The 71,640-nt window shown below is 50.1% G+C and overlaps 2 long non-coding RNA genes across 2 annotated transcripts; both read right to left on the reverse strand.

Annotated features, from left to right (window-relative positions):
• Positions 1-15,861: 15,861 nt before the first annotated feature.
• LOC140595740 (uncharacterized) lies at positions 15,862-39,203 on the reverse strand. The gene is made up of 5 exons (XR_011997611.1): positions 38,859-39,203; positions 33,363-33,567; positions 31,809-31,945; positions 31,290-31,508; positions 15,862-18,428 (listed from the first exon to the last, which is right to left on the reverse strand). It is a non-coding gene; the product is annotated as an uncharacterized lncRNA (long non-coding RNA).
• Positions 39,204-60,092: 20,889 nt separating this feature from the next.
• Positions 60,093-67,616, reverse strand: LOC140595595 (uncharacterized). The gene is made up of 4 exons (XR_011997308.1): positions 67,038-67,616; positions 65,571-65,755; positions 60,376-60,465; positions 60,093-60,226 (listed from the first exon to the last, which is right to left on the reverse strand). It is a non-coding gene; the product is annotated as an uncharacterized lncRNA (long non-coding RNA).
• Positions 67,617-71,640: the final 4,024 nt, after the last annotated feature.

Raw genomic sequence — 71,640 nt, forward strand, 5'->3', positions numbered from 1 at the left:
GTTTCCTTCTTGAACTCCAATTAGGAAAGTACTCTTTGGGGCAAGGGAATCAGCCTCTGAACCCCACCCCTATCCTCCTACCACTCATTGCCATTGTGTAGGGTTCACATAGGAAAGGAGAGTGTTGCCTGGTGGTGGGCATCACACAGGAAACTTTGGAGAAAAGCTGACTGCAACCATCTCTGGGGAAACCCTTGAACAGAGATACTTGTGAAGTTCATGTAATCAGTAACAAATGTTAGTAAGAGAGAATGAACTCCTGGACCTGAAGGTGAGAGGTCCAGGGATAGGACTAGCCAGGGCAGGTTCATGAAACAGCACAGCTGAGTGAGGGTAGGAGCCTGCAGGAAGGGAGGTCTGGGCAGAGCAGTTAAAGCCTGAAGCGGACAAAGCAATGGAGGCATTTTTCAGACTCGGGGAAGTGGTGGAGTATCTTAGCTAAGAACCCGGGTTCCGGATGCAGACAGCCTCCATCACATCTCGCCTCCACAATCTATCCGCTGCATGACCTGGGCCTCATTCGTTCTCTACAAAAGGAGTATAATAATGGAACTTTTCTCATAGGGCCACAGTCAGGACTTAACTGAGCACATACGTGTAAAGCCCTGGGCACAGCAAAATGCACATGACTCATGAGTAAATGAGTAAATGGAGCCACCGGGCATGTCCAGGTAAAGAGAAGCCACCATCCAAACTCTCTCTCCTCTGTGATGCCATCCTCCTCCCTCCCAACTCTGGCCTATGCTGCCACACATTCCTCATTCCTCAACCTCCACATTGGTACAGGAGGGAAATTCTAGAATCTTAATTAGCCATAGAAACTCATCCTCAATATAATGTATAAACTTGCCAGGGATGTCTAACTGCTACTAGTATATCTCCAGCGCCAGAAAACTCACTACTTTCTAAGGTAGTGTGCAGCACCTGTGGAAATTCTAGAAAGCTCTGTCCCTGGTGGCTTGTGTCCATTGGTTGATGTTAATTCAGCTGAGTGGCTACTCTGTGCCAAGCCCTGTGCTGGGTATTCATCTATAATAGCCACCAGGACAGATGCGGCCCCTGCTGCCATGTTGTCCAGGCTACGGTGGAAAGCTGTCCAGAGCAAACCAAAGTGCCACATACTGTGATGAGCTCCAAGGCTACAGAAACAGAAAACCGGGCCTCGGTGGATTAGTTATTTCATCAGTCAAATCAAACAATGGGGAAGAATATTCTAAGTAGAGGAAAAGGCAGGAAGAAAAGGCCCAAGAGTGAGGGAGTTTCATTCGCCTAAGCTGGGAAAGGATTTCCAGCTGAGCGGACCGTGAGGACCCAGGCCAGATGTGTAGGGCAGGGTCTTCCCAGGACCAGCAAGCCTGGTAAGCTGCTGGACCTTGCTGTGGGCCCCAGGAGCCCACTGAGGACTGCTGGGGACCAGTGACCTGACCCATCCGAGTGCCAGGAGGAGGGAGCATAGGTGGAAGCAGTGACAGCTGGAGAGGAGGTGGGTGGTGAGCCTCTGCCCAGGTCCAGACTGAAGTTGTGGGTTCGGGGGCACCTGGGTGGTTCAGTCAGTTGAACATGGGACTCTTGATTTCGGCTCAGGTTGCGATCTCAGGGTTGTGAGGTCGAGCCCCTTATCAAGCTCTATGCTCAGAATGGAATCTGCTTGTCCCTTTCCCTCTGCTCCTCCCCCACCTCTCTCTGTTCTCTCTCTCCTCTCTCTCTCTCTCTCTCTCTCTCTCTCTCAAATACATAAATAAATAACTTAAAGAAGAAGGGGGTGACAATGGCCTTGTGAAGCCCTACCCAGACACAACGCCTCCCTGAGGGAGGGCTGGAGCTGCCCTGGATGAGGGTGGGGTCTTGGGTCTCTGAGCAATTAACCAACTGACCTAACTCCCATCACAATCTTTCCATCAGGTTGAGATGATCTTTCCATGACTTACTGACTCAGGTCTTATAAATCCCAGAATCTGAGACTAGAGTAGTTGGGAGGGGCATAAAGGACCCATATGATAGTCACATCCCACCAACCCACCCCAACTTACAGATGGGAAGCACTTTGCCTAAGCCCCTCCAGGGCTTTCTCTCCTCACCTTATGACCTGTCACCAAGTTCCCAGTTTCTGCCTTGAATACAGTCTCAGTGGCTACAATGCCTTGTAGCCCCCTTGCAGGGGTCTTTCTCCATTCCCCAGTCCCACCTTGCTTCCCAGGCATTCCAGGTTGGAGCTGGCAGTTATAACTGAAAGGATTGTAGATTTGCACTTAGGAGCGATGGTGCACAAACAGCTCTGGGGTCCTGTTGACTTTGCATCCTGGAACCCTTTGGAGGTGGAGGAGGCGGATCCAAGGCTGGCAATTAACCGATTTTCAGCCTTGTTTCCTGCACAGCAGACCAGATGCCTCTCCCCCGCCAAGACCAGGAGCCCACGGCACCCGCCTGACCTTTATCCGGGGAAGTGGGGGCGGGCGGAGGGCCTCTGGTCTGAGCCTGCTGCCCCTCAGCTTCATCATCTGAAAAATGGGCCCTTCAGGGTCCCTTCCAGTGTGAACGACCCCATGATCATCACCTAAGGGATCGCAGAATGGCTCCCCGATTCCACATCCCCATTGCCTGATGGGCGCCAGCAAGGTCTCCAAGGCAGGGGAACTCTGAGGGAGACTCAAAGTGCTCCAATCCCCCCACAAGCTGACCCTCACGCCCAGGTTCTCCGCTCCCCATCCCAGCGTGATCTATGGCTCTGGGGACTCGGAGCACAGCGCGCAAGATGCCGCAGTCCCAGACATACTGCCACACTCCCCACATACAGGAAATGGACCGTGATACACGTAATATTACATTTTAATGGTCTGCAGCACCAAAGGCAGAATGAGGGATCATTCCTGTGGTGGCGATGGATTAACTCCTTCTTTTCTGGTCTCTTCCGATTTTCCAGGGAAACGAATTGCAGCACAGCACACCCGGTTGTCAAGACAGCAGGGTGCTGGAGTCAGGAACTGGTTTACATGACAGCTTCTGGAATTCTCCTTTTCTGCTTGTCTGTCAATATGCAGGAAGGATGTGACCTTCTGATCAGATCCAGCTCATCTTTCTTTTGTGGACCCCTTCAAGGTCTACCAGGAGTTCGCCTTCCCACCCTCAGTACCATCCAGACCTAGAACCCATAACCCTTCACGAGACAGGAAATCTCTGGTGGCTGACATCTGGGGTATTTTAAAGGGGTGCTCTTTAAAATGAATAGCTCTCTTAAAATTAATAGCTCTGTCTACACTCTAGGGCCAGAAGGGTACCCAGAGACTGCCAGATCCCCCTAAGGTCCAGAGGGAGGAAGATACCTGTTCAGTGAATCAAGATCAAGGTGGATCAGGGACCAGAGCTTTGAGAGAGGTCATTGCCACCTAAGTGCCCTCTTCCCTGGGTGACAGCACCTGTTGAGCCAGGCGATCCTTCCTTGCCATGTCCCTCACAATGGTGCGCTGGCAAATATTCAACAACAGACTCCAGGGGTGGAGGTGTCATTGACTGGTAGCATTTGCCAACTTTGGTGGTGTAAATAGTCCCACCATGGCCAGCTTCGGGCTACCAGTGTGAGGTGCAGGGCCAGGAGAGAGGCTCAGCATGACACAGTATCTTCACCACACAGATACGATAGACACAAATAACCTCAATATGCATCACAGTAAAAGAATTAGCAAGTGATGAGTTGTGAGTATTTATCGCTTTTGTTTTTCATAGGATTTAATTATGAGTTTATGTAATGTTTAACAACCGGCTCTCAAAATTCCTGAAAATTGGACAATCAGCAGTTATGAGGTATTTCAGGTTGGCTCCAGCACACGACTGCTCCCTCAGCTGAAAGTCACTGGCCACATGTCACTTTTATTAGTGTGGACATACCCGAGAAAGAGCCATGGCACTGGCTCCCAGGCTCAGCTGCAAACAGACACCAACTTGGAAGGACCAATCACTGGCAGGTACTTCCTTTTCTCATCAATCAGCCTGAGCAGCTGCTGAGCTCAAATGCTATCACATATTTTGCTCCCTCCACAGATAAGATCTGGTCCCTGAACTCTACGTCCAGCTCCTGCAGGCAGGGAGATTTGGACACTAGCCTGTCATCTTTAAAGCATACATGGCGTCTTCCATCCGATCATCTCCAAGGTGACCCTTTGTCAAATACTGGCTCTATCCGACTGACCCAAGGGCACAGGAGGCCTCTCTGTGGCACCTGCAGCTAAGACTGTCTTTGCGAAGGGACAAAGAAGAGAACCATGAGGTACCCTCCAGTAAGATGGAAAATTGTCTTGAGGATGAAATGGGACAAGACCCAAGATGGCCTCCAATGATGCCAACCTCCTGGTGGTGACACACTGCATAGTTCCCTCCACAGTGAATAAGGTGGAGTAGGACATCATGAAACAGCAGGAGAGTCCTTTGGAGACAGTCATGAAAGACAATGTTTCTGCCTTGTTCCCTCTTATACCACTCTCTCAGGGAGGAGCCAGCCTCCATGTCACCAAGACAACCAAGGAGTCCTGTGGAGACAACCACATGATGATGAACTAATGGTTCCTGCCAGCGATATGAATGAACTCTCTCGAAAATGGACCCCTCCTCACAGCACCCCTTCAGTGCCCTGCAGCACACAAAGCTTTTGGGAGAGGGGACATTAAATAAGTCAAAGCATGATCCCAGCTGTCAAGGTGATGCATTCGCAGGACATATGTGAGTTAGGAGTCACTTTGGCTCCGTGTATGATACTGCTATTGGTCACACAGTAACAGTGACTTAAACAAGATAGACGTTTGTGTCCCTTAGGTAAACAAGGTCAGAGGTGGACAATCTAGATCTGTTATAGCACTCCATCGGGTCAGTGACCCAGGCTCCTTCTATCTTGTTACCTTGCTATCAACAGCATGAGTCTTCTACATCCTAGTCCAAGAAGGCTGCGTGAGTGCCAATCATCACATCCCTTTTATCCAGGGAAGAAGAAAGGGATAAAGAAGGATAACCCTCAAGACAGTTAGCAGACATTGCACACATCCTTTCTGTGTTTATATTCTATTGGCCAGAACTTAGTCATAGGGTCAGTTTTTATTCATTGCAGCCTTACGCCCAAATAAAACTCAGGGGTTCTGGGATCCCCAGGTGGCTCAGCAGTTTAGCGCCTGCCTTAGGCTCAGGGCGTGATCCCAGAGTCCCGGGATGGAGTCCCACATCAGGCTCCCAGCATGGAGCCTGCTTTCCCCTCTGCCTGTGTCTCTGCCTTCTCTCTCTGTCTCTCATGAATAAATAAATAAAATCTTAAAAAATATATAAAAAAAAATAAAACTCAGGGGTTCTAGGATAGGAAAGGAGAGAATGGGTATCAGCGGGCAATGAACAATTTCTTTCCCAGGGCCTGGTGGAGGCCTCACAAGTCTCCAGCCATCAGACACACCTGCCCGATGCATCTCTTTGTTGCTCTTGGTGGTTGACCGAAAGAGCCAGCATGCTCTTTCCAAACCCTTCATCTGAAGCATATCCCACCAGGATTCCCTGCCCTGACACCCTATTTACTTGCTGACTTCTTCATTAACTGTCTCTCCCACCAAAAAACGAGTCCATGGTGGGAGAGAGGCCTTCTGATGAATAGATGAAGGACCCAGGTGTAGACTCTGACACTTGCCCATGGTCAAGGACACACGCACACAGGTGCCCCTCGCCACGAAACCACTATGAAAACATTTGCATGCCTATGGCCTAAGCTGGGGCCACCCCTGAGGCATCTCAGTACCCTCTTACCTGGTGCCTGTTTAATATCTGCTTGGGCACAAGACATTCCCTGACTCTTAAGGACCTACCCCATCTCATCGGCCACATTAAAAAAAAAAAAAATGCCGGACATTCTTATGAGGAAAATAAAACAAACACAGAAAAAGCAACTGTTTTTAAAGCTCTTTAACTCTCCCCAGGGAACCAGAGTCTATGTGTACACAACACCCGAAGTTCCAGATGAAACACACAAAACATAATCAATCATGTCAACCACTGGTGTGAGGGGTTTTGTTTTTGCCATACTGGTTTAGGGGTCATGGACACACAGACAACGAATGACGTCTAAAGAGTTTTAAATACAAACCACATTTCCAAACAGAGAAAAGGATCCCCTGCTAAGTGTCTGCGAAAAGCGTGTATGTTGTTTTGCAGGGGTGATCACAAGCTACCATCTTCCGGCACAACAGCAGTAAAGTGAGTGATTCTCACAGGAACAGGTATGAATAGCTCCCAAAAAGCCCCCAAAGGAAGAGGAATAGAGGAAATAAATAAAATTCATGGGAAACGGAAAATATGAAAAACCATTGGACTCCATTAGTTAGCACGTAAACTATTTTCACCTTCAAACCGGCAAATATTTTAAAAATAAAACACAGTGCTGGGAAACATGTAGAGAGATGGTCAATAGCACACACTGCTAGTAGAGTGCAAATTTTTACACTTCTGTGGAAAGCAGTTTGGAAACATGCATCCAAAATCTCAAAAATGTGCACCGTCCATCTGATACAATAATTCTACTTCTAATCATTTAATCTAAATATTCATTCATGTATTCAATAAATCATCGTTGATTGTCTGCTACCTACCATGTAGCATGTGCTGTGCAAAATACTAAACATTCATGGGTGAATAAAAAAGACCTATGTCCTGCCCCACAGAGTTTACAATTTAATGATAAAACACAGAGTAAACAGAGTTTACAATTTAATGATGAAACATATGTAAACAAGTAAACAAGCCAGTAAATAATTAAGGATAGATGATCACTACTAAGAAGGATGTTGTGTTAATGTGGTATCATAACAGAATCGCTAACAGACGCTCACAAAGCTTCCATCGGGAGGGTGCGATGGAAGCCAAGATCTGAAGGACCAAGAGCCAGCCATGACAAAAGAGGAGTCCTGGGTCCAGGGTAAAGAGAACATCTTGTGTAAATGTCCTGAGATTGGAAGACCTTACAGAACTCAAGAACCAAAGAGGGGCAGGATAGCTGCCAATCCAGAGGGACCTGAGACAAAGCTGGAGGCAAGTCAGAGCTGGGAAGGGAAGCCTAAGTGTCCACGGACTTCATGCTGCAGACAATGGGGAGCAGTTGAAAGTTCTTGAGCAGAGGAGTAACACAATCCCAGCTATACTTTGGGAAAACCCAAATCCAGGGATATTTTAAGATCCCCAAAGACCTGTTTAAAGAGTCCAAGAAGACCAGACTGGAAGTCAGGAAGTTTCCCTGGGTGGTTATGCCATCCATGGCCAGAGGGGCAGATGAAAGAGGCAATGGGAGGTGAAATCACATGATGTGACCACTGATGACTGTGGGTTGCCCAGAAATGGGAGGAGCTACAAATATCATCACGTCTGCCAGCTTGGCCCCTGGGAGACCGATAAGTTGGCAAATAGAATCAGGATACAACAGGATGAGAAGGTATAAGGACAAAGACGAAGAGCCACCATGCGAACCTCCGGAATCACCACCGCTCACATCTCCCTTGCGGAGCCCATGGTCTGCCCTGACTCCCTCATACAAGGCAAAACTGAGCATTTCCAAGTCCAATTCAACAGAAAGACCAACAATTCAACTGGAAACCAGTTTCATTGCCTTCCCGGTCCCTTTCTTGATGTTCATGATTTCAGTTAAAAACTCAATCGAAATCAAAGATTTTCCTCGGGAAGTTCTTGTTGGTAAATTCTTGCATGGAGTGCACTCCTCCACTCCCTGGTTCCGGTTCAGGAAAAACAACTCGTGTCAACTTACCTGAAGATTTTCTCTTCCTTGAGACGCTACAGACTCTCTTGAGCCTTTCTTGGGAATGCCAGCTGGACTTTGCATTTTTCACAACGGGCTGTCTCACATGTATTAGCAGTTCTTTCCTGGAGTTAACTATCTCACCAGCAATTTAAGTCTTTTTTTTTTTTTTTTAAGGATGCTGGTGGGGACTTTCCTCAGGGAAGAACGGGAGTGGGAGAACTATTCCTTGAAGTATAAGTGGCTCCCGGGGGCCTTCCCTCTGGTATCTGTGGAGACCAAGTGCGGCTGCCAGGCCTAATTACCTATCACTGTTTCTCCTCACATAAAACAGGGTGTCTTAATGCAATGCTCATTTCTCTGGAAATCCTGTGTGGGCCTGAGGAGGCAATTGTAATATATGCAAGCCCACTGCCGAGAACAGAAATGAAGGAATTGTTTGCAACGGCTGGGCTCCCACCAAGCTCACACGCTTCAGCAAACAAGCACAGCTCAGAATGTCGAGGCAAGGCCACCTAGCCCCCCTGAAGGGCGTGCCTGGGAGGCGATGAATTCAGAAAAACACGATTGCCTTGATTTGGGCCACTTTCAGTAATGAAAACTTTTCCTCATAGAGGAAAATTGTTCCGAATGAACCGACTCAGTAACTCAATTTTGAAACTGTTTTCCTAAGTCCTATTGAAACGGGAGGTATTAGGACAGCACAATAAATCAGTTTATGAAAATACAATTTCCTGTCAGCTGTTCTAAATAAGGGTCTTTTAAGACCATTGTGTAGTCGGGAGGAGAAACCATTCCTTCTTCCATTTGGAAGTTGGGGTTTTTTTTTTAGGTTTGGGGTTTTGGGGGAGTTTTTTTGTTTTTGTTTTTCAAGTGATTTTAAATCTTGTGGCTGGAGTTAGAGGAAGAAAATGAGATGTTTACAACATACCGAGAAACATGTTTTTAATACCGTGAGACCCTTCCTATCACAAACTCAGGCACGGAAGGAAGATTTCATTAAACCCTAAATTTCACACTATCTCGTGTCTGCTTTGGAACTGCTAAGGCTGCCCATTTAAAGGAAGGAAATCTTCCCACTCCAGCTGCTGAGCCGGCTGCAAAGTCTTTAATAAAATCTCTTTCCACAGAAAGATCTACCGGCTTCCCCCGACAGAGGCCTAACCGGCAGACACGACTCCACAGCCACATAAAAAGAAATTAAAGTGTGCTATTTTCTGGGGAGTCCCCATAAGCAATGGAACAGCCATATTTCCTTTTTTCTTTTGTTTTTAACGTATGAAACATTTCAAACATATCCAAAAGTATAGAGAAATAATACAACAGACTATTTATCCTCCACCGAGATCAAACATCTGCCATCATTGCTTCAGATTTCTCTGTCTCTCTCCCTCTGAAAGCACTCAAAATCAGTTAAAGCCACACATTTCATTTCCCACCCCCCGCCTCAGAAGTAACTCCTTGCCCTAAAATGGTGTGAATCCTTCACATGCTAATCTTAGTCTGCTTACAACAAATGTATGAATCCGTAAACTGTATAGACTGTTGTTTTGTACGGTCCTTAAAATTCACCTAAGTAGGAATGTTTTTTGTAGGTGTCCCCCAGAAGCTTGTTTTTCCCCTGAAAATTTTATTTTGGAGGGAGAGACATATGAGGCTCTTGACTCAAGAGACTCATCATCATAAAGATGTCACTTCTGCCTAAGTTAATTTACAGATTTAATGCACTTCCAATTCAAAAAAAAAAAAAAAAAATACCACCAGGTTTTTTTCTGGAGCGAGGCAAGTTGATTAAAAAGTTTATCCTGGAGAACAAAAAAAGCAAAGCTAGCCAGAAGAACCCGGAAAACGAAGAGCCATATGGGGGCAGGGCTACCCGCCATTAACACATACTGCAAAGCCTGTAATTAGGAGTTTGGGATTGGCACATGAATAAACAGACCAATGGGACTGAAAGAAAATCCAGAAATAGATCCAACTGCATCTGGAAAGTTCTTATATGCGAAAGGCGGCTTCGCAAGTCTGTGTGGAGAGATGATTTTTTTTTTTTTTTTTTAAGTAGCGTTAAGATAATTGGATAGCCATATGGAAAAAGTCAGACCTGGAGCTTACACCACACACTGGGGCAAAATCCAAAACGGATCAGACATTTAAATATAAAAGCTGAAACCCTATAGGTACCACAGGAAGACATGGGTGAAGGCCCTTATAACCTGGGAATGGAATGCGCTTCACCAGAAGCAGTGAGGGCACACATTGTTGAATCTGAGCATGTTAAAATAAACCCTTTCTCACAGCAAAACCATGATACATAAGTATAGACAGATGACACCAGGGTGGAGGGCTCCTCAGCCTGGATCAGCCTGGGTGACTGGGTGGTTGGACTGGCTTTCTGGACGGGAAGCCACAGAAATGGCCCTAGTTGAGCACGTGGGGCCTGGGGCCCAGGTACCTGTGTTTGAATCTGGCTCCAGCACATATCAGCCCTGTGACCTGGGGTAAAATGTTCATTAAACTCTCTGGACTTCACCAGTCCTGGGTATGTGAGGAAGAATAAATGAGTTTCTACATATGAAATGCTTAGATCAGTGCTTAGAACATTCTAGAACTTTGGTTAAAAGCACCGGCAGTAAGTCGGCTGCCGAGTTCTCCCCGCCAAGCCCTCCTCAGAAGCTGAGAGACCCTCCTCATTCCCCAGTTTTCGACAGCAAGCCTGACCCTGGCCTCCCCTCCACCTCCATCTCACAAAGACCTCTTGTGCTCCTCCCTGCTCTTGGCTGCCACTGCCATCGAAGCTGACCTCTTCTGTCATTTTCACAAGAAATGCCTAATATTGTTGATTGGTGGCGGGTTTTTTTCCTCTCTTTGAATTACTCCATCTTGTCATACGTTTCTCTATCTTGCTAGTTCGTTGTTTGTTTGTTTTTTTAAATGAATCGGTTTTCCATTTTGATCTTTTCAATGATCCCTTTATTTTCTCTTTCATTCATTTCTGCCGTCATTTCGTCATTTTCTTCTGCTTTCTTTGGGGCTTCTCTGCTTCATGATCCTTGTACTCTCTTAAGTCGAACTCCTAGCTCAATGGTTCTCAGCCTCTCTTCCCTTCGAACTTTGGCACACAAAGGCCATCTGTTTCTCTCAAGCCATTGCTTGTGTTGAATCGCATGTGTTGTCATGGGTGGAGGCCGCTATTACTACCACCCACTGGTGACTGGTACCCTCCCACCTATGACAGGACTATATCTCTTCCCCCCTTCAAGCTCAGCCTGGCTGTGCAGAAATGCTAGTGGAACCGGTGAGTGCTGCTCTTGGGTGGAAGCGTTTTCCAGACACTTCCATTTCCCAGGGCTCTCCTCTTTTCCAGTCTCTTTTCCAGACTTTCCAGCCACAGGGATTGGTGACATTCCAGATGGTTGATGTTCCATCAGCCCTTGTCTCTGAGTAAAGAAGGTGTGAAGTAGAATGTCTTCCTGGCCAACAACAGACACGTAACGGAAAGGAGAAACAAGCCTTTGGTGTGTAAGCCACGCAGACTTGGAAGCTGCTTGTTATCCTAGCATAACCTCGCCCGTCCTGGCCGATATACGTAGTGTTCTGTTATTGTTCAGTGTTAAGTATTATGAAATTTCCGTTATAATTTCTTCTTTGATATATGAATTATATACTAATTTTTTCTTATTTCCAAGCATATAGAAGGTTTTGATCTCGAATTTTATTACGTGTGAGCAGAGAACATAATTTCTCTAGGATTTGATGATTTGGCATCTGTCAAGGTGTATTCTATGGCTTAATACTATCAGTTTTGGTATAAATATACTCATATGCTTGGAAAAATACGTATTCTCTAGCGGGCGGGTACCCGAGCTCTTTGATTTGTCGTTAGATCAATGTGCGCTTCAACTTTTCTACAACCTTGTTACTTTTATGTTTGCCTGATCTAACAGTTGCTGAGAGAAGCATGTTAAAATCTGCTGTGATTGCGGATTTGTAATCCTTTGTAGTACAGTCAAGGCCTGCTGATGCTCTACTGTGTGCCTCCTCTGGTCCCTGGTCTCAGAACCCTGGGGACCCCATGGGTCTCGCCCCTAGTACCTCACATCTCCTGGGAAAGTCTTGCTGGGTCATGGGCTTCTGGGAGTAATTGTGAAAGCTGGAGGCCTTTGTCTTAAATTTGTATTTATATTTGTATGTGATTTCAGGGGGTTCTCCTATCCTGAAAGCTCAATATCCCAGAATGGAAGTTTGGTGACCATCAATTTGAACCAAAAATGTGGATTTGTGGCCGGATGGTTGATATGAAAAACAGAGAGGAAGACAAAGGACATGCTTTAAATTTGCACCACGTGCATGGAGCTGGGAGGATCCATCCATGTGCAGCGAGCTCACCCTCTCTCCAGTCCAGTCTGTCTCCAGCCCCAACTGTCTCTCTGGGGCTTCCTGGGCATGGAGATATTGCCGGAATGTATCTGAGCAGCCCCAGTCTGGAGAACGGGACAACAAACATGGGTCCCTGCATGGAGACAGGGACAGGGACCCTTTCCCGGGAACCTGATGGGCTGGGGATTTTGGTGGGGTCACGAGGAACTAAAGACTGGTGGTGGTCGTCATGAAGAGGATGGTAACTGTGACGATGGTGGTGGAGAGGAGAGAGAAGGAGCTGGAGGAGGAAGAGGGACTTGAGACTTGTGCAAGCTGTGCAAGAAAGTATTCTGGGCCCAGGTTGGAGCCAGATTATGCAAGGAGATGAGGCGCCTTGAATACTACTCTGAGGAGGTCGCATTGAATCCTAAAGGAAATGGGGCCCCACCAGGATCTTAAGAAGAGGGGACTCACAGACATGCAGTAGTAGAAGAGCATCTATAGACCACATGGATGATAAGAGCATGGGGTGGTGTGGACACACAGGATCACAGGGATGACAGGGCAGGACTGGGGGTCCCCTGTGGATGTGAGAAGGGAGGAGGTGGAGACGGGAGCTTTCAACCCAAAGCGACAGCACACGGGTGCCTGCTGTGTGCCCATGTGTTCCAATTACCAGATCACAGTTACCTTCAGGCTTTAGACACCCCACACAACAGCTCGCCAGGCAACCCATTCCTGAAATTGTGCACTAATTATTATTCATATTTTATAGATGAGATGGCTGAGGTAATAAGAATTTAGCTACAATTTCCTGTATCCAGCAGTTCAACATAACATGGTACTTAGGAGACCAGGATCTGGGTACGAAGATCTACCCTGTAATTGCTTGCTGTGTGACCTTGAGCAACTTCCTCAACCTCTCTAAGCCTCCATCTATTAAGATCGCATTGAAATAACACGTGCAAAATGCTCAGCAAACACCAGGCACAAAGTAAGCTCCCAGAAACTACTTGCTGGTGTCGTTACTATTATTGACATTATCAACCTTGTTCGTGCTGAAAGGACAAGACCAAGGTCAGGACCAGGGTCCCTGAGTCCATGTTCTCCCCGTGGGGGGAGCTGACCCCTCCCCACCTCGCAGTTACCAGGGGATCGCTGAATGGTAGGAGCTGTTTTGCTAATTACCAGAGATGAACTTGTGAAGCTAAATCTAGTTTAGCATCTAAATCCTGACTTTCCTGCCGCCCACAGGGAATGATGATTCCCAATGATGGGGTGATGGTTTCCACCCCAACATGGAGTCGGAAGCGGATCCTTCTAACAAAGCTCTGTTTCCTCTGCACTGGGAAGAAATGGATGCCTCTTAGGCAGATGGATGCATGGCCCAGGATTTTGCTGGATGCTAACCTTCCTTCATTGGGGCTCACTTCTGTTTAAGCTGATACAGATTTCAGACTTTAAATAGAAATGATAAATTATTGACTATCATGGTGATTGATTCTCAGACTGTCTGCTGACCACCAAATTGCTCCGATTCTCTCCCGAATGAAAATTCCATAAGTCATTAGCGTGAGCCCACACCGGCATCCGTCATGTTAACGATAGTGCTGCAATCACTCCTTGACACTAATTACCTTTTCTGACTAATTTTGAATGCGAAATTTTGCTAATGACTGAGACCCACAGCAAAAGGCCCCATTTTCTCCCAGCATTCTATAATCTATGGCACCTTCATGCCCACATAGCAATTATTAACATTGCATTCCATCCTGCCTCCTCACCGTGTTGGCAGCCTTTAAATAGAGAACTCTTTATTCCAGGCTCCTTGACATAAACATAATTTTATCTAGAGAGTCCCCTGAAAGTGAGTTTCCAGAGAAGCAGGGTCTGCGTGGATAGATTTCTAACTTGTAGAGACAATCATGAAAAAATGTTGAATCCACAGTCCTTCTACAGCCAGGGGAGAGAAGGAGATGGGGCCTTGCCCTGAGAAAGTGCTGTGCTTGGCTATTTTGCACGCACCGTCATATGTCATCCTCACAATGGCCTTGTGTGACAGCTGCTAGAAGCCCATTTTACAGATAAGGAATTGGAGTCCAGAGGTTTTCCGTGACCTGGCCAATGTCTCAAAGCTTGTGAACACTGAAGAGAAGAGACCAGGAGTATGGTAGGCAACTTCTGGGTTGGCTCTCCATAGCCTCTACCTCCTAGTATAATCCCCTCTCCGTGACTGCAGGTGGGACCTAGAGACACTGTGGTCTGCATAAAATATGTCAAATGTGAGCGGAGGTCACTGCAGAGGTTGGGTTACAAAAAGACTCTGGCTTCCCCTAGCTCACTTTCCCTACTCTCTCACTTGCTCACTCTGAGGAAAGCCAGTTGCCATGTTGTGAGCTGCCCTTGGAGAGGTCCTTGTGGCAAGGACCTGAAGGTGGTCTCTGGCCAACAGCCCGTGGGGACCTGACTCCTGCCAACAGCCACGTGAGTGGCCTTGGAAGATCACCTGCCTCTGACAGGAGCCCTCAGATGAGACAACAGCCCCCAGTTGCAGCACTGTGAGAGACGATGAGCGGGAGGACCGGACTCAGCCATGCCCAGATTCTCGACCCAGAGAAACCATGAGCTAATCAATGCGTGAGGCTTCATGCCCCTGGGTTTGGAGCACAGACAACAAACACAAGGACCAAGCATATGTTAGAACAATGGCCAAAGCCATTGTTTGCTTCCTTCGGTATGTTTTTTTACTCACAGAAGGGATTTTTATTAATTCTTTGTTTAGAATTCAAACAAAAAAATATGTAAAATTAAAATCAGAGGCTCCTTTTCACCCTTCCCTCACCCCTTATCATATACTTCCTTCTAGAAGGAACCACAAATTCTTGAGTACGTTGAGGAATTTCCTATATATGCACATACATAAATATATTCAATAATGAACAGGGTACCCCATATATATTCTTCTGTGATTTGTTCTTTTTTCATTTAATAGTATACCTTGGATCTTCCCATGTTGGTACATAAAGGAAGCTTTTCCCTACTTTCCCCTGAGTTCAGAATAATCAGAGGGGTAGATGTGTTTCTAATATAACCGCAATGAGTATCCATATACGTAAAACTTTGTGCATTTATACGAGAATTTCTGTAAAAGAGATTCCTAGAAATGGAATTGGCTGGATAAAAGGTCTACCTACACTTTCTAAAGCCAGGCCCTTGTTGTTTCCAAGGCATCATACTTCACCTTCAAACAAACATACAAAATCACAGGGTCTTGCCATTCCTGCAGATGGGGTCAGCACTCCCAAATCTCAGGGAGTAAACCTAGGCAGGGCTTCAGGCTGGGAACCCAAGCCCAGAAGACAAGAATCATGGGCTCAGCCGCCTCCTCTCTTTATAGAGCTTGGAAGAGTTTCCTCATGATTTTTCCTCTTGATTTTTTTAGTGGAAACAAATAGAATCCCAAAGGAGGTGTTGGCAGAGACCTATGCCAGGAGATCCAGAATCCAGGCCCAGCTATTGTCTGACTTACTGTAAGAGTCCCGGCCAAGTCTTTGGGCCTCCCAGGCCTCAGTTTATCAACTCATTAGGCTGGATGAGGTCTGCTTCTGCATGAGTTTATAGGCTGGTTCAGAAAAGCCATGAGGAATCTGCCTTCCCTGTCATTGGCTGTGGGGCTCTGGGCAGGTCTCTTATCCTCTCAGGAGGGAGATAAAGTAAAAGTCTTTGGAGAGCATATACTTAATGCATACATTTATTTAGGCCCCTAATGAGCCATGTACCAGAGCCACAGAGATGGGCTGACATGATTCCCATCCCAGAGACACCAGAGGCCAGGGAGGGAGGCAGGCTGGAAGCACTGTGATGGTCTCCACCAAGGCAAGGTGTGGAGGGTGTGGGTTTGGATGGAAAGGTAGTGAGCACTATTCTGAATCCCCTGCTTTGGCACACACTCAAGCACAAGGCAGTGTCATTGTCTTAGCCAGTTCTCTGGTGCCTTCCATTTGAACGTGGAGTCAGGATTATTTTGACATTCATTCTAGAAGAGAAGTCCTAGAGAGTCTGCAGAAGGGCACACTGTCAATCCACTTGGAATCTACAGCCCAACAAGAAATGAGGGCCAAAGCCAGATACGGACTCTTGGGGAAAACTCGATTGGCATTCTGTTCTAGGCAAGACAGGGACGGGGTGTTTCCTAATGGAGTTATAAATGCAATAATCTTAGCAACCAAACCATGAAAACACCACTCTACGCAATGGAAAACAGAGATTTGTGTTTGAGATTTGCTAAAGCTACAGAAAATGACCTGCATTTGAAGCATGGCAAGTACTCAGCCAGTGACCTTGGTGTCTCCAGATTCATCCTACCCCAGGTGTGGTCTGCAGCCCAGCACCACCTTAAAGCTTGTTAGAAATACAGTATCCGGGCCCCATCCCAGATCTGCCAAATCAGAACCTGCTCTGTAACAAGATCTCCAGATCATTTGTAGTAAGGCTCTAGCCTTGGGGTCCTGGTTGACTAAGGCAGGAACTTTTGCAGGATTCAGTCAGGACTTTGAGACTTGCAGAAGACCAGTGACCTGTGATTTCTTAGTTGGTCACTCTTTGGAAGCTAGTGACGAACAAGTTGTGGTCATTATATTTGGACTTGGCCACTAGGCATTCTGGGGCCTCAGGGCAAGGACTGGGAGGTGGTAGAGAGACAATGCTGCCAACTGAGCCAGCCACGAAGTTGGACACAGAGGCACAGTCTACCATATATGATGAGGCATGGCAAGCGCGGGCTTGGTTGGGGCTGGCATCAATTCTTGGGTTCAGCTTCCAGACTCTGGGAGAAGGTCCAGGGCTGGCTGGCTATTGTCTGTTGCTATGCCTTCTTTCTTTACCCAAGTAAAGGAATGAAGAAGAGAGTGTGTCTGTGGGAGGACCAGCAGAGGACACTGGGGTGTTCTGCTTCGCCTGCAGGGAAAAAGGCCCAGGGAGCACAGGTCCTTCTACAGATGTTGAAAGAGCAGTCTTGGCAGAGCAGGGGAGCTCGAAGCCATGCTATATGAATTTCCTGGGTCTTCTGGAATAAACTACCACAGCTCGGTAGCTTAAAACAACAGAAATTTATTTTCTCACTGTTCGGGAGGCCAACATGCCAAAATAGTATCCTTGGTCCGAAATCAAGGTTTGGGCAGTGTTGCATCCCTCCAGAGGCTCCGGGGGAGCATTTCTCCCCTGCCTCCTCCAGCTTCTGGGGCTGCAACCTTCCTTGGCTTGCTGCGGCCTTGTTCCAATCTCCACCCCGTGGTCACCTTGCCTTCTCCTGTTCCATCTTCAGATCCCCACGTCTCTCTCACAAGGACGCCCAGGATAACAATTAGGATCCACCCCAAAATCCTGGATAATCTCTCATCACAAAGTCTTTGATTCGTTCACGTCAGCAAAGAACCTTTTCCCCAATAAAGCAGCATTCACAGGGTCTAGGCACTGGGACTCACTACCCTTGTGGGGTCGTTTTCAGACTACCCCAGACCGATTTTGGATCTGAAGAGAGGGCTTTCCAGCAACCTGGAGTCTGAGGTCAGAACAGACGGCTTGGGAGCAGTGAGCCCCCAGGGGCAGATGCTCACCCATCCCCTTGGCATTCTTCTCCAGATGCCAAAGGCTGCGTACTGCAAACCCATGACTGCCTGAAGGTTCTTCCTGCCACAGGAGCACGGTCAGCCACGCTCAGCCCATGGGCTGTATGGGCCAGAAGAACTGCAGCGTAAAAAGTCTCCAGAAGTAGCCCTCAAGCCATAAGTGACACAGGTTGGAGGGTAAGTAGCCCAGCTGCCACAGCCCTCTGCATGGGGACTCTGAGCTGTGGTCATACCGCCACAGACTTCTCAGGTGGGAATGAGCTCCAGATGCCCACAGCTCAAAACTGGCTTGATAGTACACCACCCATCAGCTGCTGTACCCTTCCTCTCTCATCTGCCTACAGATGTTCCCTGAGATCACCTCCTAGATAAACTACTTACTACAAGGGTCTGCTTCTGGGGGAGACCAATCCAAGATGGCTTAAGAAGTGGTTGTAGGAAGTAAACTCTTATTCTAGAATCGGATCCTTTGTCCTCCTGATAGCAAAAGAGTGCCACTGTGTGTGGCCAGATGACCCCTGGTGTTCTGCGCATCACAACTGCTAAGAACGCTCACCTTGAGGGGGGCGCCTGGGTGGCTCAGTCGGTTAAGTGTCCGACTTTTGATCTCAGCTCAGATCTGGATCTCAGGGCCATGAGTTCAAGTTCCACATTAGGCTCCATGCTGGACATAGAACCTACTTAAAAAAAAAGAAAGAAAGAACAGAACTGCCTTAGAACAACTAGGACAGAGTACAGGTGCAAGGGGATACACTAGCCATTGCTAATTATTATTAATTGATATATTATTTTAGTTAATTATAACACCATAATTATTAGCAATTATTATTATTAGTTGCTAGTTATTATTTGCTAATTAGTACTATTGCTAATGCAGTAGCTCTACCATGGGAGACACATGGAAATGGTAATTCTAAGGCTTGCCAGCTGTCATTAACAGCCAACAAACACTAAACACATTCTCAGGCCAGGTCCAACAGATGCATCCCCAGATGAGCAACTTCTGTTCTTGGTACCTGAATCTCTTCATCCTTAATTTGAAGATAAGAATTGTTCCTCCCGGGGTGCTGGGGGAGCTCAGTCTGCCGAGCTCAGCTTGGATCATGATCTCAGGGTCCTGGGATAGAGCTCCCTGCTTAGTAGGGAGTCTGCTTCTCCCTCTTCCTCTGCCCCACCTCCCCACTCATGCTCTTTCTCTTTGGTGCTCTCTCTCTCAAATAAATAAGTAAATTCTTTTTATTTTTTATTATTTTTTTAAGATTTTATTTATTCATGAGAGACACAAAGAGAGAGGTAGAGACACAGGCAGAAGGAGAAGCAGGCTCCATGTAAGGAGCCCGACATGGGACTCGATCCTGGGTCTCCAGGATCATGCCCTGGGCTGAAGGCAGGTGCTCAACCACTGAGCCACGCAAGTGTCCCAATAAATTCTTTTTTAAAAAAGAAAAGAAGAAAAAAAAAAAAGAATTGTTCCTCCCTCAGAGCATCATGGTGAAGATTAACACAGGAGGCTCATCCATGGGAGACCTCCACACTATCTGGCACATGGGACGTACTCCAATAAATGTTAGATATTTTTATGTAAGGGTGGATGTAAAATGCCACAGAGAACTTCGAAAAAACTACCAGCAACATGCTTTTAATTTATAAGCCTTCCTAACCCACAAATATAGCTAGTCTCCTCCCCCAACAAAATCCATACAGCTTTCCAAAAGTTGCAAGATTGATGATACCCTCGGTCTAAGCATCAACCAAGTCAGCCATCAAAACCCGGCCGTCCCATCTCTTGCAGCTGTGTTGATGGCCTGGCACCGGGGCCTGTGATTTGTTAGCAAGGCCCATGAAGCCGGGGAGCCAAGGCTGAAAGATCTGTTTAATTCCCACTTTTCACGGGGTTGTTATTCGGCTCAACCCCCTTCACCCCCAGAGTGAATCACAAGCTGCCAGCCTCTCTGCTCAGGGGGAGACCCACAGATCAACGGCTGCCACCCCACGTCCTGCCAAAGTGCTGTCCAGTGGTCACTGGCACCTGGGAATCAGCAAGTCAGTTTGATTAGACCTCGGGGTAGTTCCTGATAACAACCCTTCCTTCCTGCCCTCCCCAAGCCCTGGCTCCCGAACCAACGGAGATCTGCTGGGGGGATGACCCCTGGTTTGAGGTTCACGTTCCTTAGCTGCTGAGACAGTTTGGAGGTGAGGTGCCCGCTACGCGAGGAGACCTGTGGTTGGCTGTGAAATTAATGACTTTCCTTTCTGACCCCCCTGCATGCATAATCACCCCAGGCAGTAAACAACCAAGAGCCCAAAGAAAACACTTATTGCCATAAACACCCGCGGTGTTATCATGAATTTATCATGAATTCGGAGTTCTATCTGGATGAACACATTTTTAAAAAAACACTCTTAAAAACAAAACCATGCAGGAAAGGATGGTAGCTTTCTGGAAAATCAGGAGGCTGGGAGGAACCTCTCAGGGCCTCCTGGGCGAAATCACCAATTGCATCCGGATGGGGTGAGAACACGCAGGTTAACCCCGTGTTTGCACCTATAGGTCGCAGGGCAGTCTGGCCTCCCCCTGGCCAAACACACTCTCCAGGTGTTTTGTAACGGGTGCCCAAAGCCAAGTCTCTCCAGACAGCACGAAGCCTCCAATCTGAGGAGGGCCCAGGAAGAGGGGTGGGGGCCTCAGAATGGCCCCCTGGCAGGCGGTTTCAGTGGAAGCTTTGTCTGAGATTGGGAGACACAAGGGCAACCCACGCAGGCCAATGGAAGCCAAGAGAAGAACTAGAAGGAAATCCATTTACGAAGGCCCGGTTTGCACTGTAAGATATTAATCCTTCCCCTTCTTAAAATTCATTCCTTAGCGAATTTAGCTAATAAGGATAAAGTGTTCCCTCCTTGGGCACTTAATCTGTGTCAGGCACTGGAATTAGCATTTCACGTACATCCTCTCCAAGGCCCCACGCTGGGCCCTGGGGATTTGCTACCTAAAGGGACCCACAATTGTCTTCCCCCTGCTGATGAGTCTAGGGAGCGAAAATAATTTATTTCCCAGGCCCCACTGAAGTTAGGGGTGATCATTCACCATAACTCTAGCCAACAAGACGTCAGCCAAAGGCAGCCTCCCCTTCTGAAAACAGAATACTTTGTTCTTCTTTCTGACCAGAACACAAACCAGAGGCACCAGAGGCAGGTGTTGGAGCCATCATTTTGAGGCCATGAGGCAGCAAGCATGAGGACAGAACCAATATGCTAAGAGTTGGAAAAGAAAAAAAAAAAAGGAGAAGAAGAATGTGGGCTGCTGTTGGGAGCCACGCCAACAACCTTGGACCATCTACTCCAAACTTCTGGTGAGGCCAGTTGAAAAAATAACCCCTCTTCATCTATGCCAGTGTTAGCTGAGCATTCTGTTACTCCCAGTGAAGAACGTTTTGAACCAACAGATTCCCATTCTACAGATGAGAAAACCAAGGCTCGGAGAGATGAGGTGACCCACTGTCGTCCCCACCAAGGTAAGTAGTGGTTCTAGGATTCACTCTGACCCTGACCCTACCGTCAGGGTCCTGGCCTAAGCCAGGAATCACATGCACAAACTCTGCAAACTTTTTTTGCCTGTCACATTTCTCAAGTGCATGACCCCAGGAACAAGCCTGGAACACACCAGATATGCAACCGACAGCTATCATTACGGCTAATGATAATATGAATCCTAATAACAGCTAACGTTTATCGAGTGCACACACGCCGTACCCACCCGTCCCATTTAACCCGACAAGGCCCTCTGGGGTGTTTACTCTTATAATCACTACTTTGCACAACGGAACCAGGACACAGAGTGGATAAGGGACTTGCCCAAAGTCTCCCAGCCAGTGAGTGGCTGAGCCGGGTTACGAAGCAGGGCCCCAAAGCCCACGTGCTAGCTACCGAGCTGTGGGCAGGAGTGTGCCCAGCAGCACTGGTGTACCTCCCCGTGCCCTTCGACTATCCCCAGCCACCCCCAGGCCAAGCAGGGTTCCACGAGGTCTGTCACCTATTAGAGGGAAGGGAGTGCGAGGCCTGACCGCCCTTCTCTGGTCCCTAGCTAAGCTCTGTTCCTGAGCCTGCAGACAGACCCCACCTTTGTGCTCTTGGTCTGGTACTCGTCATAAGAGGCAGCTGCCTACTAAGCAGATTTCCCCAAGTGGAGGATCTCAGTCCGAAACAGAAAAACAGGGAGCCCCTTCTCTAGCTCTGTTTCCCTCCCCATTACGTTTGTCATATTAAAAATTACTTTGGCAGCGCCACGAAGCCCTGAACTTGCAGCCAGAAGGCTCCAGCTCCTCTTGCCGGCAGCGTGCTGCATGACCTTGGACAAGTCACCCCTCTATGCCTCACCTTCCCCAACTGGGAGCTGCCTCAGAAAGCCAACATGTGGGGTGCCTGGGTGGCTCAGCGGTTGAGTGTCTGCCTTTGGCTCAGGTCGTGATCCCGGGGTCCTGGGATCGAGTCCCACATCAGGCTCCCCACAGGGAGCCTGCTTCTCCCTCTGCCTGTGTCTCTGCCTCTCTGTGGTGTGTCTCTCATGAATAAATAAATAAAATCTTAAAAAAAAAAAAAAAAAAAAAGAAGCCAACATGGAAGTTTGAAGAAAGTCGAAGAGGAAAAGCAGGTGGAGAAAGAAACATGGATGATTCTTTGCCCACAGAAAGCTCCTAGATTTCAGAAGATCAGGTGGTGTCCTTTCCCCTTTGCACTCGGCAGAGGCCACCAGGGTGTTGCTGTCACCCACCCACCGACTGGCAGGACTGTCATTGGAGGTGGGGTGGACGGGCACCCAGCCGCCCAGACTAGAAGCCAGGCCACCCACATTCAAACACTGGCGCCTCCTCTCTCAGCTCACGCTGCCTCGGTCGCCTCATCTGTAAAAAAAGAATAGGAATAGCACCTGCCCCATGAGGTCGTGGGGAGGACTTGTTGAATAAGCACAGGGAAAAACATCTGAGCAGTGCCCGGCACACAGACGCTCTCGACAGATGTTGGTTATCAGCGTGGAGGGTCGTCCAGATACGTTCGCTGCCTACAGCCTTTCAGGGGAGGGAGGACAGGGGTTGTCTTGATGCCAACCAGCGGAACGGGGGAGGAGCGGCCGCCCCAGCTTATAGAGATGGGAACCGAGGTTAAGCGAGTTGTCCAAGGTCACGCAGCTATGACACCACCCCTGCAGCTCAGACCAGGTCATCTGGTCTGTCTCCTGTCTTTCACGGTCTCCATGGACTGTGTTGGGGACCACAGTCCACGGCTCCTGGCCTTCTCCGACAGGGTCCCCTGAGGTCCAAGGGCTCAGCGAGGACTCAAAGAAGGAGGACAGACCTTCTGGGGACACCCGCAGTGGATTCCTCTGTCCCTCATAGCCACCACCCTGCTCCTCACGGCCACAACCCTGCTCTACTGCAGAGGCTCAAGCCCCACCCCTCCCTGGCCTTTTTTGTTGTTGTTAAGATTTTATTTATTTATTCATGAGAGACAGAGAGAGAGAGAGAGAGAGAGGCAGAGACACAGGCAAAGGAAGAAGCAGGCTCCATGCAGGGAGCCCGACATGGAACTTGATCCCGGGACCCCCAGGATCATGCCCTGGGCTGAAGGCAGTCAACCGCTGAGCCATCCAGGTGTCCCTACTCCCTGGCATTTTTGGATGGAAAATACATGGGGGTCACACAACCCTTATCACCTTGGTTCTCTGTAACACGATACATGTTCTTTGTATGTGGTAAGGAAGGACGTCTCCGACACATTTCGAAATGCCTAAAGTTGTGGGACAGGACAGCTGATCCTGCGTCAGGTCAGGGCTAATCCAGGCGAGGCGGGCTGGAGCAGCGCAGGGAGACAGCTTTCCATGGTGACCACCCCCACCCCAGGCGTGCTTCTGCCTCCCTCCCACCCCCGTGAGGACTCCCTGCCACCAAGATAATTTTTTCAGTTTTGCTTTCTTATTTTATGAAAACAAAGGTTGGTGTTTGGTTTTGCTTTTTAGCTCTCAAAATACAAAATCATGTTTGAGGATTGAGTTCACTACTCCAAAAAACACCTGTCACAGCTTTCCCCACCCCCCCCCCATCAAATTTCCTCATGCCTACAGAGGAATGCCACCACCGAGCAGACACCCCCAGAATGTAGGGGAGCACCCCACAGATGTGTAATGCTGCACAGGAGGCCCCACCACCAGGGAGCCGTGCTGAGGCTTCCCCCGTGTTTCCAATAAACATCGTGGCCAGAACCAGGTTCCAAGAGGCCACAGAAGGCCCCACTCTGGACTCCGGTAAACAGCAGAGACTGATGTACCTGTGGTTAGAGGCGCCACGAGAAAGGAGGGTGCCAGCTATTTCTGAGGATCTGGCTTCCAGCAGGCATCAGCAATGCAGACACAGCATGGGAATGAATATCCCAGCGCCAGACCAGGGCTCCGGGGCACCCATCTCACGGGCTGCCCACCTGCGGCCTTGCTCGCTGCAGCAGGTGCGTGCTAGGCACTCAGCCTGTCCCTCGGGACCCCTGACCCCTCTTGGCCTCTCAATCCAGAGGTTTCCCTTCATGAAGGCGGGTCACAGGTCACTAACTCCCTGGCCTCTAAGAGCCGTGAGACCGTGAGAGCCATCCTGAGGCTCCTGCCCCAGCCTCCGGGGGGCTCTTTCCATCATGGTTCAAGCAGTGAGTGACTACCAGCGTCTCCTAGCACCTCGACAGTCTGCTGTTCACAGAGCTGCCGGCGGGAATTGTGATTTACCTGTTTCGCAGAGAAGGCAACAGAGAAGTGAGATTGAGGAGTTTGTCCCAATGCTCCCACCCCATTCTTGGTCCCCAGCATCATGCTAGGCACTTAAGAGGCATCTGAAAAAAGAATGTCTGTAGTCCATAGACTCCTGATAGGTCAACGCTGAGCCGAGGGAGAAGACACAGGGTTGGGGGGGAGACAAGGGGGTTCCCAAAAGGCTTTGAGGAACATCAAGTCACATGAGCGGGAACAGACACCACAGATGTGTGAGCCCAGAGCTGGAGGGTGTTCAGGAGAATATGTTTGGTTGCAAGTGAAAGAACCCCAAATCAATTACCTTAAGAAAAAAAATTGGAGAAGTATATAACAGGACAGCTTGGGGCGCTGCTGTCAGGCATGGCTGGATCCAGGGTCTGAGATGATCAAGGCCCTTGGACTTCCCTTCCTGGCTGTCTCCTGGTCCACTGTCTTTCTGTGCTCCTTGGCCCTCCTACTTAGGCTCTGTTCATGCAGCAGAACGTGGCAGCTGGCAGCCCCTCCGTCTTACCTTCCAGCCCGTGTGCCCGGTGGCAGCACACCTGCATCAGTAGCAGCCAGGATGCTCCTGGAAGGGCCTTCAGACTGGCAGAGACGGAGGGCTGTGGTCTTTCACCAGGAGCCTCAGTTGAGCATCAGCTCTGTTTCTGCCCAGAGGCCCCTCGGTCCCCCTCTCTGTGTCTCCCTCTGTCCCTACCTCTCCCCTCCTCCACGGGCCCTGCCCCACTAGCTCCCTGTCTCCTGAAACTGCTCACTGTGTCCTCATGGATTAACTCAGAAAAATGCAAACTAGACCATAACCCAGGAAGACCAACCTTGACGGACTCCACACCACGCCACGGCGACAGCTGCAATTAGTAAAGTCTGAGTCGGAGAAGGAACTGATTTATGGAGCAAACCTCCGCTGCGAAATTCTAAATGCAAGAGAATTGATCTCTATGAAAATAATTTCAGCAAAATGGAGATGGAAACATCGGAAATGGTTTAACTGTGCTGGACAGAAAAATGGTAAAGGGATTAAATTGGCTTAATGGAGTTCCCTGTGGAATTCTGGTACTTTCTAGAGGGAAACGCATCACTGTTGACTAATTCTGATTAAAAGCCTTGAATTCAAAATGTCTTGAGGACAAAATGTCCACAGGAACAGAGCTTTGGGTCAAAATATCCCAGCCCCTGACCAAGGAGTTGGAGTTTTGTCAACAGCCCAAAAGACAGAGAAGGGGGGAAGCAGGGCCCCCGAAGGCAGAGTGGCAGGAGGCGGTCACCGTGGAGGAAGAGAGTGGGGGACACAGGAGCAAACACACCCAACCCAGATCTTCCCCACAGGCCCCTGCTGGGGCTGGAATGGCCGCTGGTTGCTGCAGGCCACCCAGCCCAGGGTGGTCAGCTCAAGTCCCTGCAGAGCCGCGGCCCTGGTGGCTCCCACCTACTGCGTGGCAGCCTGAAGCCCCCACGAAGTCCTCCCCCCAGGGCCCTTGAGTTCCAGCTGAGACCAGAAAGCAGAAGTTCTCAGCAAATGCTATTTTTTTTCTAAATGGCATTTATTGTTTTTGTCTTTCTGACCGCAAGCACAGTGCAGCAAAAGGCACAACTTTTGGGAAAACAGAAAACCAAAAGGGAAACACATCGTTCCTACTCCACGGCGGGAGGACGCAGCCACAGAGGGGCCCCTGCTGTGCCGCGTGGCCCCTCGAGCCACCCAGAGCAGGGGCTTCCCATTCTTCCCCCTCGTCACCCTCTGATGACTCCCAAGGGGTGGCCGGATGGGGAAGTAGGTGACTTCCAGGCCGCTGCCTCTGTCATCCGACCAGGGCCCTATCAGGCTAGGACTCTTGTTACTCCTATTTTGTAGAAGAAGGAAAGGAGGCCAGAGAGGTGAGGTTATTTGACCAAGATCTCAGAGCTGGGAAGTGATGGATCTGGACTCACACCTCCGGGTGCCAGTCTCTGGAGCTCTTGTAAGCTCAGGTCTATATGTGGAGCAGGAAGGGAGAGGGGAGGGGAGGGGGAGAGGAGGAGAGGAGGGGGAGTGGAGGAGAGGAGGGGAGGAGGAGGAAGCAGTGGGGGAGGATAAAACCTGAAAAGCCTCTGTGGGTCACGGGTCACTGCCCATGGGTCTGGCCACCAGGTCCGGCCCCCAGGGCCCCCGTGAGAGTGTGGATGGCACCCTGAACTCCCAGGCTGACCCTCCAGGGCCCAAACCCTGGCCTTCCCTGTGCTGCTCAGACACTTGTCTTCCCAAATCAGGAAGCCGCACTCCACGGCCTTTAGGAAACAAAACCAAACCAGCTGCTATTTTTAAAAGGGTATTTTTATAGAACAATCTCTGGTGTCCTGCAGGAATTTCAGCCCCAAAGCCCCTGGTGCTGTGGTTTCTGGAGGAGTTAACGCACATCCTGTCGGGCAGCCCAGAAGCTGTGTCACTCCTCCCCTCTCTCCTCTTGCTGAGGAGGCAATAGTTCTTTCAGCAGCTTCTTGAATTCCCACATGGGCTTTCTGAGCCCATTTCCCCACCACCGCTCAGCCCCTGCCTCCTGGCAGAGACTGGGAGATTCCAAGATCCAGAGAAGCCAGCGTCTGCCCCTCAGGAGCTCACAGCCCAGGGGACACGAAGGGGCACAGTGACATGCCATGGTCCTTCACCCATATCCGCTGGTGGCCTGTGTGCCCAGTACCTCGCTGAGGCTCGGGCATGAGTCTGCTCGAGCCCAGGGGCCCTGGGGCTGCCCACCGTCCAGGTCAGAGACCAAGCACGGGGCCAGGCCGCTCAGAGAAGGGAGGACCATCAGATTCCTTCTATGCAGGGGTCAGGGCATTGACACGGAGCCCAGAGGGACGAGGTCAGCTTGCCAGGTCTGCACGGCCCAGGCAGGGGACAGCAGGAACAAGGGCAGAAGTCATGGCAGAGCTAGAGGTTTGGAGAACCTTGGGTAGTTTGGCCCATCCGGGGGCAGTGGGCTCAGGGAGTGTCTGCTGGAGTTACCCAGGACACCTTTTGAAAAGATTCAGGGTTGCCCTCCCTTTCAGACCTGAACTCCACATTTGCGGGCCCTCGGGCCTGTCTTGTTAGCTGAGGGCTGTAACACCGACGGTACCCAGGGCCCCCGGTCGCCAGGATCTGCCCATTTTCGTAGCTCCCTGATAGTAAAAGCTACACACGGTGCGTGGTTAATTTATGCAAAGCTCGGTCTCAAGCTAACAATTAGCAGAACCCAGGTACAAGCCCAGGGGACTATTATCCAAACCTATACTTTTAACCCAAGAAGGCCTTGTATGGATGTTCAGGTTGCACACTGCACATGGGTGCTTTCACTGAGAGGGGCTTCACACAGCTTGTAGACATCACACATAGAATGCACAAGGGGCCATGGAGTTCTAGACTTCCTGGCCAGTCTGTAAGGTTGAGGAGTAGGGTCAGCGGGAAATCCCTTCCACATTAACCTACCCTGCCATGTACATACTCACACGCACTCATTGTGGACACTTGGAGCGTAGACATCCCCAGGTTGCCTCTCCTGCCCCCCTCCCCCATTGCTGTCTGAGGCCTGATTTGCACTCCTTCAGACTAAACAGATACAAATGCTCCAGTGCCTGGGAGCTGTGTAATTGAGCAAGAAGGTAGGTTCGGGTTCGTGTGCACTTGCACACACACACACACATATGTGCAACCAGAGTTGCTGTGTGCCAGGGTCTGGAGTGCCCTTCCCCCAGAAATTCAGATTGCAATGTTGGACTAACCACCAAATGTCTTCCTTGAGCGAGGAGCACTGGGCTCTCATTAGTGCAAAGGCACCATGGGAACTGACCGTGGTCTTGCTGCAGCCCTGGAGTTGCACGGCCTCACAGTCCAAGGCTCAGGCTGGTTCTAACCCAGAGGAGCAGGCCAGGGGCTGATGGGAAAGAAGCATGTGAGAGAGGTTGCTTGTGGGGTGACTGACTGATCCACAGGTTCTCTCTCTGCCATCTTCCGCTCTGGTCCTGGGTGAATTTGAAGTGTAAAGATAGAAAGTGGGGGGAGAAGGGAGGACATCAACCAGGACTCTGGGCTAGGTGGGGTGTGGCCGGCACGAAGAGTGACACACCCAGTCCTTCCAGGATGAGGCCATGAACAGAAGGGCGACTGGGGGAGCAAGAGGTGCTGTTCCTCCCAAGCATGTTCTCCGAGGGACACACCTGGGAGCCAGCAGTTTTTGATTGGGGAGCTGCTGGGGCTAGCAGATTGGAGGGCAGGTCAGGAGAGGGAGGGGATGGTAGTGCATGACCTGCAGGGGGGTGGTCAGAGAGGAAGACCAGGCAAGATCCAGAGCTAGACCTGGGAGGGGCCAAAGGGACAGCAGTGTGACGCTCAGAGTAGGGGACAATAAATAAATAAATAAATAAATAAATAAATAAATAAGAGGGGACAAGAAGGCAGATATGGCAGGGGAGGAAGGGAAGATGTGATATGTCCTGGGGAGGAGCAGCTGGGAGGAAGGGTCAGGGATCCCCTGGCCTGTAGGTCATGCACCAGCCAGCCCTGGGGAAGGAAGAGAGGGGGGTGGCCTCCTGTCTCTCTGTCTTCCGTGCACCCAACTGGTCCTCTATTGCACTGGCTTAGCTCTTCACATCATTTTACAGAAATCTGAAGGGCTTCCATCGCTTAAAAATTGGGAGATTTTGGGACTCCTGTGTGGCTCAGTGGTTGAGCATCTGCCTTCAGCTCAGGGCGTGATCCTGGTCCGGGGATTGAGTCTTGCATCAGGCTCCTTGAGAGGATCCTGCTTCTCTCTCTGTCTATGTCTCTGCCTCTCTCTGTGTCTCTCACGAATAAATAAATAAAATCTTTTTTAAAAAATTGGGAGATTTCTCACAAACCAATCAACGTGATACATCAGATCCACAAAAAAAAGGATAAAAACCATATAATCATTTCAATAGATGCAGAAAAAGTATTTGACAAAATATAACACCCATTTATGATAAAAAAAAAAACCCTCAACAAAATAGGTTTAAAGGGAACATACGTCAACATAATAAACACCATATATGAAAAACCTACAGCTAATATCCTCAATGGGGAAAAGCTGAGAGGTCTTCCTCTAAGTTCAGGAGCAAGACAAGGTCGTCCATTCTCAACACTTTTATTCAACACAAGTACTGGAAGCCTTAGCAATCAGACAAAAACAGAAGTAAAAAGCATCCAAATTGGTAAGGAAGAAGTCAAACTTTCACTGTTTGTAGATGTCATGATACTATATATAGAAAACCCTAAAGACTTCACCAAAACAGTGCTAGAACTGATAAATGAATTCAGTAAGGGTGTTGGATGCAAAATCAATGTGCAGAAATCCGTAGCATTTCTATACACTAATAATGAAGCAGCAGAAAGAGAAATTAAGAAAATAATTCCATTTATAATTGCACCAAAAATAATAAGATACCTAGAAATAAACTTAAGCAAAGAGGTGAAAGACCTGCACTCTGAAAACTAGGAAACACTGATAAAAGAAAGAAGAGGATACAAAGAAATGGAAAGACATTCCATGCTAATAGATTGGAAGAACAAATATTGTTAAAATGTCTATACCACCCAAACAATCTACAGATCGAATGCAATCTCCATCAAAATACCCACAGCATTTTTCACAGAGTTGCAACAAACAGTCCCGAAATTTGTGTGGAATCGCAAAAGACCCCAAATAGCCAAAGCAATCTTAAAAAAAGAACAAATCTGGGGGCATCGTCACAATGCCAGACTTTAGGCTATACTACAAGTCATCAAAACAATATGGTGCTGGCACAAAAATACATACACACATCCATAGAACAGAATAGAAATCCCAGAAATAAATCCACAATTATATGGTCAATTCATCTTTGACAAAGAAGGCAAAAATATGCAATGGGAAAAGGACAGTCTCTTCAGCAAATGGTGTTGGGAAAACTGGAAAGCTACATGCAGAAGAATGAGACTGGACCATTTTCTTACATCATATACAAAAATAAAGTCGAAATGGATTAAGGACCTAAATGTGAGACCTAAAACACTAATTTGGAAAGATTTGGGAACACCTCTGTTTATAGCAGCATTATTCATGCCAAGATATGGAAGCAGCCCAAATGCCCATTGACTGATGATGGATAAGAAGAGGCTGCAAATATACATATATACACAATGGAATATTAATCGGCCATAAAAAAAGAATGAAATCCTGCCATTTGCAACAACATGGATGGATCTAGAGAGTATAAGGCTAAGTGAAATAAGTCAGAGAAAGACAAATACCATACGATTTCACTCATATGTGGAATTTAAGAAACAAAACAAATGAACAAATGAAAAAAAAGAGAGAAACCAAAAAACTGAGCCATAGAGAACAAACAGGTGGTTTATAGAGGGGAGGTGGGGGGGAGGGCAGGGGAAATAGGTGATGGGGATGAAGAGAACGCTGATTACACCTACCCTGATGAGCACCAGGTGTTGCATGGGAGGGTTGAATCACTATACTGCACACCTGAAGCTAATGTAACACTGTATGTGAATACACAGGAATTAAAAATGTTAAAACCTGGGAGGTTTTGCACACCTGCACGCAGGCCTAGCTTTCTTCCCTGGCTCGTGCTGAGCACGCTGCTGGTTCAGAGCAGGTGGGCTCACCACTTCCCTGCAGGTCCCCCCCTCCCTGGAGAGTGGCTTTGCCCCATCCACTCTCCACATCAAAGCCAGCAGCCTGGACCCTCAGACATCTGACACCTGCAGCCCTGGACCCCATACTTGCATCAGGTACATCAGGGAGCTCCTAGCTAAGGCTGTGGTTAGTGGTCAGGGCTCTTCCTGAGCTTAGATCGTAGTCCCAGGAGAACAGAGAAGGATGGTGTGTCACCCAGTCACATTCCACCGAGCCAATGCCTGGGGGGCGGGGGGTTCTTGATCCAACACACTGACCAAAGTGTTCCCTGGGGCAGATGTCAGCCCCTGGAGGATTCTGGTAACCTAGGGAAGCAGGGTCCGGTCAGACAGATGCAGACCCCTGGGTCCCCCTCAGCCAACTGACTACTACTCAGCCCCCCCACTACCTCCAGGACAGAGCTGCAGCAGTAGCAACTCTTAGGCGGGAGGCCTCTCCCACTAAATGTCCTCCTCCCTGCCCCCCACCTCCCCAGTCTGGTCCTTCTGTGCCTTCTACTGCAGCCCCACGGAGCAGCACACATTCAGGGCTGGTCCAGCCCAGCTGTGAGTGTCTCTAATGCAAAAACTAACTGAAGCTGAAACACTCACCCAAGGAGCACCCACCTTTGGCATTTGCTTCTCCTGCTCCTCTAGGTTCATAGAAGTCTTGTCATTAGTACAATGGTATCCCTACTGACAGGTCCTCAGTGGTCTTGTAAAAAATCAGGGTAGACTGTTTGGAAGACCACGTCTTCACACCCCTGAAAGCCGGATGTATCGTCACCAAGATGCATCAAGAGCATCCCCCATTTACAAAGCCCTTTCCTGCTATGCATGTCCTCTGCCTCTCCCACAAGCCAGCAAAGGAGGCAGGGTTAGACCCATTTTACAGAGGAGGAAACTGAGTCTCAAGACAGGGAATCATTTGCCCAAAACCTGAACTCTAATGCACAGAACCCAGACTCAGATCCTGAGACTTTACATCCTGTGCCTGGGGCAGGATGGGACAGAGGGAATCCCTGCCCAAGGGTGGGGCTAATCTGGGGTGGCAGGTCTTGTCTGTGAAAACCCAAGCACTCTGCAAGGCCTGGTGTGGTGGCCGTGTGACCCCAGGGGTCGTTGTTCTTCCTTACTTTCCTCCCTTTCCAACGGTGGGGAATGGCAGGGGGACATGAGGGTGACTCTGAGGAGGCCCCTGGTGGGCCCCATCCCCGCCGTGGATGAGGAGCAAACCCTGAAATGAGGTGGGGGGAGCCTGGCCTTGCACGCTTGCTCCTCAGCCCTATGAGGTGAGAACCACCTCATCCTCACCTCACTGTTGCCGGCATCGTGAGACCCCACACCGCCGCGCAGGGCCTCCTTGCCTAGAAGACGCTTAGACTTTGGGCAGAACTTTCTTCCTGCCTGTCCTGCATCAGGGGCATTTGCCACTTGACTTGGGGGTTCTTGCCACTGGCAAACTGATGACGCATTTTTGCCAATTCCCATTGTTCAATGGCACCCAAGAACACTCTGACCTAGTGCATGGCGTTATACTGGCATTTGGCTAAAACTTCTGCCCAGAATGTTCCAGAATGTAAGAACAAGACAAGGGCAGGTGATGGGGCTGATGGAGACAGCATTGTCGACAGTGCCGCACTCGGGCCCAGGAGGCTGTGGGGAGCCAGGCTCCGGGTCAGCGAAGTCAGCAAGGGCTCTCGAGGCCAAAGACTTGGAGGCGGGACCTGAGGCCACGTCCCCGGAGCAATGAGATGTCTGTGTGACCGTCCTCAAGGGGACACACAAGACACCTGCTGGCAGATGAACAATGCTGTTATCAAAGCTTCTGGCAGGAGGTTTACTATTTCACCTGCTTCCTTCTCAGGGTTGAGAAACCTTGACTTCTCACATAGCTTTCACCTCTTCGTCTGCCAGGTTCTCACACTCACACTCCAGGCTTCTAGAACCCCATCTCCACCCATCAGGAGGAACAAGCGCATTTAATGGGAAAGCCTTACTTCCTGGAGCTGGGGCCTGCACAGGGCCCAGTATGGGGGGAATGGATCCATCTCTCCCACGGGTGAGATTCCACGAGGAGCCCAGGAAGGAGCCAGCGCTCCCAGGGCTCATCAGTGAAAGCAAAGGGTGTTGAAGACCACCTGGGGAAAAAAAAAGAAAAAGAAAAAAAAAAAAGACCACCTGGGGACAGGGATGGTACATGCCCCGGGACCAGTCCCATGTCTGGCTCTTTCCACGTTGCAGAGGGCACCTCGTTCCCCGCGTGTGTGGCATGCTGCCCGAGGATCGCAGTGCTCCTCGCCACACCGTGTGGCCAGCTCAGGCTCCTTGTAAAGATGGCCTGGGGCGTGGGGTCCCCTCTCCCGGCCTGGAGAGCTGGTATGAGCTGCACAGAAGAGAGAAGGGAGCGAGCACAGACGGAGGACCCTCAGCCCCGGCACGGCCTCCTCCAAGTACCCACGCAGGCTGCGGGCAGGCCCCCCCAGAATTCCAGCCTCGACCACACAGATGGACTTTCTAGGAGGTCGAGACGCCTTCCCAATGTCACTGGCTGAGCCGGAGGCCGCCAGAAGCACAGTCCCTGAAGTCCACACGCCACCCAGTATCTTCCCTGGGGCATTGGCTCATTTCTGTGCCGGCGGAGGACCTCCTACTCATTCTAAAGCACGGCGCCACGGCTTCATTTGAAGAGAATGTGCACACGCTGCAGACACAAAGAGCTCAGAAAATAGGTCAAACCCAACACACGCATCCACAGCACCGTCTTCTCCGATGCTTCCCTCTAAAATCAAATTGGCGATGTATGCAAATGAGTTGTGAGAATTCATTACGTTAATTTATCTAATTTCAGAGGCAAACCTGAAGCAAACAGCGCCTCATTCTGCAACACTTAGGACCTTGTGGAATATTGATTTCGGAGTTTTATTAGCCTGGCACCAAGGCCCTTTTATAGCCCAGAGGTATGAGATCGTCAATTTTCTCATGAATACAAATGTTCCCGCTGCAGAGCCCCAACATATGGTTTTCCAAGGTCATTTCTGGGGGTGACCTATATGCCAGGCCCCCAAAACTCAGAATCGGGATCTCTGGGAAGCCCTGGCAGGAACACAGGGCCATCTGTCCCAGCAGGATCAATGGCTGAGCCATCCTTCCTATGGCATCCACAGTAATAGGTATGGAATTAAGAATCTGTCCCCTTACTGGGCATCCATAGCCAGGGCAGCCAGCAGCAGAGCTGAGTTCAGGGCAGATGAGCTTTATGAGCAATGATGACTTCATCGTCTCCTGCCTCCTAGGGGACCAATGTGATGTCTTCAGCATGATACATTTCACCATAAAGAACCCAAATTTACCCCCCTGCTAGTCTGGAGCTGGCCATTTTAACATACCCCATAAAGGCGACTAAGTATGAGTTTCACCCAGTCTCATGAAAGGAAAGTCACTCCGGCCAGTCCCTCAAAGCAGCCAGATAGGCATGGGACTCTGTTTTAGAAGTGGGATCACAGGGCACCCTCTCTGCCCCTAAACACCTCTTTGCAGCCTATTGTGAGCTGGAATCTCCTGTGCCTTGGTCTCAGGCCTTCAAGGCCGGCACAAGGTAAAGCATACAGACCTTGGGGCACCCGGATCTGCCTTGGAGTCCTGGTTCTGCCTTGAAATGCCTTAAGGGCCAGGACAGGCCAACTGACATCTCAAAGACTCGGTTTCCTCAAAGAGAAAATGAAATAACACTACCTGGCAGGGCTGATTTGAGGATTGGCACTAATTGGCTTCCATAGAAGGAGCATAACGGGAGTGGCTCCTTTCATGACTAGAATCTGTCAGGGTCACAGAGCAGCTTGATGAAGCTGTGTGACGAGTGTGTCCCCAGCCTTTTAAAGAGAGGCTCTCGGGGCACCTGGATGGCTGAGTCAGGTAGGCAGCTGCCTTCGGCTCAGGTCATGATCCCAGGGTCCTGGGATCAAGCACCATGTCAGGCGCCCTGCCCAGTGGGGATTCTGCTTCTCCTTCTCTGCTGCTCTCCTGCTTGTGCTCTCTCTATCAAATAAATAAATAAAGTCTTTTTTTAAAATAAATAATAAAGAGAACCTCTCCAGGGGCATCTGGGTGGCTCAGTCAGTTAAGCATCCAACTCTTGATTTCAGGTCCAGTCATGATGTCAGGGTCATGAGCTCAAACCCCACGTTGGGCTCCACAGTGGGTGTGAAGGCTGCATAGGACTCTCTCTCTCTCCCTCTGCACCTCCCTCCTCCGCCCCTGCCCCTACACATACACATGCACTTGCACTCTCTCTCTAAGAAAAATTTAAAAATGAAAATAAAGAGAAGCTCTCCAGCATACCTGAGTACTCGTGTTAGTGGCTGCTGACTCTGTCCTACAGATAGACATGGTCGCAAAATGGATTCTTGTCTGGTGATCATTCATTCCCCCTCCTCCACCTCCATAGGGTTTGTGCACCCTCCTCCCTCATCCATCCTGGCCTTGCTGTGGCCAATGGGATTTGGGTAGAAGTGACAGGCCTCAAGGGACATGGCATGCTTCCATTCACCCCTTGAGGAAAACATGCCCTAGCCATGCTCCTTCTCTTCATCCTAAACCCCAGAACAAAAATCCAGCCCACGTCTGAAAAGCCACCCCCAGGTCCGGCATCCTTCCCATAGACCCTTGATCTTGAGAACAAAGACTTGCTGTTGAAGGCCACTGAGTTGGGGGCTGAGAGTTGGTTTTACAGCAGTGACTAACAAACTAGATCCTTGAGCGCCCTACTTACGGCTTCGGCCCCGGTTGCTGTCTACATTTTGGCAAATGCTAGTCTCAATGCTCATGGCATCTTCCTAGTGCCTCCCCATCCTTTGGTTCTATCCGCTGCACAAAGTTCCCCTACCTCTGTTCTTCCCCCTGGATCCCAGACCCAATGCACTGCCACTTACAGCTCTGACCTTACACCTTCTGGCCTCATTCCTGCTTTGCCTCTCACCCCGGGGTAGAGCAGAGAGCAGGTGATGGTGCAAAGACCCTCAGCAGAGAGAGGGGCCAGCCCTGGGCAGGCACCAGGCTGGGCACACTGTGCATGCTCCTTCATGAACCCTAGGAGTGGTAGGGGCCAGAATTTGAGCCAAGAGCCTCTGACCCCAGAATCGGAGTCTTCACCTCCATGCAGTGGCTGGAGTTCCAGCTTCTCTGGGCAAGCAGAGTCTTCTAGCAATACAGAGCCCTTGTGCTGGAAGGGATTTATGCGGTTCCCTAGTCTAATAAATAGCCGGTGAACCGTGTGACCTGGCCATGTTTGTAGGTCGAAACGGTCAAATATCGGCAATCTCACAGCTCTACCAGATTCACAGCTAGTCGAACAACCAAATTCAGTCCTACCTCAACTGGCCAACATTCAGTTCCCATTTCCCCTCTGTGGTTCATGAAGATTTCAGGAGAGACTCTGAAATGTCCTGCCAAATTTCCAAATAGCCTACCCATAGGGCATTTTCCTGGGACACCCATAGGAACCCCGTGGCCAGGGGCAAATGGCATCACCCTGGCTTGCTAACAGTTCATTTTCAAGTGTGCGGATCGAGCACTAGCCCTCCGCTCAGCCCTATAAGTAAACAGACAAGTAAATATTGTAATACCAAACAAACCAGACTTCTTTGTGATCTCCACTTTCTTTTCTGTTTTATAACGTGTCCCGGAATTCGGGCCAGGGATGAGGTCAATCAAAAATATAATCCATCAGTCTTAGATCTGGAAACTTACCCTTTCCCTTTCTTAAGTATCAGGAGACTCGTCCGTCACCACTCCTGTGGTGACCAGTTTTTAAAGACCATCCCCACCCAAATTCTTTCCTACTGGCCTCCACCCTCAGGCCTGTGGATTTCCATGCTGGCCGGAGTCCCCAAGGCGAGCTATCTGGTCCTGGGCAGCCTCTTCCCCCCCTGAGATGCCTCTATGAGGGAAGAGAGGGACAGGGCAGGAGACAGGCGATCACTGACGGATGGTGTGCCGGGTGCCAGGCACTGAGCTGGCCCAGACCTGCTGTTGTGTCCACGAATCCTCACATCATCCTGGGGTCATGACCAGGGCCTGGCCGACTCCTAGCCCATCCCCATCCTTACAAGGAGGCCCGAGTTCCTCAGAATGTGCTGGTTCTTCTGCAAACACACCCTGGTTTCTTCGGTGTAGAAGAGCTTCCCAGCTGTATCTGACCTCGGCTAAGCCTGGTCCCCTGCCCTCCCAGCCCTCCGACCTGGAAGTAGGTGTGGGTGGCACAGCTCAGCAGCCACAAGCAGCCTGTTGCTAACGGGACACAGTCTGAAAAGTCGTGCAGCTGTGGTTCCCCTCTGGTCCAGCCACCTAAGTGCCCTTCCTGTCCTCCTTCCTACGCCGGAGCAGAGCATCTAAAATTAAACTGCCAGAAATAGAGCCACTTGGACCGGAAATGGCCAGAAATGCTTGGGGCCTCCTGACACTTCGGGGCAGCTCGGCTCACGCCACGGAGACTTGAAGGCAGCTGATCACGGGCAGCTCCGGTGCCAGGGAGAGGGGGCGCCCGGCCAGGAGGGAGCTTGTGTCCTCCACTTCCTCCCCCATCCTGTGTTACCTCCAGACTTCCTGTTGCTTTGCATCTCCTTGAGCAGATCTGCTCCAGCCTTACCAGCTTCCAGCTGACTTAGCAGAACTGGAAGTAGAGTCCTTGAGCCATCGTGCTTCCTCACAGCCGTTCACAACTCCTCACCCCCGGGGCCACCTGGCAGCCTGCATCGCTGCGCCCCTTCTGAAGCACCCTTACCCTGGCCAGGTGGTTGGAGAGACACCGGGGCAGGCGGAGACAAGGCTGGAGAGGTGGGCAGGGGGCTGAGCGCGGAGACACCGGCATCCTAGCCAAGGATGATGGGCCAAACTGGTAGGTCAAGGTTGGGATGCTGGCACATGGGCGCTTTCCAAATACTGCTCTCTGCAGGGTCGAGGCGACGTAAAGGCCCACGGAGGAGAAGAGGCCAGTGGAGGCTGGGCGTGGACTTGGTGGGCTGTGCTGGGCTCCCTCACTCCGGGGAGCCTTGGAGTCAGTCCAAGGAAGAGACACCCCCCACCCCGACTCCAGTTAGGCTTTCCACAAGCCCTCTGTCTGCCAGGCCTTCTTCAGGTCTTGCCTGCTGTGGAGCTCCCAGCTCTCAGCGTGGTCACATGGGGCTAGCCCAGAGGCAAGCCTTCGTTTCTGGGGATCCCTGACGCTGAGATGAGTGGGGGCAAGAGGACGGAGAATGGCTAGAAGTTGGGGTACAGGGAGCCCCCTATACATCACAGAAGGGAAACACAGAGAGCCTGGGCAGGCTTTGGAGCCCTCCCACCGTATCTTCCCTGTTACTGGAAGCTGTCGTCACCGGGTCCCTGGGGCAGCCCCGGGAGCTCGTGACCCCTCCTGTCACACGGGCTCCAGCCCCAGGAGGGCCCAGTGCTCACCAGGGCAGGGTACTTAATGCATCTGGCTGCCATCATGAAATTCTTAACCTTATCTTTGAACTCTTGCATCTTGTGAGTGCCGTGGGCCGGAGCCTGCGTGCGGGGCGGGAGGCATGTGCAGTGGGCACGTCTGCCACCGCTCCCTGCCTTCTCACACTCGCCCGGCACAGCTCCCATAGCACCGCACCTGGCCCACCTGGCCCGACGCCCAGGAGGGCTCCTCACCTGGCTTAATGCTCTGCAGTCACTATCTTAAAGCCATAGGTCCGTCTTCGCAGCTGTGGTTTGGAGATGAGATGCGATGGGACAACGAGGTGTGCCCGTGAGCGGCGGGGTGGAGGGTGGTGGTGCATGCAGTGTGTGCGTGTGCGTGTGCTGCTCCTTGCCGCGCTGCAAGCGTGCCACTCCGGCGGCCCCGCGGACGTGCGCAGTTCAGCCGCACTCACAGGCAGCCCTGGGTACGCACGTCATGTCTGCAACCATTCTGATCAGAGCTTCTTCAGAACACACGCACGTGCACACACACGCACGCACGCGCATGCACACACATACACATGCACGGGGCATTCTGAGAAATGAGAAGGACCGGGGCACTGCGCCACCCTCTCTTAGTCACATGAGGTCCCTGCATTAGCCAATCACTTCTGCCAAAATTGAAGGTGCAGAAGGACAGGGAGAGACGCCCCCCCCCCCATAGTTCCCTCTGACTCAGCCCTTCCTGGCTCAGCAGGAAGGCGAAGGCCCAGCACGTGGGCAGAATGTGATTTCGTCAAGAAGCAAAACAAAAATAGTTGAGTGTTCTCACTTTTCTGGTAAGAATGAAGTTCATGTGCGGGCAGGACCTTTGAAATAGGACATGTCGTTTCAGCGATTCCGCTTACAAGCTAAAGGCTCTTAGATCTCCTTTTAAAACTGGTATTGCACAATATAAAGATGACCGGTCAAATGTGTGCCAATAATTTTAATCTTTAATTGTTGCTTATGTAGAAAATCATTAAATAGCAAGTAAAAACCCTACGATAAGACAAGAGAGGTAAATGTGGAAGAAATGGGGAAAGCTTTGTATTTTAGCACCCTGAAATGGCACTGGTTCTTGCTTTTTAAATAAGAGGCCCTGCATTTTCGTTTTGCCTTGAGACCTGTGAATTCTATAACATCTCTGCCTGGCCAGCTCCTGCCTATTCATCCTTCATGGTTCTGCTTAGGTGCTACTTCCTCCAGGAAGCCCTCCCTACCTCCCATCTATGTGCTCCCACAATGAACAGTACACCTCGCTTCACTGTGCTATAATTGTCTGCTTGTCTGATCAGCTCCTCAGCTGGATGGGAGCTTCGGAACTGGATTGCCAGATTTACAACCCTATAGAGCCTTCTCTACCTATCCGCAGCATCAGCCCAGGGCCTGGAACATAACAGGGATTCCTTCCCAATTAGATGAATGAATGAATGGAAAGAGTGTGTCACATCTCAGATACGGTCCTTAGCATTTTGCACACACTGCCTGATTAATGAATGAATGATGGCACCAAGATTTCTTAAAGGCCCTGACCAGTGAGCTTCCCCTGTGTGACCACATGTGGTGCAATAAACCCTGGGCTCTCGGCCATGACACCCATTTTGGCTGCCTCCTGTCTTTCCCCTCTTATTGTGGACATGTATGATGGCAAAATGACAGGTTCCTTGAGGGCAAGAACACTGTTTGGTTGTATCTGGGCCCCAAGGGTGGCCCAGAGTTTTGCACAGTCAGTACCCATGACTGTTAACAAGAATTTGTGAAAATAGCATCTAAGAGAAGACATTCTGACCAAACTGATTAGATCCCGATGAGTCCATTCCAAACCAAGCCACAGGTCACCCAACTCTTCAGGATATACAAATGGAAGAAAGGAAAGAAGAAAGGAAAGGAAAGGAAAGGAAAGGAAAGGAAAGGAAAGGAAAGGAAAGGAAAGGAAAGGAAAGGAAAGGAAAGGAAAGGAAAGAAGGAAAGGGAAGGGAAGGGAAGGGAAGGGAAGGGAAGGGAAGGGAAGGGAAGGGAAGGGAAGGGAAGGGAAGGGAAGGGAAGGAAGGGGAAGGGGAAGGGGAAGGGGAAGGGGAAGGAAGGAAGGAAGGAAGGGAGTCTTAGTATTTTTTAAATCGCACTTCTGCGGTGACCTGGGTGGCTCAGCATTTAAGCATCTGCCTTTGGCTCAGGTAGTGATCCCAGGGTCCTGGGATTGCATCCCACAGTGGGCTCCCTGCAGGGAACCTTCTTCTCCCTCTGCCTGTGTCTCTGCCTCTCTCTGTCTCTCATGAATAAATAAATAAAATCTTTTTTTAAAAAAACACCTAAATAAATCACACTTCTGAAAAATGTCAATATCACTTTTTTTTCCAAAGCAAAGCAACAAAAACAGAAATCAGGCATTTGGCAAGGTTGCCCCTGGACGCCGATGACAGACTGCCAATCTTCAGACATAGCTCGGCCACTGCACATTAGAGCAGTCTCGCTTTCCAGATCCAGAGCCCACATTCCCAGATGGGTCTTTGGCAAACTGTGATGCCAACGTGTTCATCTCTGGGATGGTTCCCTTTCAGCGAGTGTGGAGTAGAGACCGGCTGCTAGCTCACTAACCCCATTTCTTCCTCCTGAGCATACAGAAAGACGACATCCCAGCCTCTGCTTTGCAGTTAGATTGAGGCCCTATGACTGGGTCTTGACCAAGGAGATGCCAGCAAAAGCAAACCGTGCTGTTTACAGGGTTGGCCATAAGATCATGGACTTGGTTGTCTGCACTCCCCCTCCCCTTCCACGGCAACCCCGGAGACCATGCATGTGTTGAAAAAGATAATGTCTCGGGATGGAAGGAGCCTAGATCTCTGGGTCACAGCTTGGAGGAGCATTGCCTAACCCACATCAGATGGTGACACGAATGAGAAACAAACTGAATGGTGTTTAGCCACCGAGACATTGTCGCAGCAGCTAGCATTATTAATCCTGGCTCCCACAGAATGTCAGCTCTTGGTAGGAATGCATTCAGATGCAAGTAACTGAGGAGCCCGTCAAAGTGACATAAATACACATAAGATTGTTTTTCTGCAAAGCAGGAAGTAAGTCTTGGAACAGGCGATTAAAGAGTGGACCTCAAGGACACAGGCTCATCTATCTTTCTGCTCAGGCATTCTGGCTGTGGTAGCTTTTGTCCTCATGCTTGTCAGCGCAGTCACAAGAGGGCATTCCATGTGCATTCCAGGCAGCAAGAAGAGCAGAGGACAAAGGGCTAAAGAGTCATGCGAGTCAAAGGTGTCCCAACTTTTACTCTACTTCTATTCTGGCCAACTTCTACTTACACTTTATTGACCAAAATGGCATCGTATACCTGCCTGGGACCACTGATTGGCCGGCAGGAATGATGTTATTATGTTATTATTATACAGTTGTGATTCGTCTCCTGGGGCTAGGGTCCGGGCTCCCACTCTGAGCTCAGGGCATCTACAAAAGTGTCTGAACAAACTGCAGATCTACTGGTGAGGAGAACACAGGAGCAATAAGGGAAATTTTCAACTTTTCTCTAGGCTCCCAGGAAAGCTCTCCTTCAACATTTTTGCCAAAGTCCAAAATGACTCGGCAAAATCTCAAAACACGGGCTCTATTTCTGCCCCGAGCACACACTGTATGTCTGCTTCTTTAAAAAAAATAAATAAATAACCAAAAAGGAGCATTCCAGACATAAAGATAAGAAAAACATAACAAAAAATCTCCTTGGTTCCCAAATATTCAAGTCATACAGTCTTGCACATATTAAAAACATAAGATAAGGTCTGTAAGTTTCTGGAATGTACTTCATCATGATGATTTGTCATTCTTTATGTAAAAGACACATCACCCTGCACCAAATGTTCCTTCCCCGGAGCACTCTCTTCTTCGTGAGGATTGTGTATCCCGGGCAGCTGTCCTACCTTGGGCTTGAATGAAATCCTTTCCCTTTCTCTTTATAATGTTTGAAAAGGTTTGTTCATTTTGCACTGATAGGAGTGAAATAGAAGGCGCCCCAATGACTGGCACCCTCATATTTTTCTTTCCTTCTAGGGCATTCATTTCTCCAGAAACAGTTGCGGTTACGAGGGGCCAGAGAGACTCCTGACTGGATCCTTTGGCCTTCAAATCCATGGGTTTGGGCCTCAGCTCAGCTGACCATAGAACTCCATTTGGTCGTCTTGCCCAAGGGGCTGGCTCACTTGGAGTCAAATGATGGCAAACTTGTGGTCAATAGGACAGCAGCATAATTCACACTGGAGGACAGTTTTCCCAGGACCTGGCCCTCTAGGACAGCTCCTGTCTTTTCTAGGATGTCACTGATTTCCATAGACCGGTCATCAGAAATTAGCAGAGCTATTTAAAAATTAGATGCTCAATGCTCATGAAGGTGCAGTGAAATGCGCTTGATCACAGGATGCCTGCAGTAGGGTGAGTTGTTGCCATACAATTGGAAAGCAATCTGGCAGCAAGTATCATGAGGCTTAAATATATTCAAACCCTTTGATCTAATAATTCCACTTCTGGGAATGTCTCCTAAGGAAATAATTTGAATACTGAAAAAGCTTTTTGCCCCAAGATATTCCTGGCAAGATTACTTATAATAGTGAAAACCTAGAAACAGCCAAAATAACCAGCCATTGGAGGACAACCATTGGAATAAAAAATATATATTTTCTATAGAATATATTCTATGAAGTGAAGATGGGACAGATAAATGGATGGATGGATGGGTAGATAGATAGATCAGTGATCAATAGGGTGGATAGATGGATGGATGGGTAGATACATAGGTGGATAGATAAATAGATAGATTCCACTCAATGAACTATATACATTCATTAAAGATGATGACCACAAAAGGTTTACATTGCAAAAGTGTGCTTGGATAAAAGACATGAGTTAAAATAATGGGCATGATATAATTATTAGTATATGGAAAAGGCTGAAATAAAATACGCCTAAATGTAGTCCAAAGTGAGCACTGAAACCATGGATGGTTTTTGTTCCTTCTCTCTATTTTATGCATTTAAATTTTTTCTTTTATAAGGATGCACTGTTTTATAATAAAAATTATTTTAGAAAAATATGAAGGTTGCTAAGTGAGCATGGAAATTGGATGAGGCTAAGGGACAGTTTGTTCAGCTGGGGCAGCATTTGGAGAAGTTCCCCCGCCCCGCTCTGGGCCGTTCCCTGGTGACCACAATGCTTGTTCAGCCAGTTTCAGGGTGTCTCTCTCCCCACCCCCCTCCCTTGGGAGCTGTCTTCTCTCCCTCTCCCTCTCCAGGCCTAGCAGAGGCCCCTCCCACACTGGCTCCCCAGCTTCAACTGTGGTGCATTATAACCCTCTACAGGTACCTCCAGTTCTGGTCACCTTGATTCAACTTGGCCACACCTCAAGCTCCAAACCAACCTTGGAGGTGGTCCTCCTGCAGACAGAGTCTCGCCCTCTTCTGTTGACATCTGCCCATCCTGTTCTCAAAAGGTGGTGGCCTTTGACCACAATTGCCCCTAAATGCTAGACAACTTTTTGGAGTCCCCTATGCACCAAGGAGGGAAAAATCTCAGATTTCCTTTTATTTTACTTGAATATCCATTCAAATTAGATTCTAGGATTCATTCATATTTGTGTCCCCGCTGTCATTCAGTTTTACTGCTCCATAATATCCCAATGTCTAAATACACCATAATTCATTTATCTACTTGTCTATTTCTGTTGCCAGGATGTGGGCTGTGTCCAACGTTTTAATACTAGCAATGGTGCTGCCATGAACATTCTGGTAAGACCTAGGAGAAGAATTGCTGGTATGTGAGGTATGTAAAGGCTCATTCATGAGACAATGCCAAAAATGCTTTCCAAAACAGCAATATAATTTTGGGAGAAAAAAAGAAAGTCCAAAAGGATTACACAAACTCTCTGTATTCTCATTTTTTCCGTAAATCCGAAACTGTTCTAAAACTTCACATTTTTTAAAATTATACAGCATAATGCCCTTTTTAAAGCTAAACATGACCAAAATTAAAAATATTTTTGAGGTTATATTTAGATGTGATCAAATGAAACCAGGGGGATGATAAACAGAAGATTTATGGAAATCTGTTCCCTTGGGTTGGGGGAGGAAAGTTCTGGATGGAGGAACACAACATGGCAATTGTTGTCAGGGTTCCAGCTTTCTTGTTGGATGTTTATTAACGGGTATTTATTAGATTAACATACAGGAAGGAAGAGAAGGAGGAAGGGACAGGGAGGGAGGCAGGGAAGAGGAAGAGGGTCTTGCGTGGGGAGCTCAGAGAGTGTCATAAACAAAGATGATGCATAGTCCAGCTCTACACACCCGGGGCCCCGTTAAACAACAGGAAGGAAGGGATCTGAAAAGCATCCACACTGGCTTAAGAGGAGCAGCTTTGTCCAGTGAACAGCTTGGGGAATGCTCGGGGAGCTTTCAGACCCAATGCCAACCTCACTGGACAGCCACACAGTGTCACCCAAGGTGAGGGTCTGCTGTCTGAGCCTCAGGTGGCAAAGCAGTTCCGCACTCAGGTTGCCTGATTTAGGATTCAGCTCTGGCATCCCCAGCCACCAGGGACATACTCAGCAGCTCCTTCATTCCTCAACCCCGAGGCTCCTTAGGATGAATTGCTCTGATCTCCCGAGCATTTCTCAAGCCCTGTCCCCTCCCTAGCTGGGCCCACCTGGACCATTGCCTGCACCTGCTGCCTCCAGCCTCCCCTCCTAGGCATGACTGCATCGCACCCTGCTCAGATTCTCCAGAAGCTCCCCCTGTCCCTCTGGGATGCAGCCCTAGAGCCCTCCCTGGCACCCAGCTCCATCTGGCCTCTCCCTGCCACATGCACCCAAAGGCCAGCCTCACCCTCTCCCCAACACACCCCCGTCCTCGATTGCTGTCCCTTGGCAGATGCTTTCCCAGCAGTGGACACCCTCCTTCCCCTGGAGAGCTCTCAGTTCCCCTCCAAGGCCCCTTCCCAGGCCTTCCACCCTGGGGGGCTACTCAGGGGGCTGCTCCCCAACCAGGATCTCTCGCGTCCCCTCCACCAGACTGTGAGTGCCTTGAGGGAGGGAGCCTGTGACCCCACCGCATCCCAGGGCCACACTCAGAAAGTTCCCACTGAGCACATGAATGACTTTTCTCTTTCAAGGGCAAAGATGTTTGACTCCTCACTGCAATTATATTTTCCCTTTCTTGATTCAAAACCTTGCCTGGCCAGGGAGGAGGCAAGACAAGTGGAAAACATCTGTCTGGTGGGTTGACACGGGTAGGGATGGAGGACGGAAAAAAATCTGGTGTCTCCTGTTTACCATGGATGCTGAGCTTGGAAATAAAAGTGCAGCCACAGCAGGAAGGACGAGTGGAGACAGCTGCCCCGCTGGGGCCGTCCGAGGCTGGCCGGCAGATGGGGGCCGGGGGGCCAGGGGTCAGGGGGCCAGGGGTCTTCTCCGGCCACAACGGGGAAGCGCCCACAACGGGGAAGCGCCGGTCCAGGCCGGCCCGTGTGCTCAGACTCCCTCAGGAGGATGCTCGGCACTTTTCCATCCTTTCGAGAAAGATCTCGTTCTGCATCTCTCAGTCAGGGAAGCTGGGGGCAATGTTACAATTGGTGGACAACTGTATGCTTAAAAGAAGAATAGGAAAGTTCGCATAAGGACAGTTTCTGTCCTGAAATCACCTTAGACAGAGAAAGGCAATCAAGAAGGAGACGTGGCTGTAACAGGGGTGTGGAGAGAGGGGAGCCCCGCGCCCGGCCGCTGGGAACACAGACTGGCGCAGCCACTGTGGAAACAGGATGCACCTTCCTCGAACACTAAACCCAGAAGCACCACGTGGTCCATTCCACTGCTGGGTATCGACCCAACACGAGGCCCAAGTGCCAGCCAGCAGGTGCCCTGAGCACCAACTGACGTGCTCCCGCAGGACGCCCCTCTGCCCACGTGGCCCCCCAGAGAGCAGGGCTGGGAGGCCTCGCGCAGGTCAACTCTGCCATTTTACAGGTGGGAACCCAGCAGGGGGAGGAGACGTGCCCAGGGCCACCCAACCGCTCGGCCACACCGAGACCCCGAGGGGCGCCTCCCATCAGCGAGCCGGGAGCCCCGGGCCCCCCTCGCTACAGTCAGCAGCAGCCTCCCCGCACATGCGGACCAGACCAGCCAGCTCACCTTGGCGAGGGGACACCCCCAGTTGTGGCCATGCGTCCTGCTCCACGGACCGTGCCCAGGCTCTGTGCTAAAGCCCTTGGCTGGTGTCATCGCACCGACGCTTCGTAGTGATTCTGAGAAAGAAGAGTTACTCCTGGTTCGAAGGTGTAGACAGCGAAGCTCAGAGGGGTCAGTGGCCTGACTGCGGCTACTCGAGCCAGGCTGGGACCCGAACCCAGACGCTGCAAGCACGGACCCTGCCTCCCATCCCGCCCAGGACAGGGGTGCACCGGGCAGCTGCGGGGGCAGGGAGGGCAGCTCTGGGTGCTGGGCGCTGTCACCGGGGCCCAGCCCAGGGCCCCACTCCAGCCCAAGTCCGGCCTCCCCAGTCCTCCCAGGACCTGGGCTTCGTGCCCTCCCCTCATCTCAGGCCCAGGGAGCGCGCGAAGTGCAGGAGCTGGGGCTCTTGTCAAATTGCCTGACCTCTCTGGGCCTCAGTCCTTCATCTGTAAAACAGACACTGCAATGGTCAGGATTGCACTAGGTTAGGGCCGCGGCTCCCACGGCCTCAGGTAGACAGCACGCTGGCCCCAGAGATGTCCACGTCCTGGTCTCCAGAACCTGTGACCATGTTGCCTTGGGCCGGTGGGACTGCATTCATGATCCAGACAGAGGGAGAGGGGACGGCTTGTCCGTGGGCCCCGAGTGATCACCAGGGCCCTTACACGAGGGAGGCAGGAGGGGCTCCTGGGGAGAAGCCGTGGGAAAGGGGCAGAGGTCTAGTGGTGCCGGCCCCGAGCCAAGGAACGTGGGCACCTCTACCAAAGCTGGAAGCAAGGAAATGGGTTCTCCCCTGGTCCCCCGAAGGCACCGTGGTGACCTGTCACAGCAGCGATGGGAAACTACTGCCAGGCACTAGCGTCTCCTCATTCCCCACGTTGAGGGCCTATGTGGGCCTGCTCTTTCACGGGCAAGGGGCCAGACACAGCCCAGGCCTGGAGCTGCCACAGGCCAGAAAGTGCCAGAAGCACCCCCACAGTGCAGCCCAGTGCAGGGAAGCCAGCACTCTGCCCGGGTGCATGGAAGGTTCGGGGCTCGGAGCAGGGCAGCCTGCTCTGTTGAAGGGCAGGGACGGCTGTCGGCCCCACTGCTCCATTCCTGCCCCACGTCCTGGCCTAGAACTTGCACCCACCTCTACTGCCCCGGGGCGCCTCCTGTGCTCCCTCCTCAGCCCACCAAAGTCCCCCAACACGGCTTTGCTCCCACACCCCACTAGCCAGGTGTTCATGCTCCTCTGGTCCCCCAAGGGCCTGTTCCTCGGTGGAATGAGCCTTCCTCCTTATGCAGCCATCAACCACTTGACTCAACTGATAGGGGCTGGGACCAGCACCCCTCTCCCAGGGCTGTCCCTCCAGCCGGCCAGCCAACCCCCACCCAACCAGGGTCTCCAGGAGGCAGAGTTAGCCTGCCCCCATCTGGATCCCTGAGCCTTACGCACCTCCAGGTGCACCATTTAGCAGGTGCCTTGAAAGTGGTGTTGGGTGGCCGACCAGGCAGGGGTTAGGCTTGCATGTCCCCCCCCAACTAAGCTGCCCAGACAGATGTCCTCCCCAGGACCCCTCAGATGTGCACCTGAAAGTTGCTGCCGGGGAAGCCCCCAAAGCTGCAAAGAGGAGGTTTCCAGGCCAAACCGGACATCCTCGGGCTGAGTGGGGTGGCTTCCTATATTTGTCGACACAGGATGCATGCCCCTTTCCCGGTGGCCTCGTGGGGAACAGCATCGGAAAAAACACGTGTGTTTCTCCTTCCTCCCCACACTCACGACACTTCTGACACCAGATGTGGGTTTCCCACCCATAGAGCACTTCTCTGCGACACCAGCTGGGTGTCCTATGACTCGATTCAATTCTGACACTAACTGGAGTTGGCACAGATGCCACAAGGGAAGGGCTCAGTCCCACAAGACTGCTCCCACTCAGATGCTGATTGTGAGTCTCAGGTGCCACCTGCACTTCTGCCGACCAGTTCTACATCAGGGTTCCCTCCACGCCCTCCCCAGTCTCCGTAATTTGCTAGAACAGCTCACAGAACTCAGGGAAACACACTTGCCAGTTTGCTATATAGTGAAGGATATGATAAAGGACACAGATGAACATCCAGGTGGAAGAGGTGCATAGGACACGGTATGGAGAACGGGACATGGGGCGTCCGCACCCTGCCCAGGCATGTCACCGTCCTAGCATCTCTAGGGGTTCAGCAACCAGGAGCTCTCTGAAGCCCATACTAGGCTTAGGCAGTTTGTTTGAGGTAGAGACCTGGTTGGAGGAACTTCTTGTCTTAGACTGGTCAGGTTGCTGTAACAAAACACCATAGACTAGGTGGCTTGTAAATGACAGAAATTTACTTCTCACAGTTCTGGAGCCTGGAAGTCTGAGATCAGGGCACCAACATGGTCAAGTGAAGGCCCTCCTCTGGGTCACAGACTCATTACTGTGTCCCCACACAGGGTTGAGGGAGCTCTGTGGGGTCTCTGTTATAAGGGCAATAATGTCACTCTTGAGGGTTCTTCCCTCAGGATATAATCACCTCCCAACAGCTCCACCTCCTAATACCAGCACCTGGGGGGTTAGGCTTTCAACTCATGAGTGTGGTGGGACACACACCCAGACCATCACACCTCCCAGGCCGAGCAGGGTCTTGCTGCTATCTTCCGGGTTGCTGGACGTGCTTCCAGCTTTTCACAGCACAGTTGTGGTGAGTTGAATAGTGACCCCAAAAAGATAGTCCATTTCCCAGAACCTGTCAATGTGATCTTATTTGGAAAACGGGTCTTCAAAGATACAATTCAAGCATCTCAAGATGAGATCATTGTTCATTAGGGCAGGCCCAAAATCCAATGACAAGTGTCCTTTTAAGACACAGAAGAGGAGACACACAGAGGAGAAGGCCATGTGAGGACAGAGGCAGTGATGGGAGCGATGTGGCCACAAGCCAAAGGACGCCAGCAGCAACCAGGAGCTGGAAGAGGCAAAGAAGGATCCTCCCCTAGAGCCTCCAGATGAAGCCCAACCCTGCTGACACCTACATTTTGGACTTCTGGCTTCCAGAATTATGAGAAAATAAATTTCTATTGTTTTTAAGTCACAAAGTTTTTGGTAGTTTGTCACAGCAGCCTGAGGACACTAATATTCCAGTATATAGAAAAAACTACTATATCTGCAGGATTCTATGGTTCATTGAGGCTCCTTTGCTGGATGCTTCTGGCCTGGGGCCTTTGATGCCTATGTGCCCCCACCCCAGCTTCACCATGGGCTGAGAGGTCAACCACCATAAACCTCTGTTGGGAAGCTCTGGTTCAGAGGTGCGGGGGTAAGTAGTAACCATGGTCCCCTGGTTTTGGTGGGCCACAACATTAACGTGTTGTCTCACATTGTTAATGGTTGATTGCTCCCATTTGTTTAAGGTGATGGTTTGGAGAAAATGGCACTGTGCCCCACTCCCGTCAGAAAGGACAGCTGGATTAGAGGGCTATGAGGTGCCAGCAATGTGTGAAAGGTTAACATGGGTACAGAGATGCTGGGTACTCTGGGCCTCCGGGAAGAACTCCCCAGCCAGGCCCTACTCCAGCCACCATGAGGTATGAGTTTACACTGGCTGCGCCCAGTGAAGGTGCCATGGATCTTGCAGACAGCAAAGTCCCCTGGACTGTGGGGATCTAACGTGGGCACACCTGCCTCAGAACGTGTGGCCAGGTGTGCCTGTCCATCTAGCCTTATTCCATCAGTGCTAACGCTTAAAGAAACATTGGAGTTCCGCCTGCATAAAGCTAACAACGCTGCTCCTAGGTGGTAGACCTTAGGATGACTTTTTTTCTTTCTCTCTTGCAGTTTCTGTGTGATTTAAGCTCTTTAAAATTAAAATGTATCCCTTACAAAAGGAACAAACCAGTTATTACTATTATCATTACTATTTTTTTATTATTATTATTATTATTATTATTATTATTATTATTATTATTATTTTCATCACCTGGCACAGTTTTGAAATATAGTTTTCCTCAGCCCAGGTCTGCATGATTTTGATTCTCTTGGCCTAGGGTGGGACTAGAGAGGCAGGACCCCATTGACTCCAGTGGGCAGTCCAGCTGGTGTTTCCAAAAAACCTCCCTGATGAGAGTCACCAGAGCACTTGTTCCACAAACATAGCCCCAGCCCTGACCTGTGATGCTCAGGTGAGGCTTCCATCATGGGAGGCTGGCCCGGCTGCAGAATGAATCTCCCCCAGGACCATAAGGACTGATGTCCAGCTCTGCATCCTGGAGTGTGACATAGCCATGAGTCACCCACCAGAATCGAATCAAACCTGGGGAACAAGGAAGGGGGTCAGTCAGGTGGCAGCTGTGGCCAACAGAAGCCCTGTCACTCCATCTGGAAGCTTGCAGACTTCCTGCTCATTCAGATGTGGGGAAGTTTGTCCCAACTACAGCATCCCAGGGGCTTTTGTGATTCTAGGGACATTTTCTTTTTTTCTTTTTTCTTTTCTCTTTCTCTTTCTTTCTTTCTTTTTTTCTTTCTTTCTTCCTTTCTTCCTTCCTTTCCATGCTCCCACCTAAAGCCAATCTTTTCACTTGTGCTCTGAGTTCCATCCTCTCTCAACTACCCAAGGCATTGTTCTAGCAATTGTCACTTCTCCTTTGTATCATCAATTTATCTCTCTGTGCCAGATTATTCCCATCATTGTACAAGTGTGCCTAAATATACCTCATCTTAAATTAAGAAAAGGGAATCTTCACTCACGTGCACTCACATGCCCCTCCAGCAATTACTTCAGTCTCTGTTTCTCTTTCAACATTCTGAAAAGAGTCATCTCTACTTACTGTTCCTACCTCTTTTCCTTCCATCCTCTCATGAACCCATGCCAATCAGACTTTTTGTCCACGACCCCCTTGACTTTTCCCAAGATCATCAATAGCTCTATGTTGCCAAATGTAATGACCAATTCTGTCATTATTTGTATTTGACACAGTTGATCACTTCCTCCTTTTAGATGTCCTTTCTTTACTTGGCTTCTTAAATGCATTGCACGCTCCTGGTTCTCTTACAACTTCCCTTGGCCATTCTTAGTCTCCTCTGCTGGCAGTTGGTCTTCATGCTGATCTATAAATATTGGAGGACCCCAGCAATTGTCCTGGAACTGTGTCCCTCCTATCTAACTCATTGCCTTGACCTCATCTTGCCTCTCGGCGCTGTCAAGCAAACACTGATGACTCTCAAATATTTATCTTCACCTAGAATCTTTTCCCTGAACCCCAGACTTGTATCACATGCAGGATTTTCATGTCATAGGTAAAATATTCAGAACCACACCACTGATTTCCACCCCAGAACTCTTCTTCTGCATTTTTCCTGAACTTGGTAAATGGAAACTCAACTCTTCCCATTTCTGAGACCAAAAACCTTGAGCTCATTTTTTTTACTCCTCTTTCCAGTGGGACACTGTTAAATGTGTAACAGCAGGTTCTCAGCTCTGAGAGGTGGGCCGTAGGGGAAGGCCCAACTTCTTGTATAAAAACTACCATCATTATCCATTTGTAGCTACAGATGTCGCAGCACTGGACACTGAGTTAAGAAGAGATGCATAGTGGCACACCACTATGTAGTATTTCCCCACACAGTTACAAAAATGTTAATAACCTCAAGAGCATGGGTAATTGCAAAACTGGGGATCCCTGGGTGGCTCAGTGGTTAAGTGACTGCCTTCAGCTCAGGGTGTGATCCTGGACTGAGGACAAAGGAAAATAAGCCACCCTCCTCCCCTGCGCTGTCACCTTCTCCCTCCCCATCCAGACTCCAGACCCAGACCTGTGTCCTCCCCTCTGTGATCTCAGGGGCTTGGTAGCTCCTCCTCTGTGACCCCACACCTGGGGCTGCTGGGCAGCTTCCCTGGGCTCAGCCTCTCAAGGATCTCCAGGATCGAGTCCCACATCAGGCTCCCTGCATGGAGCCTGCTTCTCTCTCTGCCTATGTCTCTGCCTCTCTCTCTGCGTCTTTAAATAAATAAATAAATAAATAAATCTTTAAAAAATTGTAAAACTGTAATAAAATAATTAGGAAGCAATGAATTTCTAGTATTTATTTACTTTTGTCTTGTTGTTCTAGGGACATTTTCTTGAAGAATAAATGGGAACGTTTAGGAGACAATACAATAGAAAGAGCTCAACCAGGCAAAGATTCTTGGACCCAGCTGATGATTAACCACTCTCCAAGTAAATCCATGGTCAGGAGAAGTTACAGTGTGGCTTCACTGTGCACTGTTGAAGTCCAAGTCCATAGACAAGTCAACATGCCCAGCTCAAGAGCCCCAGAAATCAGAATGCTAAGGTCCCTTCATGCTTGGAAAATAAAACACGTGAGCCACAACTCAGCTTACAGAGGCAAGAGACTGTGGGGTGGTGGGGCCTCTGGTTCCTCCTGTAGCTTAGCTATTGGGTACCCCCTGCTGTGGGTCATGCCCACCCAGCTACCTGCCAAGAATTGGGGTGCAGGTTTGGCAGGAGGAACTGTGGTGAAGAGACCACCGTCAGTTGGGTCCTGAGCTTAATTATTTGAGCCTAGTTTGCCCCAAAACTGAAACACTGGCCAAGGGAACCACTAAGGAGCTATCCCAAATGACTGGCCTCAATTCCAGCACCAGCCTCATAAGCTAAAATATAAACAAACAAAAAAAAATCTACAGGGGCAAACCCTCCCTTATAAGGTAGAAGATTAAAGGTTGCCGTGAACTTAATGTGTCCCCTCAAATCTGTATGTTGAAGCCCTAACCCCCATGGGATGATATTTGAAGGTGAAGTCTGGGGGAGATAATTAGGGTTTATGAGGTCATGAGAGTGGGACCCTGCTGATGGGACTGGTGTCCTCATAAGAAGGGACACCAGAGCTCTCTCTTCTTCATGTGAAGACAGAGCTAGAAGCCAGGAAGACAGCATCTGCCAGGAGGCAGCCTGTGAGTTTGGACACTGGCACTCTGTGAGTTTGGACATCCAGCCTCCAGAACTGTGAGAAACAAGTATCTGTCGTTCAAGCCCCTGGCTGTGGCCCTTTGTCATGGTGGCCTGTGTAGAAAACATTATTGGGGTGTTTAACATTCTCCTTTTCCAAAAGCACTGCTGTCTGTGAGGTCACCTTATGATCAGGCCTCTGAGGAACCATATCAAGTAGAAAACCATCAGTGGGCGAACACCCCTCCCCACTCCTGAGAGAACTTTGCAGAACTTCCTTCTGTGTTGGAGGGGGCATCCCTTGTTCATGCGTGAACACCAGCAGGTGCCTCTCCCATAACGCCAGTCTTGACATGAGAATGTGAAGGGGTGGGGAGCATGATGGTTTCTAGTAGGTGAGTTAATGGAACATTCCATCCATGACATACCTGATTTCTCAGCAAGACCCAGCCAGTTTTTAAGATTTTATCAATTCCGATGGGCTTCTCAGAACATGAGCCTGTGGAAAGACAGAGGGGAATACTACTATTCACCCCGAGACTTTTCATCATTAACTTCCTCTTCTAACTGTCCGGGGCTTACCCCCAGACAATAAGCCCCCCTTGGGCCCATAAACAGTTCTTCATGAGCCTCTGAATGTCTTTATTGGTTTTCTCTGGTTATCAATGGTGGGTGACCCCAGGGCCCCTGGGTTCTAGTCAGGGTATAGGCCTGGGGTGCAAATGTAAAGGGCACCAAAAACTCTGATCAAGAAAAATAATATTTTAATGTAATATTCTAAATAATCCAAATGAGTGCAAAACAAAAAAATATGATGACTAAAGTATCAAAATTTTAAATAAAAACAGGATCCTGTGGGTACAACAAAGGGTCTACTTCCCAGGCAAGGTGAGCAGGCCAGCGCCAGGCTCAGAGCCAGGCTCAGGGCTCAGCAAGCTTGCCCTGTGTATTTGTCACGGCAATTATTCCCAGGGGTCGGGGCCCAAGGTCACTGCAGGCCACAGCACATCCCCTCCCCAAAGGGTCCTGGCATCTCAGCACAAGGAGAATTCTAGGGACCACCTGGTCCCAGCACTTAAACCACCTGTGGTGATGAACTAATGAAGGTTTGTGTCTCAATTTCCAATCCATCACAGATGGATACTTCTGTAAAATACAATAAAAATAAAGTTCTAGGGTACCCGGGTGGCTCAGTCGGTGAAATGTCTGCCATCGGCTCAGGTCATGATCTCGGGGTCCTGGGATTGAGCCCCACGTTGGGCTTTCTGCTTGGGGAACAGTCTGCTTCTCCCTCTCCCTCTGCCGCTCCCCCTACTTGTGCTTTCTGACAAATAAATAAATAAATAAATAAATAAATACAATATTTTTTAAATAAATAAATTCCTAGAACAATGATACGGAAAAAAAGATACAAGATGCAAGTCAACTATTATATTTCATTATAATATTATATATTTTATTATATTCAACAGATCATTACTCGTTCAAATGGCTGTCATGTGTCTCAGTGTCTGCTCTAAATTTCCGTACTTACTAGATCATTAACAGCCCTCACCCAGCGGGGTCCTCGGGCCACATACTGAGTAACACGGATCTGGCCCAGGCCCCCTTCTGGAGAGCAGGGGCTCTGAGCACTGGGGACCTGGTGGAGTCTGCATCTGTCCCTTCCTCACCACCCTACCCCATGGGACCAAACATGTTCCCATCTCTGTTTACAACAGATAGTTGGTTCTCAGCCTGAATTAGTGCCCAGAGGCAGTCCTGGGGACAGAAGCAGTGGGGCTGGTCCCCTGGGATGATCAAGAATTCAGAGGACTGAGGACAAAGGAAAATAAGCCACCCTCCTCCCCTGTGCTGTCACCTTCTCCCTCCCCATCCAGACTCCAGACCCAGACCTGTGTCCTCCCCTCTGTGATCTCAGGGGCTTGGTAGCTCCTCCTCTGTGACCCCCCACACACACACACCTGGGACTGCTGGGCAGCTTCCCTGGGCTCAGCCTCTCAAGGGAGACCCCAAACCTCTCCTTCCCTGAACAGATGCCTGGGCAGCTTCCCTCAGCTCAGCCTCTCAAGGAAAACCCAAGCCTCTCCTTCCCTGAGCAGATGCCTAATGTTCGGCAACAAGCCTTCCTGGAGCTCCTCCATAGGGGATTAGACGCCAACAAGGGGCCAGTGATTAATAGGCTCAAAAATCCTGCAAATAATAACAGCCATCATTCGTTGGACACTGATGTGAACAGGCCATGGGCCAAGTGCTTCTAATGATGATCCAATTCAATCCCTACAACTATAAGATGGGTATTGCTATCACTCCCAATCTACAAATGAGGAACTTGAGGTTCACAGGGTTCAGGAACTTGCCTGAAGGCTCAGAGCCATGAGCAGCAGAGCTGGAATCTTATTCCATTAGGTGCAATCTCCTCCCAGAGTAAAACCACACAGCGTCAATGAGAAGAAACCCACATGGGAAAGACAATGTGTACCTCAGCAGGGTAGACTCATCTCCTGGCGGGAGCCCCTGTGGTCAGCCCTGCCCTTTCTTGTCACTGAGGTTCAAGCCACCCCATGCTTACTCCCCTGGGTACCAGGCTAAATCTAGAGACTCTCCCATCAGTGGGCAGGAAGGAAAGCTGGGCAAAAGGACACGAGACAGATGAGGCAAGAACCCAGACTCTGAGATGCAGGCCAGGAGCTCAGGCTTCCCTGGATGTTAACAGGGAGCTCTGGATGACAGTTCCCAGGTGAGGAAAGGGCTGCCTACGGAGCCAGGAGGGACTGGGCAGGAGACGGAACAGCAGGCTGCAGCAGTCGTCCAGGCCCAGGGCAATGCAGTCTGAGCCAGGCCCACTTTGGGGGAGTGACAGGTCCTAACGCTAAGAGACAGACAAGCAGTGGTGCCCTCTCCAGAGGTCCCTCCACCCCTTCAGCCCTTCCTGGCTTGTTTCCCCAACATAATGGGTGTGCAATCACCCTCAAAAGCCACACGGCCTCATTCCACCTGCCTGCTAAGGAGGTAACTCTCCACCAGGCATCCTCCAGCAGGGCGGCAGGCTACCCTGCCGAGGGCAGGCTCACAGAGGAAGCATCAAGAAAGGCAGCCTTATCAATAACATGCCAGAGCCCCTGGAGTCATCCCCAGAGGGCGAGCATTTAGGGGAGCAAGAGCAGCGAGGACCCACCTCGGAGAACCAAGCTCCTGACGCTGGGGCAGCCATCCCTTCGGGGCAAACGCTCTTATCTTGAGAAAATCCCATGAGTCCCCATCTAACATGTGGGCTGGGACCAGTAGGAATTCAACCCCTCCTCTGGGACTCAGACTGCCAGTCTCAGGCCCTCACCTCCTCCTTACAGGGCCGGCCTCTCCTGATTTCACAGTGAGTCTGTCAGGGTGGGGCCTAGGTCCTAAGGATGTGCCAGGTGGAGCTCTTGTTGGGAAATAACAGGTGGAGGGGGTGTCTGAAAGCCTCACACATCCTCAGCCGCAGGAGGGAGGGCAGGAGAGCCAAGGACAGGACACAGTAGAGGTGCAGGGCTTGCACATCCATGCACAGAGCTTCCAGGTGTGATACTTCATGTACTTCTCCTTAAAGATGGGCTTGTTAGCCCATTTCAGAGATTTAAGAAACTGAGGCCCACAGAGATTAAGCAATGGGTGACACCAGGGCACGAGTCAGAATCAGGGAGAGACGGTGCCTGGCACATGGTGGACAAAACAGTGCTAATGTGAGGAAAATACCAGACAGAAGGAAAGAAAGGCACTCCTGGTTTCCCCGGGAGCAGTGCTGGGTTCGAGGAATTTCAGAGGAGCGATTCTGAGGGCTGCAAATGAAGATTAATTCACAAGTTCATTCCTGAGACGGGACTTTGCCCTTACCACAATCTTCTTGTCTCCTGGGATGCAGAGACTGTTGGGACTTAGACGCTAAAGGTCATCCGCTCCCCCCCTCCACGTCAGCCTCCACCAGGGCCGCCTGCAGAACAGAGCACCTGCTACTTCTTTCTACAATTCACAGTGTGCCCACTGCCCTCGATGCAGGGGTGGGAGATCCAGCTGGAGCCCACTGTCTAGTGGGGGCACAGCTACCAAACAGGTAGGTGCAAACGACAACAGCTATGAGAGCACCCAAACAGGAAGGTCTGACTTCATCTGGAGAGTCGGGAAAGCTCCCCAGAGACCATGGCTCAGGCTGAGGACTGAGCAGGTGTTACTCAAAGGTAGGGCCTGTGTGTGTGTGAGTGGGGGCTGTGTGAGCACAGGTGGGAGGTGAGCACGTGCGTGTGAGTATGAATGTGTGTGTGAGTGAGCAGGTGTGTGTGCAAGAGTGAGTAGAAGAAGTCCATGTAGTTGAATGTGTATGTGTGCATGTTTGTGTGTGTGCGTGTGAAAAAGCATGAGTGAGTATCAGAAGGTGTGCATTCATGTGATCATACAGATGTGCGTGTGAGTGTGTATGTGAATAGTATGACTGTGTGTAAATGTGTGTGAGCATGTGTCTCTGAATATGTGTGTGTGTGTCTATGTGAGTGTGAGCATGGACAACATGTTCTCATATGTGAATGTGTTTGTGTGTATGTGAATGAGCTTGTGGATATAGGTGTGTGAGCATGTTTTTGTGTGATTGTGTTCCACGTGTATACACGTGGGGGGGGTATGGACAATGTGTTCCTATGGGTGAGTATATCTGTGTGTGTGTGTGTATGCATGTGTCCAAGTGTGTTTGTATGTGCATGTGTGTGTGGGCATGGTCCTGTGCGTGTCTCTATGTTTTGTGCATGTGTGTCCATGTACGTGGGTGGGTGTGGACACGTTCCTGTGTGTGAGCGTGTTTCTGTATGCACATGTGTCCATCTGCATGGGTGAGCAGGGACTGTTTGCAGAAGGAAAAGAATGGCCAGTCTGGGGAGGGCACGGAGAGCAAGCCCGGCAGTGTGAGATGAGGCCGGGCCTTGATGGCCAAGTTCACCATCACAGTGTTGGTGCCAAGCCCAAGGGAGCTGAGCAGGTGGGTGATGTGTGACATCTGCACATGAAAATGAGCTCCTCTGATGGCTTTCAGGGGCATAGGCTGCAAGAGGTGAAGTCAGATTCTTGGTGAAATCAGCCTGGAGATTTGGCAGTCATCCCATGGGGCCCTCCACGCCAGGGGCTCCCACAGAAGTGTGTAGACGTCACCACAGCCCTATCTTCCATCTCAAAATCTACTTGTTTTTACTAGGTTAAGCATTGCCACTTCCTCAGCTTTCCACTCGCCCCAGGATTGTTCCTCCTAAATAGGTTCCAGCATCTGCAGACTTTTTTTGCAGTGTCACCCCCAGTCCAGCAGGCTGCCCAGACCAGTGACTCTCACCTCCCAGATTCTAGACATCATCTTTCCATTAAACCAGCCTGAGCTCAAACGGAGGCCACTCTTCACCGCTGCCTTGGTCCTGTGTTCCAGTCCAAGAGCCCAGCCATCCCCACATGGAGCTTCTGAGTCTCTCACAGAGCAGCTGAGCAGAGCACAGTACTGTCTGGAAGACAGAAGGCATAGAAGACTGAGAGTCAGAACAGGGCAAGGGCCTAATGCACAAGCTTTGGGTGGAGTTCAAATCTACGTGGAGGGTCAAGAAGCAAATTACTTCATCTCTGTTTCCTTCCTGTGAGTAGGGTGAAGGAGGCTTGCCTCAGAGCTGTGGAGAGGAGAGACATATATAAAGCAGCTAGCATGGGGTCTGGGTTTCACACACCCTGTGGCAGGCAGCTTCCTCCAGACGGTGCCCAGTGATTCTCACCTCCTGCGCAGCCCTTCGCCTCCCCAGGACACAGAGATGCCGAGGAGATGGAACCAGTGGGGAGCTAGTGGCTAGTGCACCTTCCACGTCCAGGTCATACGATGCACAGAGCTTCTCACTGCTCTCTCCTGGGTCACTGGCTCTGAGGGAAGCTGGCCGCCATGTTGTGAGGACGCTCAAGGAGCCCTGGGGAGAGGTCCACGTGGAAGGACGCGAGGCCTTCCGGTCACAGCTGGTGCTAGCCCTTCTGCCACGTGTGTAGAGCCACCTTGGAAGTCAATCCTCCAGCCCCAAACCAACCTTCAAATGACAGCAGCCCCGCCTGGCATCTGACTGCACTCTGATGAAAGACCTCAAGCCAGAAGCACCCAGCTCAGCCACTCCCAAATCCCCAGCCCTCGGACACTGAGTTAGTAAGTGCATATTGCTATTTTCAACCACTAGATCCAGGAGTAATTTGTTACACAGTAATAGATAATCAATGCAGCCCTACATAGCAACTATTGTTTGAGGCCATTTACTTGAAAAGAGACAGTCAAGAGCCTCTGATCACTGCGCAGCCAATTTAGGTGGTCCAGAACTCCCAGATGAGAACAAGAGAGGCGGCTCCATGGCAGCATCGAAGGAGAGGGTACAGCTGAGACATGGCTCCCTGATGCCCCTGCGCAAGAAGGAGCAGAAAGGCAGTAAATGAACTAGGAGTCTCCCAGGAGATACCCAGAGGCATGCTTCAAGCGCACTCCCAGTCAATTATAACCTATGAACAGCAGGTGCAGTGAGATTTCTAAAATAATAATTTCCCAGACTTACCACTTGGGGGGCAGCAGACCCCAGGGCTGACATGGACTGCCCTGATTTCTTCACCCACAGGACTGAGGTGTATCAGCACATCACTCGACTCTAAAGATTAAATTAAGTGAGGCATTTAAAGTATGCTCTGCAAATTATAAAGTACCTACAAATAAATATAGAAGGCCTTTTTAAAAAATATTTTATTTATTTATTCATGAGAGACACAGAGAGAGGCAGAGACATAGGCAGAGGGAGAAGCAGGCTCCCTGTGGGGATCCCGATGAGGGACTCAATTCCAGGACCCCAGCATCATGCCCTGAGCCAAAGGCAGATGCTCAACCACTGAGCCATCCAGGTGCCCTCTACCCAGTCTCAAAGCACCAGTTATCTCAGTGACAATGAAGGCTGAAACAGGACACAACATGCCAGAAGCAGGGCAAAACCAGAGACTCCATGCCCTTGCCAGAATCCAAGAACCTGGATCCTATTCCCAACATCAGAGTTTGCCATCTGTGTGACCCTGGGCAAGTCATTGTCCTTGTTGGTAAAACCAGGATGTAGAGCTGGAAAATCTCCAAAGGCCCTTCTAATCCAAAAGTCTTATGAATCTGTGCCCTGTTCTACCTGGATAAGCATCCGGGAAGATGCCCACAAAATCACCATGAGCTAGCCAAGATTGCTTTACGTGTTTACCTTGCAATTGCTCTGCTCCTTCTACCCCAACTCCATCTGTTAAGAGTATTGCCTATTACACACCTAGAGGGTGGAACAACATGATTAACAACATTAAGTAAATGGACATTGAGTTTTGTGCCCCACAAACAGAGAATGTACCTTTTTCTCAAGTTGGTGATGGATATACAAATTTATCCCATGCTTACTTGTCCAAAAAAATAAACCGTTTAAGTTAGAAAAGGCAGAAATTATACAAGCCATTTTCCAAGCCACAAAATCCCACCAAAGCTACACTGGAATGATGAAAGTCTGAATACCAAAAATACATAGACAGTTAGATGATAGACAGATAGTAGATAGAAGATAGATGGATGATAGATAGATAGATGATAGATAATAGATAGATGACAGACAATAATATATTTGAAGACTAAAATAGTCTTCCTATTGAGTTTAGAAAATAAGTAATAAATACAACAGAAAATTAGAATATGACTTGTTGAAACTCATCCCATCTCATCAAAGCTCTACTTGGAGCTAAATTCTTTAATATAAATTTGCCCTCACTATTAAAATAAAACAATAGTTTCCACTCTGGGATGAAGCGTGAATAACTCCATGGACCATTCCCTAGTGAAACAAGCAAAGCTGGCAAAACTGCTAAAACCAAACAACCATTTAGAGTCTCTGGGAACTGTCCTAAGAGCAAATGACAAATGAAGAAACATCTATTCAAGAAAATCTACTAAAATACAATAGGAACAGCAAGAGTCTGTGGCATTTCAGCCACTAGCACGTTGCTCTCCCTCCTGTCTCTGGCTTAGCAGGACAGAAGCTTCCTCTGGGCAGGTGTGGCCAAGAAGCAGGGTGTGTTCCTCTCATCTCCATAGAGGGACAGGCCACTAGCACTCCTCATGCCCTCCAATACCAAGTTTAAAAAGCTAAATTCAGGGTGCTGGGTGGCTCAATGGTTGAGTGTCTGCCTTTGGCTCAGGGCATGATCCCGGGGTTTGGGATCGAGTCCTCCATCAGGCTTCCTGCAGGGAGCCTGCTTCTCCCTCTGCCTATGCTTCTCTCTGTGTCTCTTCATGAATAAATAAATAAAATCTTTAAAATAAATAAATTTATTATTTTTGAATAAATTTCTGGTGAGTGTGGCGGAGAGGTGGGGCTACCTCCCAGCCACCCCCAGGAGGGGCAGACCCCAGCTCCCCTCCTGCCAGCTGGCTCCTAAGGCAGTTTCCATGGGAGAGGCAAGCTGAGAAGATGGGAAGCACCCAGAGCTGTCCCCAGAGCTGGGCTAGAGCTCAGAGAGCGTGCCCAGGGGAGAAGGCAGTGTGTGAGAAAGAGCTCCCAAGCACCCCTGAAGGAAGGAACCGACTGTACGAAAAACAGAATGCGGGGAAGTTTAAGCCCAAGGGCACTCATGAAAACAACAGCTCCTCTTAATTAAGAGCAACCCCCTAAACCAAAAGCTAGCCAGTTCACCAGAGAGAACCAAGGGAAGGAGACAGTCGAGATGAGTCCTCCTGGGCTCCAAAAAACTCAAAAGGCGCCTGAACGTAATTGGATCAGACTGGGGAATAATTTATGCGTCAGGGCATTTTTGAAAACAATTGAGCAATCAGCGATTAGTGGGAACGGGCTGGGTCCATTACCAAATGTAGCAGACAACTTAACAAAATGATCAGGAACAGACAAAGAGGGCCCTGCTGAGACCACTGCCCTCCCGGGGTGGTGGGGCTCTGCCCACGGCTGTACTCTTTTGGAGGATAAAGAATGTTCCCAAATTGATCGCTGTGGTGGATGCGCAACTTGGTGAATATACTAAAAACCAGTGAGTTGTACACTTAGGACAAATGTACTACATGATAGGTGAATTGCACATCTCAACAAAATTATCAGTAGGGAAAAAGAGAGTACACTTGGTGCGATGAGCACCGAGAAATGTACAGAATTGTCAAATCATCATATTATACACCTGAAACCAGTATAACGCTGTATCTTCATTATACGTGAATTTAAAACACTTTTTAATAAAATAAAATTTAAAAATATACAGAAAGTAAATGACCTACATAGTCATTTCCATATTATTTCAAGAATTCCGTCTTAAGAAACGTAATACAATAAAAACGAAACTAAGTGACCCGGATGGTAGAAAAGATGATGGAATTAATTAATATACTTATTTTTTTGGACATCTTGCTACTCTTGTGTCTCTTTACAACAGTCTGGATTTCTACAAAATGCTCCCACGTACTGCCTGAAAAACCCTCATTTCAGAAGACCTTTTATTTGATTCTTTGGCTTTTGAATGAAAAGAGAATGTTCACCGGATGCCCCCCAGGAGAGTGCGTTCCCTCAATTCCCTGCTATGGATTCTTTCTCTGAGTAATTTCCCAGCAGGTGCCCCAAAGGTGGGCTGCCCATCCTGGGGTCTGTGGTTCCTCCGTCAATAAGGCCTACACCTAGGTGCACTGTGCACGCGGCTCCCCACACAGCCAGGGAGGAGACAACACTCCGATCCAAAGGTTTCTGCTCAGATCCTCAACCCTGGAAAGGAACCTCATTTTCCCAAAGATCATTTGGACTCAGCCACCAGCCACCGGTCTATGATCAGAGGGGAAGCTATCTGCCTGGAGAAGCCCTTCCATTCAGGAACTTTGGGTTTGTGAGGCTCTGCTGCTTACTCGCCAGGTGACCTAGGTAGACCACTTAGTCTCTTGGAGCCAAGGTCACCTCACCTGTGCCGTTGTAAGGAGTGCTATTGTAAGGAGTACGTAAAATATTGTATGTGGAGTGCTTGGCGTATAGCCACTGTCTTCCTCAACTGTCAGGCCAAGGGCTCCCACCGAGCTGCCTGGCTCCAGATGGCCTCACTGCCACACTTAGGGGTGGCCTGGTCTCAGGAGCTCAGTGCTTCCAGGTAAAGTCTGCTTAGTCTGACTCAAACTTAAATCGAAACAGAAGTGAGTAACCCACAAGGTAACAACCACGTCCAATGAGATGCATGGGGAGCATTGGGCCTTTGGTCTCTTGTCTGCTGTCCCCAGAGCTGGGCTGGTGAAAGGTGACAGAAACTGGGCACTAGGTGGCCTTGACAAAACTTAGTGTCCACTGGTGTTTACAAACGCAGCATCTGGAAATCTTCTCTGGAAGCCAAAACTCTCAGCCACTTCTCTTCCTCAGCATTCCACATAGAACATATTTGGAAATGAAAATGATTAATCCTCTTCCCCACATTGGGGAATACGGCTGGGGGAAAACAGCCCCGTGTCCAGCCCCATTGTCACTCGCCGCGTGACACCGCCTCACTCAGCAAGGCGCGGGCATGAGAGTGTTGAGCTGCCACCAGCCAGTTCTTTCCAGACGGAGCAGGGTACCCAGAGGCCTTCCCAAGAGCCCACCCTGAGGTGCCATCTGGCCAAGCCCCAGGCATCTGGGAAGAACATGAGGAAGGGGAAGGGAACTGGGGTTCGAGGTGGAACAGGAGAATACGCAAGAGGCCACATGTCCTGCTACTGGTGGCAGGTAGACACTGTGCTCTCAAACCAGGCCCCTGAACAAGAGCCAAAGCATCTCCTCTCCAGGGACATCGGTTCCTATTCAAGGTGGGTCAGTCCTACTGTCAATCCTATTTTCTCTCTAGGCCCATGTTTGAAAGGACAGGTTTTCAGGCCCACACCAGAGCCTGGCACCTCCACAGGCAGGGTCGGAGAAGGGGCCTTTGGCACTGTCCTCAGGCCTGGGGCAACAGACACTCAATCGGGTCTGGAACAGTGTGGTCAGGCCAGGGGAGCGCTCAGTAGGATGCTCACTCTTTGGCCTTCTGACGCTTCTGATCTCTGCTCTGGGCCTGATCACTAGAGGCTCCCCCCTCCACGGACCCTGTCGTGGGCTGAGTTACGTCCCTCAGAAAGACATGTTGAAATCCCAACTCTGTGAATGTGGCCTTACTTGGAAATAGAGTTTTTGCCACGTGCCAATGAAGTAGAAACTCCATCACCAGGAGCTAGGGAGTGGCAAGGAAGGTTCTACTCATGCTCAGAGGGACCACGGCCCTGCTGACACCTTCATTTCTGACTCCTCACCTCCGTGACTGTAAGAGAAGGGATTTCTGTTGCCTTAAGCCACCCAGTTTGGGCAGCTTTGTCATGGCCAATAGAGGCCCCAAGCTCTGAAGCCTAGCTCTGCCCCACCACCTCTATCCATCCCACTGGGGGTAGACTTGACAATCCCCACTGGAGAAGGAGGCGTGTTGGGGTGGGAGGAGGTCCAAGGGTGTGCTGGACATGAGGGAGAAAGACAAGGGACGTGCTATCTCCTGGCAGGACCCCCGCCCTGGGAGGGGTTCAGGGAAGGTGAAATCCAGTGAGCGGAGGAAGTCTCAGATCCTTTCGAGCCATGGCCTCTGAAATGGCTGGGCCTAGAAGAGAATCAAGTCTCCTCTCTGCTTTTTTGAAAACACTGGAGTTCCTGCCAACAGAAAAAAAAAAAAAAGAAGAAGAAGAAGAAGAAGAAAGCCCCCAACACACCTATTTCCACCTCCGCATGTTGATAACCGCGGTGTCCTGCAGATGACCACCCCCGGCCTCCCCTCCGAGCTCACACTGGGCTCAGCAGGACCTTCTCGTTAGGCTGTAGCCATGAACCTCTGAGTCCAGAGACTTGCAGTTATTTCTACTTTTCCAGCAGCAGGAAGGAAAAAAACAACTTGGATCTGAAAAGCAGAGGGAGAATTAAGAATGTACCTCGGCCCCAGGCATCCGTTTTTTTTTTAACCACTAACTGGGCAATGAATAATTTATAGCCATGAATGTTTGTGGGGGTATAAAACTGTTGACAAGTCAAGAAAAACCTCTTAGCAGCCTGATGGAGCAATCCATCTTCGAGAAACAGGTTTCAAATGCATAGTTTGTGAAGATGCTGGTGGAGGTTGTTTCCCTTCTTTCTTGTTTTTTTTTCTTTTTTTATCTATATGGAAATTGGTGGGTGCTGAAATATGTTTCACTTCAGCACGAACTTGGGCTGAATGATATCCCAGGCAAGAATTAAATCATCGCTTCATAGAGCAAGAAATAAACACCCAAGCAAACCAGGACCCTCGGCATGCAGGAGGGGAGCAGGAGACTTCCAGAAAGTTGAGCAAACCATTGCAATTCCAGGCAGGACGCCATGCAGAGCTCAGGCTCAGACTCACTGGACCAGGGGGTGACTAGATCCGGGGAACATTCCTCCAGGAAGCCCCCAGCAAAACAGGGGGGATTGTACAACTGAGGCCTCCCATCCCTGAAGTGTGGGCATCCTCTCGAGGTCCTCCCAGGTCTGGGCACCCAGAGGTGCCGGGTGGACGTCGTGAAAACAGTGGCTGCCATGGAGACAATGAGGCTGAGAATCTCGACAGCTACAGGGTCAAGCTTGCATCAAACACCAGCCATGTGCCACCACCCAAGATCCTTTTGCTCAGTCTGCACATCGGCTCTCTGGCTGGTGCTGCCTGGCCAGTCTGATCACTCTGCGGCTCCCCTCTTTGCTAGGAGGGCTCCTTGGGAACTGGAGCCTGGGAGTTCTTGTATCTCTGTTAAAAGCCACGTGGCTACAAGGTAGCAGAGCCTGGCCTTGAACCCGTGTCTTACCCACAGGCTTATTCACCTCCTCTGGTCTGATGGAGGCTGACTTGGTGTTGCAGAGAGTGGCAGGCATTAAGTTGCACCCCCTCCTATTCTCTGACCAAGGTTAGGGTGGCAGGCTGAGACCCAGGTGTAGACCACAGCCACATGGCTCCCCTGGGCACAGGATACCATTAATCAGGACGGTGTCAGTTACTCACTGCTTCGTAACAAATGACCCCCATACTCAATAGCTCCAAACATTAACTACCTCACAGTTTCTGCGCAGCAGGACTTTGGGGGCAGCTACCTGAGTGGTCAGGCTCGAGGTTGTTCACAAGTCTGGAACCAAGGCGTCTGCCAGGGCTGCAGCCATTTCAAGGTTCAACTCACCCACACGGTGGCTGGTGAGAGTCTGCTCCTCACAAGTTGCTGGACTCTTATCTGGGCTCCTCACTGGCTGTTGGTTGGAGACATCCCTCAGTTCTTGGCTACGTGGGCCTCCCCATAGGGCAGCTCACCACGTGGCGGCGGGCCTTCCTCAGAGCCGGTAGAGAACAAGAGAAGTGAGCATATGGGAAGCCAGAGTCTTTTAAAAGGAAATGTGAGCTCAAAGTGACACCCCATCAGGTGCACCTTGTTCTTTCAGAAGAAGAAAGTCACTGTGTCTGGTCCACAGTCAAGGGGAGGGCGTCACATGAGGACATGATGGCTGGGATCACGGGCAGTCATCTTAGAAGCTCAGAAGAACCACAGTAATCAACTGTATTAGTATCTACTGTTGCCTAACAAATTATCTTGAAGCTTAGTGGCTCAAAATAGCAATCATCGCTTCCTGTTTCTCACAGTTTCTACGGTCAGGAACACAGGAGCAGCATGGCTAGGCAGTTTTGTCTTGGGTTTTCTTAGGGGACTGCAGGTGGATGGCAGTGAGGACCCTGTCCCCTGAAGGCCTAACAGGGGCTGGAGGACCTGTTTCCACGTGGGCAGCCCATGCGGCCAGCAAGTTGGCACTGGCTGCTAATGCGGCCATCAGTCTCCCCCCACACACACACACAGGCCTCCACACTCAGATGTGCCTGAGTGTCCTCACAGTATGGCGGCCGGCTCGCCGGCGGTGTACAAACCCAGGAGACCAAGCAGAAGCTGCAGAAGGCTTTTACGGCCCAGCCGCTGAAGCCACAGAACATTGCTTCAGTAGTATTCTCCTGGCCACGCAGGTCAGCCCTGCTCAGCGTGGAAGGCAAAAATAACCAGATGCAAGATTCTCTGGGCGCCATCGTAGGTCAACCACCACACCAACTAGGCAAGCGGCCATAGGATGAGAGCGCAGCACTGGAGCCCCACTGAGGGGGGCACTGAACCCACAGCCCACGCATGTCGCACTCTGTAGCATCCCTGAACCTGACTGGCCCCTTTGGGCCCTATGCCTTTGTGGTCTTCTCTCTCCTTGTCATGCTCTTCTCCCACCAGGAGCTCCTATTCAACCTCCAAAGCCCGATTCAGACGTTACCTCCTCCATGAAGCTTGGTTTATCCCTCAACCTGCTCCCCTCACCCACCACACCCACGACAGGACTGTCTCCATCCGTGGGCCCCTACACAGCTTTCTGTAGGCCTCTACTGTCCTCTACTTCCTCGGCCCTTTCCTACAGTTACCAGTGGGGCCTTTTACACATAGGCCATGGGGTAAGCGCCTGCCCAGAGCCCTCCCTTGAGCCCTGTCGTGTGGAGACCCTCACATTGGACACCTGGAAAAATCCTTCAGCCTTTACAGGAGATAGCCCTGGGCTGCCATCCCAGCTCAGGGGAGTAGACGGCTCCACCCGGCTCTTCATCCACAGATTCAATGCACTGATCCCCACCAGCCTCTCTCCCTGCTGCTGGGTCCGTTATAAGCTTGGCTGCCAACACTCCCCTAAAGCTCAGCACAGGCTCTGACCCAGTGGCAGGTCCTCACGGGGACAAGTGAGAGGTCTAAGACGGGCCTGACAGCATGACGGACAAGCATGTTTCACACCGAAGGCCCGCTGGGAAGTGCTGGGAAGAGCTGCCTGCAGACCCAAGGGAACCCGAAGGCGACCCACTAGAGTAAGCAAGCAGCAGGCCCTGGTCTTGTTTCTGTCAGTGGCTCCTTCATGGCATTGACATATTTCCACACACCCTCCAGTTCCCCATGGGACACCCTAGCAGCACACCTGGCTTGAGGCCCTCAGCCCCCAGAGGTGTCATGACTGGTCCATCTGGGGAGAGCATCATTTTCATTTTAAACCCTTGCCAGTCCTTTTGTTATAAACCAGTTTTGAAAGACCTCACTCTGAACGTTAAGCAACTGTCCAACCCCAATCTTCTGATACAATCCCCATTATTTTCTAAACTTAGCAGTGAAGGTCATTCATTCTAAGATGGGGACCGTTCTGTTGTTCTGGCTATTAAGTCTCTGATGTAAATTAATTCACATGTTAAAAATCTGCTCACTGGGGCACCTGGGTGACTCAGTGGTTGAGAGTCTGCCTTTGGCTCGGGTCGTGATCCCGGGGTCCTGAGGTCAGGTCCTGCATCGGGCTTCTGCATGGAGTCTACTTCTCCCTCTGCCTATGTCTCTGCCTCTCTCTCTCTCTGTGCCTCTCAGGAATAAATTAATAAAAAAAAATTTTTTTAATCTGCTCACAGGCCCTGTGATCGAGTTTGGGGTTTTGTAAACATCTCCTCAAAGCCTGACACCAAGGCTTTCCTGATTGTTGAAAAGAAGATGGGGAAAGTCAGCTCCTAAAGGATTTCCAAAATGAACCATTAGAATGGCCTCTTCCAAAATGGATTTACATCGATCCTATTCACTCATTTCCTCTCATTTTTCCTCATGCATAATGGCTTCTGAGTCTAAAGAACAAGCTAGAGAATTAGGCCTGAACATCCGATCTCCTATTAGATCCAGCAGCCTGAGCCCGGAGGCCTGGCTGTGTGGGGCACTGCCCTGGCGGCCTTGCTGGTCCTGGTCATATTTGAAGAGCTATTACAGTTCTCTGCTCCAGACCAGCATCTGCATGAGAGCGAGGGCCGAGTCTAGGTTTCCTTACCATCATGCATCTCTGCTCGGCACAGTACCTAGCACACAGGAGGCACTGAGGAGTAAGACCCTTGGCGACCCCTGCCTGGGGCACCCCAGACACCTGTTGTCTGCCCACCATGGGCCAGGGCAGTGCCTCATGCCTGCCAATGCGTGAAGCCCTCAGAGGCAAGGGCTAGACACAGCACTCCTGACAGTAAGCCCTGGGAGCTGGCCTGTGCCCCAGCTGTGTAGCACCCTCTGCCCCCTAAGAACACGGTCCCACCCTTCCCCTTGGGGTGGCTCAGAGCCCAGAACACGCCCATCATCATCCACTCCAAATCTCATCAGCTGACAGATGCCAGCCAGCAGGACAATGGCCAGCAAACACCTTGTGGCCAAAGGTGTCATGACTAGCTATGGTTTCTCAAGCTTGCCCCTGGGAGGAGCATTCCATCCCTGCCAAGAACCATGGGGGCAGAGGCTTCAACCATCAGTTGAGGGGCCCATCAATTCTGCAGTGGGTTTGTCTTCATAGTCACGGCTTGGGGCTATCCCTGAAATGTCCAGAAAGGAAAAGGCAACATTAGTCCAATGGGTAAGTCAGGGCAGATCCTCGCTGAAAATGTGTTCTTCATCTTAATCTAACCTTCATCCAGTCAGTCGAGCTCACTGCACACTCCAAGAGATGAAGTCCTCTACCCTGACCCTACAGACCGTGACCCCAAAGTGTGCCAGCCACATCCACCCATCCCTCCCAGGAAAGGCCCAGCCTGCCCATCTGCCCAGGTCTCTCTCTAGGAGTCTCCAGGCCCTGCCAGGCCAGGCCCTTTGCTTCTTAAGCCACAATCCCTAAGAGAAGCTTCTACCTTCCTGAAGAGCATGTGCATTGTCGGGGATGCCAGTCACAAGAGGATGCCCGCACAGAGGCACTGACGGGGAGTGGGAGTCAACGGGCTGACCCTCCAGCAGCCATCCTGGCGAGCTCCACCCCACTCCCACTGCCTTCCAACTCGAATGTTCTCATTGGAGTTCATCAGATGAAAACCCTGAGCCCGGGGTGGAAAAGCCCCTTAGGAGGTTAATAGTGAATGGATAGAGCAATAAACGTACTGATTTAATCCTTCAAGGGTGGCTAAACAGGCTGCTGTTTACCAAAGTCTTAGCAGATAATTACTAAGGGATAATTACAAAAAGCTGCCGGATTGCAGCTGCCCCAGAAATGGCCACAGCCCCAGTCGACTTTGCCAAGCTAAGTAAATGGGCTGATTCCGCAGAGAAATCCCGCATAAGTCACTTTCTGGGAAGGACACCAGGCAACAATTTCCACGCCACTCTCTTCTTGCTGCCTCCCTGGCCGCTGTCTGCCTCTGCCACCAATGGAGAGCACCCTGGGTTAGAACCCGTCTCCCCGGAGCAACACCATCGTGACTGTAACCCCGCTTCTTAAGTGGCCTGGTTCCCTTCCTTATCTCCAGTCAGCAGACAGCAGGTGCGGGGACATCTGCGCGAGAGGCACTGTTCTGGCACAAGCTTTGATGAAGGGGCTCAGACCTGAGCTCTCTGGGAAGGGACGGAGGGCACGCTGAGGTGGATGAAAAGGAGGCCCTTAGAGGACACTGCTCACCAGACCAAGAAGTTTGAGAAGCCCAACCTCAAAAGCATTGTCAAGGGGCACCTGGGTGGCTCACTTGCTAAGCGTCTGCCTTCAGCTCAGGTCATGATCTTAGGGTCCTGGGATCGAGCCTCACATTGGGCTCCCTGCTCAACTGGGAGCCTGCTTCTCCCTCCTCCCTCTGCCTGCCGCTCCCCCTGCTTGTGCTCTCTCTCTCTCTCTCTATCAAATAAATAAAATCTTTTTTAAAAAATTCAAAAGCATTGTCGAGTCTCACACATTTTACTGAAATTTTCATGGAGAGGTAAAGGAGGAGATGACTCAACATCTCAATGC

Source organism: Vulpes vulpes, chromosome 15 (assembly GCF_048418805.1).
Source record: "Vulpes vulpes isolate BD-2025 chromosome 15, VulVul3, whole genome shotgun sequence".
Taxonomy (NCBI): Eukaryota; Metazoa; Chordata; class Mammalia; order Carnivora; family Canidae; genus Vulpes; species Vulpes vulpes.